This window comes from Cervus elaphus, chromosome 19 (assembly GCF_910594005.1).
Source record: "Cervus elaphus chromosome 19, mCerEla1.1, whole genome shotgun sequence".
Classification (NCBI taxonomy): Eukaryota; Metazoa; Chordata; class Mammalia; order Artiodactyla; family Cervidae; genus Cervus; species Cervus elaphus.
Genome location: NC_057833.1, coordinates 63702922 through 63775010, shown reverse-complemented (window position 1 = coordinate 63775010; position 72089 = coordinate 63702922). Strand labels below are relative to the sequence as shown.

Below are 72089 nucleotides of genomic sequence, written 5' to 3'. Positions count from 1 at the left end.
ACCATAAGGTCTCTTAAGTCTGTGAGTCTTGCTTCTGTTTTGTAAAAGAGTTTATTTGCATCACTTGTTCCTTAGATGTCATATGATATATTTCTATTTGTCTGACTTACTTCACTCAAAAGGACAATCTGTATGTTCATCCCTGTTGCTGCAGATGGCATTATTTCGTTCTTTTTTAACGGCCGAGTAATATTCCCTTGTGTCTGTGTACCACACACTCATCCATTCTTCTGTTAATGGACGTTTGACTTGCTTCCATGTCTTGGCTATTATAAACAGTGCTCCAGTGAAGGGTGCATGTATCCTTTTGGACCATGTGACAATATTTGGATTTAACAAACCTTTGCTTATTCAAAATCCAATCGATTATTTATTAATAACTTGATTTACTGTTTATTAATAACTTGGCTCACCATTGATGCCAGAATATATTGTGTGTTCAAGTTGAAAGTTGAATTAACTTTATATACTATACAGATTGCAAAGTTTTTCAGTTGGATATTAGATGGACATTACCAACTGTCTGGTCCAATCCCTTGTTTTTTTTTTTTTTTTTAAATGATTCTGAGTGCCATAAAGGTGAAGTGGGTTGTCTAAAAGTTTCATATTTTTATATTGGCTGAGCTATACCTGGAACCCAGATGATAAATATTTGGCTTAAATTATTTGGTAAAAATATATTTCCTGAATAAGTATCAGGATATATGTCTTAACCAAGGTAATCCTCTGATGTGTAAATTTCTTAATAAGAAAAGTCTTTCAGAAGTGTCATATTTGTAGCACATTAAACAGAGAGCATTCACTGATGAAAAGGTCTGTCCTGGCCTCCCCAGTTTATCGTTCCCATGGACTAAATGGCACGGAAGGAAGATGTCTGTGGTCTCTGGGCTGGTGTTCATGTCTTTGGCATGATCTCCGGGTTCTGTTCAACTGTCTTTTACCAGCAGCTCTTCTCTGCCGGCAGCCTAGACTGACATAGACCAACTGATGCTGCCAAGTTACCAGTGGGTGTTCGAGGGTTGGCCTTTGCCTACAGGCTGAAGAGTTTGGGAGAAGAAAACAAAAGAGTGGAAACCTGAACATTTAACAGGAAGGGCAAGCAGTCCACCTCAGTTTACGTGCCCGCTTCCCACTGAATGGAGTTCTTACTAGAAAGTGGCCGTTTGGTCATGAACTTACTCCCAACTCCCTAACCCCCAGGCCTTGCTTTGTGTCTGGCTGTGGCCACCTCACTAGTCTTCACCAGGCGAATGTGAGTAGGAGTGATGTATTCTTTTCAGGTCAGTATTTTCCTTTCTGCTAGCTGAGTGCCCTAGACCATTGATCCACAACCTTTTTGGCACCAGGGACCAGTTTCGTGAAAGACAGTTTTTCCACAGATCGGCAGAGTGGGGGAAGGATTTGATAGGATTCAAGTGCATTACATTCATTGTGCATTTTGTTTCTATTATTATTACATTAGCTCTATTTCAGATTAAGGCTATGGTTTTTCCAGTGGTCATGTATGGATGTGAGAGTTGGACTATAAAGAAAGCTGAGCACCAAAGAATTGATGCTTTTGAACTGTGGTGTTGGAGAAGACTCTTGAGAGTCCCTTGGACTGCAAGGAGATCCAACCAGTCCATCCTAAAGGAGATCAGTCCTGGGTATTCATTGGAAGGACTGGTGCTGAAGCTGAAACTCCAATACTTTGGCCACCTCATGCGAAGAGCTGACTCATTGGAAAAGACCCTGATGCTGGGAGGGATTTGGGGCAGGAGGTGAAGGGGACAACAGAGGATGAGATGGCTGGATGGCATCACTGACTCGATGGACATGGGTTTGGGTGGACTCTGGGAGTTGGTGATGGACAGGGAGACCTGGCGGGCTGCGGTTCATGGGGTTGCAAAAAGTCGGACACTACTGAGCAACTTAACTGAACTAAACTACTTCAGATTATCAGGCATAAGATCCTGGAGGTTGGGGACCCCTACCCTAGGTGATGGTGAACCCAGTGACGGAAGGAACCCAGGTCGCTAAAACACCATATGGAGAAGATTGGCCTGTTAATTAGAAAAAACTCTTAGGCTTCCACATGGAAAAAAAAAAAGCAAAAAACACTTCAAATGTATTTGAGTCTTTACACATTTTGGGTTTGTCACAGCAGCCCACAATCCTCTCAATAACACAGAGCCTCCAGTTCTTAAGAATCTTGTTTCCACTTTGAAGTTAGACATTCACCTAAAAATTAGTTACATGTATTTTTACAAAATGTTTAATTTAATTGAGCACTCCAAATGTTCAGAGAGGTCTCAATTTTCCCCGAGAGATTAATAAAGCAAAATGGATTGAGACAGTTGATGAAGCATCTAATAAATGAATTACTTACATGTCTAAATTGTGTTGATATCATGCTGTTCACTTCTAAATAATTTCACTTTTAATTTTGATATTCTTGTGTAGATGTGAAGAATGTTGTTCTTCAAATATAGACTGTAATTTTTACATGTTATGCTCATTTTACGGTTGTATTTATTTATACTTCACCTCTTTCCTAAAGAGTTTGCAATGACATAAAAAGAGACAGAAATAAGGTTAATAAAATAGAAAAACAAGCTATAGGAAAACGGACAGGAAAGTATGCTAACTTCCAGTGTCCAAGTGTTTGCTGTGATTGAGTTTGGACCTTAAGTCTAAAAGTTTCTTGGCAGGCTGGGTAAGAGGGAAGCCTGATGGATTACAAATCAGCCATCAGAAAGGATGAAGTGGGTTCATCTCTCAGAGAAGGCAAAGCTTTCTCTGGGGCCCAAGGTTCAAAGAAACAGTCCTTGGTGTTTCTTGGAGGAGAGTCAGACCTACTAGGGAAAAAAATCACAGTGGAATTTTTAATTCTCCTTAATTTTGTGAAATGAATTCTTAATGATACTACTGAAAAGGGCAGAAACTGTAAGGCTAAGTAATTTGTTGATGTTCAGTTGCTCAGTCATGTCCAACTCTTTGTGACCCTGTGGACCGCAGCACGCCAGGCCTCCCCATCCATCACCAACTCCTGGAGTTTACTCAAACTCATGTCTATCAAGTCAGTGATGCCATCCAACCATCTCATCCTCTGTCATCCCCCTTTCCTTCCACCTTCAATCTTTCCCAGCATCAGGGTCTTTTCTAATGAGTTGGCTCTTTGCATCAGGTGACCAAAGTATTGGAGTTTCAGCTTCAGTACCAGGGCTTCCAATGAATATTCAAGGTTGATTTCCTTTAGGATTGACTGGTTGGATCTCCTTGCAGTCCAAGGGACTCTCAAGAGTCCTCTCCAACACCACAGTTCAAAAGCATCAATTCTTAGGCACTCAGCTTTCTTTATGGTCTAGCTCTCACATCCATACATGACCACTGGAAAAACCATAGCCTTGACTAGATGGACCTTTGTTGGCAAAGTAATGTCTCTGCTTTTTAATATGCTGTCTATGTTGGTCATAGCTTTTCTTCAAAGGAGCAAGTGTCTTTTAAATTTCATGGCTGTAGTTACCATCTGCAGTGACTTTGGAACCCCCCCAAAATAAAGTCTGTCATTGTTTCCATTGTTTCCCCATCTATTTGCCATGAAGTGATAGGACTGGATGCCATGATCTTAGTTTTTCGAATGTTGAGTTTTCAGCCAACTTTTTCACTCTCCTCTTTCACTTTAATCAGGAAGCTCTTTAGTTCCTCTTCACTTTCTGCCATAAGAGTGGTGTCATCTGCGTATCTGAGGTTATTGATACTTGTCCCAGCAATCTTGGTTCTAGCTTGTGCTTCATCCAGCCTGGCATTTCTCATGATGTACTCTGCATAGGAGTTAAATAAGTAGGGTAACAATATACAGCCTTGATAGTCCTTTCCCAATTTGGAACCAGTCTGTTGTTCCATGCCCAGTTCTAACTCTTGTTTCTTGACCTGCATGCAGATTTCTCAGGAGGCAGGTAAGGTGGCCTGGTATTCCCATTCCTTTAAGAATTTTCCAGTTTGTTGTGATCCACACAGTCAAAAGTTGTAGCGTAGTCAGTGAAGCAGAAGTAGATGCTTTTTTTGAATTCTCTTGCTTTTTCTATGATCCAACAGATGTTGGCAATTTGATCTCTGGTTCCTCTGCCTTTTCTAAATCCAGCTTAAACACCTCACAGTTCTTGGTTCATGTACTATTGAAGCTTAGCTTGTAGAATTTTAAACATCACTTTGCTAGCATGTGAAATGAGTGCAACAGTGCAGTAGTTTGAACATTCTTTGGCAATGCCCTTCCTTTAGATTGGAATGAAAACTGACATTTTTCAGTCCTGTGGCCACTGCTGTTTTCCAAATTTGCTGGCATTTGAGGGCAGCACTTTCACAACATCATCTTTTAGAATTTGAAATAGCTCAGCTGGAATTCCATCACCTCCACCACTAGCTTTGTAGTCAAATCACTTAGGCTGATTTAACTTTACACTCTAAGATGTCTGGGTCTAGGCATATGATCACACCATCATGGTTATCCAGGTCATGAAGATCTTTTTTGTATTGTTCTGCATATTCTTGCCACCTCTTCTCAATATCTTCTGCTTCTGTTAGATCATACTGTTTCTGTCTTTTATTGTGCCCATCTTTGCATGAAATGTTCCCTTGGTATCTCTAATTTTCTTGAAGAGATCTCTAGTCTTTCCAATTCTATTGTTTACCTCTATTTTTTTGGCATTGATCACATAGGAAGGCTTTCTTATCTCTTCTTGTTATTCTTTGGAACTCTCAATACAGATGGGGATACTTTTCCTTTCCTCCTTTGCCTTTCACATCTCTTCTTTTCTCAGCTATTTATAAAGCTTTCTCAGACAACCATTTTGCCTTTTTGCATTTCTTTATCTTTGGGATGGTGCTGGTTACTGTCTCCTGTACAATGTCACGAGCTTCTGTCCATAGTTCTTCAGGCACTTTTGTCTATTGGATCTAATCCCTTCCACTTGTCACTTCCACTGTATAATCATAGGGGATTTGATTTAGGTCATACCTGAACTGTCTAGTGATTTTCCCTACTTTCTTCAATTTAAGTCTGAATTTGGCAATAATGAGCTCATGACCTGAGCCACAGTCAGCTCCCTGTCTTGTTTTTGCTGACTGTATAGAGCTTTCCCATCTTTGGCTGCAAAGAATACAATCAATCTGATTTCGGTGTCGACCATCTGGTGATGTCCATGTGTAGAGTCTTCTCTTGTGTTGTTGGAAGAGGGTGTTTGCTATGACCCGTGGTTCTCTTGGCAGAACTCTATTAGCCTTTGCTCTGCTTCATTCTGTAGTTCAAGGCCAAATTTGCCTGTTGTTTCAGTTATCTCTTGCTTTCCTACTTTTGCATTCCAGTCCCCTGTGATAAAAAGGACATCTTTTTTGGGTGTTAGTTCTAGAAGGTCTTGTAGGTCTTCATAGAACTGTTCAACTGAAGCTTCCTTAGCATTACTGGTTGGGGCATAGGCTTGGATTACCGTGATATTGAATGGTTTTCCTTGGAAATGAACAGAGATCATTGTGTCATTTTTGAGATTGCATCCAAGTACTGCATTTCGGACTCTTGTAGACTGCGAGGGCTATTCTGTTTCTTCTAAAGGATTCTTGCCCACAATAGTAGATATAATGGACATCTGAATTAAATTCACCCATTCCCATCCATTTTAGTTCACTGATTCCTAAAATGTCGATGTTCACTCTTGCCATCTCCTGATTGACCACTTCCAATTTGCCTTGATTCATGGATCTAACATTCCAGGTTCCTATGCAATATTGCTGTTTACAGTATCGGACTTTACTTCCGCAACCAGTCACATCCACAAATGGGTGCTATTTCTGCTTTAGCTCAGCCTCTTCATTCCTTCTGGAGTTATTTCTCTGCACTTCTCCAGTGGCATACTGGACATGTACTGACCTGGGGAGTTCATTTTTCAGTGTCCTATCTTTTTGCCTTTTCATTCTGCTCATGGGGTCCTCAAGGCAAGAGTGCTGAAGTGGTTTGCCATTCCCTTCTCCAGTGGACCACATTCTGTCAGACCTCTCTACCATGACCCGTCTGTCTTGGATGGCCCTACACAGCATGATTCATAGTTTGAATTAGACAAGGCTGTGTGGTTCATGTGATCAGTTTGGTTAGATTTCTGTGACTGTGGTTTGCATTCTGTCTGCCCTCTGATGGATGAGGATAAGAGGCTTGTGGAAGCTCTGATGGGAGGAATTGGCTGTGGGGAAAACTGGGTCTTGCTCTGGTGGGCAAGTAAATCTTTAATCCTCTTTTCTGCTGATTGGTTGTGCTATGCTCCCTCCCTGAAGGTAGGGGTAGTGGTGTAATGGCAGCCTCCTTCAAAAGGACTTAGCCCAGCTGCGGCCCCGAGGACTGTTGTGGTCAGTGCCCACGACCCATGGCAGGCCACTGTTGACCCACATCTCCGCTGGAGACTCCTGGATGCTCACAGGCAAGTCTGGCTCAGTCTCGTAATTACTACTAGCCTTTTATTTATTTTTGCTTTTCATGTATCTTAACCCTTGGGAACTTTGGGGTAACTTGCAGATGATGATCTCTGATATGTTCACTTATAAAAAGTCAATTTCAGGGACTTCCCTGGTGGTCTGGTGGTTAAAATTCTGCCTTGCAATGCAGGGGACGTGGGTTTGATCTCTAGTTGGTGAACTAAGATGTCACATGCCCCAGAGTCACTAAGCTGGCACCCTTCCATCTGAGCCTGTGTGCTCTGGAGCCCACTTGCTGCCACAGCAGAGCTCTGCACTCAACGAAACACCCCACGTGATGCACATCACCCCACGTGATGTGCCACACCTGAGACCCAACGCAGCCAAATGAAGAGTTTGTTTAAAATATTTCAAAAATGAATAAAAAGTAAATTTCTTTGGCTTTGGATGGGCCTGCTCCAGACCAAATTGCTGGTTTGATTCTAAAAGTATGTTGAACAGATTATGCCATTAGTCAAAGGGAATTGGTATTTGAAGGTGATTGTTTTATCTTCTGGGAGGAGGTTTGGTTTTCTCAATGCATAAACTTTAGATTTCTCAGAAACGGAGGGTTCTTAGGTTTGGATTTCTAAGGAAGTACCCATGTGCTGTAGCCCAAGCCACTGTAACTAGTCAGTTTAAGGTACAGGTCTTTCTCAACGTGGATTTCGTATACCCACAGAATATGGGCAGCTGCAGACAGTCTTGTTTTTCAGATGGGAAGACTGAGCCCAGACTGGGCACACGGCCAGTAAACACAGAGGTTGTTTCTCTTCTGTAACAGTTGCCTCTTTTAAGTTCTAGCTCAATGCTATTCAGTGTAATACAATAAGCTTTTATTAAGCATCAGTGATGGAAAGCACCAGACAACCCCCTAAATATTTCTGAGTTTCTTTGAATTTTTTTTATTCCTCTATTAAACCCTGGTTCTTTCCATAAAATACAGATAGACAATGCAAAAAAAATCAAAGTAAAAATATTGAAGTAAGATGATTAAAATATTAATCTCTGATAGACTGACGTTATGTTTCAGATGGATGATACAGTATATTATCCTTCCTACCCTCTGATTTCAAAGCACTTAACATGGCCTTAAAGCTCATTAAACTGGGTGCTGAATCAGACCTTGCATGTTAGAACTTTATTCTTATTATTTATTTAATGCTATCTGAGGAGTTGGTTCTCAGTGGGAATTGATAGCTCTAAAAGGATAAAATCTTTTCTTCAGTTTTCTAAAAGGACAAGTACCATTCAGCCAATAGTTCTCTTCCAAAAGTAATCAATGATAAGGTGGGAAAATACTAGGAAGTCACTCATACAAATTTTCCCAAATGAATAAACTAATCTCATAATTTCAGAATGTCTTTGTAAGTTTATATTGTCTTGATCTGGTATGTGCTGCCTTATAGGAACAAAAGAGCTTGTAAGATTTTATTAGTTAAGGAAGAAAAGAAGATGAAGTTCACTTATTCTTTCTTACAAATAAAATTTAGAATTTTTTTTTTGCTGCTCCACTCGGTTTGCAGGATCTCGGTTCTTTGACCAGGAATGGAAGCCAGGTAAAGGCAGGTCCTATCCACTAAGCCAACAGGGAACTCTCCAGAATTTCTTCACCTTTAAAGTTAGCACAGTTTATTGCAAATTCTTCCTTGATTTAAAATGGGAATTTTTTTTTTAATGTGAAAAATACTTTATGTTGGCCACTGCGTTTTGAAGTATGTTTTATTATTAGTATGCAATTTATATAGTCATTTTTGATCTTTTAAAATATTTAAGGGAATATGTGTTTCTCTTTGTTCATCAAAAAGTGGTTACTTGTTTTCTTGGATTTTGTTTTTCATTAAGAAAAAGTTGGCCAGAATTTGGCTAAGTTAACTAAAAACACACTCATTGGAACATAAGAGTAACAAATGGATAGCCTCTTTGGCCCTAGGTACCTTTCAATATGCCTGGTTAACTATCAGAGACTTGTTATGAAGTCTAAGAATTTTTCGTTTTCAAAATCAAACTTTCAACTGTCTCTACAATGGTAGAGGCTAATGACATAGATGCAGGTTTGAGATATGGTAAACCACTGTGATAAAAGCTTTTGAGGTGTGGACGACAGGCTCTTATTCATGTATGCTTTGTATCACTTGCTTTTCATGTGAATCCTTTGGGAAATGCTGCCTGAAGTTCAAGTTTAAAAGCAGAAACACTGGTGATTCAGTAAATTACATAGAGATCCTGGGCGGGGTGGAGGATTTCAGACTCATTTCTATATTATGCCAATTGCAAAGGCTGCGCTAAAGGGGAGGGATTAATGACTGTTAACTGGTGATAACAGGTTTCATCCTCTTCTACCACTGATTCACTTAGTGAGGGAGAAAGGAAAAGGACCAAGGGGTCATTGAAGAAGTGATTATGGATTTATGATTTGGGCTTATTTCACATAGTACATTTTAAAATCCATTTTATTGTATTATTTTATTTTTTTCCCATGCAGTTTAAACAGGAGTCCATGTAGTTTAAACAGGAGTAAACAGATGCAAATAACAATCACCAAAAATTTGTCATTTAACAATAACAGTATTAATATTTTGCTCATTTCATGCTATTAATATATGCTTTGTGCACAATTGAAAATGTTTTCTTTCAAAAATTGTACCATATTATATATGCCATTTAAAATATATTATTCATTTAACCTCATAAATTTTCTCCATGTCAGTAAATATGCTACTAAAACATTAATGCCATTGTCTTCTATCAGTCACCACTGTACCATCATTTATTTAACAAAACCTTTGGTTTTTGGACATTTAAGCTGTATCAGTTTTTTTTCACTATAATAAAAAATGCTGTGATGAGCATCTGTACATATACACAGTTTTGTCCAATTAGCTCTTAAGATGAATTGCTAGACAGAGTTGTTATGTGAAGAGGTAAACAACTCTAAATTTAGTTTCTGGTAGATAGTGAAAACTTCCTTGCAGAATATGTATCCATTTTTATACTTGTGGACATATGAAACAGTCTTTTTCTCCAAACTTGAAAATACCATTGTTCCTCCAATCTTTGCTAACTTGAAAGAACATACAGATTTCATTTTTAATTGCTGTTCTTAGATTACCAAAGATCAAATAAGCTGAAAATTTTCTTCACATGTTTTTGGTATTTTCTGTTTTTTAATTGCCTATTTATGTTAAATGAATCTGGTTTTCTTTTTCTTAGTGATTTTAAACCATCCTTTGATACTAGGGAAAGAAACACTTCATCTGTCATATCTCTTGCAAATATTTTTTTTTCTAAATTTTCCATTTTACTTTTAACTTTGGCTAATGATGATTTTTGAAATGTAGGTTTAAAAACTGTAGTTAAACCTTTCATTTATATAATTTTTCAAATTTTATTTTATGTAAGACTATAGTTGACTTGCAGTGCTGTGTTAGTTTCAGATGTACGGCATATGATTTACCCATTTTTTGTTGATCAGTCGCTACTTTGTGTCTGACTCTTGGTGACCCCATTGGTAAAGAATCCGACTGCCCACGCAGGAAACACAAGAGACCCAGGTTTGATTCTTGGGTTGGGAAGATCCCCTAGAGAAGGAAATGACAACCACTCAATGTTCCTGCTTGGGAAAGCCCAGGGACAGAGGAGCCTGGCAGGCCACAGTCCATGGGATCATAAAGAGCTGGACACGCAAGCTACTGAACACGCAGCACACACGGACTGCAGCACACCGGGCTCCTCTGTTGTCCACGGTCTCCCCGAGTGTGCTTACAGTCATGTCCACTGGGTCAGTGATGCTATCTGACCATCTCATCCTCCCCTCCCTTCTCCTCCTGCCCTCAATCTTCCCCAGCATCAGGGTTTTTCCCAATGAGTCAGCTCCTTGCATGAGGTGGCCAAAGTATGGGAGTTTCAGCTTCAGCATCAGTCCTTCCAGTGAACACCCAGGACTGATCTCCTTTAGGATGCACTGGTTGGATCTCCTTGCAGTCCAAGGGACTCTCAAGAGTCTTCTCCAACACCACAGTTCAAAAGCATCTTCGGCGCTCAGCTTTCTTTATAGTCCAACTCTCACATCCATACATGACTACCGGAAAAACCATAGCTTTGACTAGGCGGACCTTTGTCGGCAAAGTAATGTCTCTGTTTTTTAATATGCTGTCTAGGTTGGTCATAGCTTAGGAGGAACCAGATCCTGCCAACTACCTCCTATGTAAGTGGGAAGAGGATCCTAACCAAGTGGAGCCATTAGAGAAAATGACAGTCAATGACAGTCCCAGCTGAGACCTTGTTTGCAAGGTTGGGAGAGAACTTGAACCAGAGGCATCCAGCTAGACCACTTTGGATTGCTGATTCACGGGAGCTAAAATAATAAAGAGTTTGTCGTTTTAAGCTGCTAAACTTTGGGCTAATTTTTTTATACGGCAATAGACAGCTAGCACAATAATTCTTTTCATTTTTTTCCTTCTTTCCCATTTATCCTTTCACAAGAGCATCACTATGCTTATTCCAAAAATTTTAGAGGAGTTTGATTGGAACGGTATAATATTTCTAAATCATTTAGGGAATCAAGTGATACCTCATGTAAGGAGTTTCTAGACAGAAACATATTCCATTAAAATTATATAAGACTTCCTTTACGTTACTCAAAAATTTAGAATTTTCTTGATACACATTTCTTTTCTGAATTTTAAATTTTTATTTATTTATTTATTTGGCTGTGCCAGGTCTTAGTTTTGGCATGTGGAATCTAGTTCCCCAACCAGGACTGAACACAGGCCCCCTGCACTGGGAATGCAGAGTCTTAGCCACTCGACCACCAGGCAAGTCCCTATATATATTTCTTATTAACTTCACTACTGTTTTTGTTGTTCATGCTAAGTCATGTCCAACTCTTTGTGACCACATAGACTGCAGCATGCCAAGCTTCCCTGTCTTTCATTATCACCTGGAATCTGCTCAAACTCATGTCCATTAAGTTGGTGATGCTATTCAGCCATCTCATCCTCTGTCAGCCCCTTTTCCTACTGACCTCAATCTTTCCCAGCATCAGAGTCTTTTCCAATGAGTCAGCTGTTTGCATCAGGTGGCCAAAGTATTAGAGATTCAGCTTCAGCATCAGCCCTTCCAATGGATATTCAGGGTTGTTCTCCTTTAGGATGGACTGGCTTGTTATGCTTGCTGTCCAGGGATTCTCAAGAGTCTTCTCCAACACCACAGTTCAAAAGCATCAATTCTTTGGCACTCAGCCTTCTTCATGGTCCAACTCTCACATCTGTACATGACTGGAGAAGCCATAGCTTTGACTAGACGGATCTTTGTCACCAAAGTGATATCTCTGCTTTTTATTATGCTGTCTAGGTTGGTCATAGCTTTTCTTGCAAGGAGCAAGCATCTTTTAATTCACCATCCACAGTGAATTTGGAGCCCAAGAAAATAAAATCTGCCACTGTTTCCATTGTTTCCCTATCTATTTGCCATGAAGAGATGCATACTATGATCTTAGTTTTTTTGGATGTTGAGTTTTAAGCCAGCTTTTTCACTCTCCTCTTTCACCCTCATCAGGAGGCTCTTTAATTCTTCTTCACTTCCTGCTATTAGAATAGTATCACCCACACAGCTGAGATTATTGATATTTCTCCCAGCAAGCTTGATTCCAGCTTTGAGTTATCCAGCCCAGCATTTTGCATGATGTCCTCTGCATGTAAGTTAATAATAATAAAAAGTTGATAAAGAGGGGACAGTATACAGCCTTGATGTACTCCTTTCCCAATTTTGAACCAGTCAGTTGTTCCATGTCTTGTTCTAACTATTGCTTCTTTACTTGAATTTCTCATATGAATTTCTCAGGAGACAGGTAAGGTGGTCTGTTAATCCCATCTCTTGAAATTTTCCACAGTTTGTTGCAATTCACATTGTCAAAGGCTTTAGCATAATAAGTGAAGCAGAAGTAGATGTTTTTCTGGAATTTTCTTGATTTTTCTATGATCCAGTGGATGCTGGCAATTTGATTTCTGTTTTCTCTGCCTTTTCTAAATCCAGCTTGAACATCTGGAAGTTCTTGGTTCATGTACTGCTTGAAGGATTTTGAGCATTACCTTGCTAGCATGTGAAAAGAACACAATTGTATGGTAATGTGAACATTGTTTGGCATTGCCTTTCTTTGGGATTGGAATGAATACTGACCTTTTCCAGTCCCGTGGCCATTGTTAAATTTTACAAATTTGCTGACATATTGAGTGCAGCACTTTAATAACATCATCTTTTAGGATTTTAAATAGATCAGGTGGAATTCCATCACTAGCTTTGTCACTGCACTAGCTTTGTCAGTAGTAATGCTTCCTAAGGCCAGCTTGACTTCACACTCCAGGATGTCTGGCTCTAGATGAGTGAACACACCATCGTGGTTATCCTGGTCATTAAGATCCTTTTTTGTATAGTTCTGTGTTTCCTTGCTACCTCTTCTTAATCTCTCCTGCTGTTGTTAGATCCTTGGTGTTTCTGTCCTTTTTTGTGCCTGTCTTTTGAATGAAATGTTCCCTTGGTGGCTTCAATTTTGTTGAAGAGATCTCTGGTCTTCCCTATTCTGTTGTTTTCCTCTATTTCTTTGCACTGTTCACTTAAGAAGGCTTTCTTATCTCTTCTTGCTATTCTCTGGGACCTTCCCCAGTGGCTCAGCAGTAAAGAATCAGCCTGCAATGTAGGAGACATAAAAGACATGGATTGGATCCCTGGGTCAGGAAGATCCCCTGGAGGAGGGCATGGCAGCCCACTCCAGTATTCTTGCCTGGAGAATCCCATGGGGAGAGGAGCCTGGCAGGCTATAGTCCATGGGGTCACAAAGAGTCAGACATGACTGAAGCGACTTAGCATACACCCACACACTTACTATTCTCTGGAACTCTGTATACAGTTCAGGTCAGGTCAGTTCAGTCGCTCTGTCGTGTCTGACTCTTTGTGACCCCATGGACTGCAGCACACCAGGCCTCCCTGTCCATCACCAACTTCCGGAGTTAGTGATGCCATCCAACCATCTCATCCTGTCATCCTCTTTTCCTCCTGCCTTCAATCTTTTCCAGCATCAGGGTCTTTTCAAATGAGTCAGTTCTTTGCATGAGGTGGTCAAAGTATTGAAGTTTCAGCTTCAGCATCAGTCCTTCCAATGAATATTTAGGACTGATTTCCTTTAGGATGGACTGGTTGGATCTCCTTGCAGTCCAAGGGACTCTCAAGAGTCTTCTCCAACACCACAGTTCAGAAGCATCAATTCTTCAGTGCTCAGCTTTCTTTATAGTCTGACTCTCACATCCATACCTGACTACTGGAAAAAAAATAGCCTTGACTAGACAGATCTTTGTTGGCAAAGTAATGTCTCTGCTTTTTAATATGCTGTCTAGGTTGGCCATAACTTTTCTTCCAAGAAGCAAGCGTCTTTTAATTTCATGGCTGCAGTCACCATCTGCAGTGATTTTGGAGCCCCCCAAAATAAAGTCTGTCACTGTTTCCACTGCTTCCCCATCTATTTGCCATGAAGTGATGGGACTGGATGCCATGATCTTAGTTTTCTGAATGTTGAACTTTAAGCCAAATTTTTCACTTTCATTAAGAGGCTCTTTAGTTCTTCTTCACTTTCTGCCATAAAGGTGGTGTTATCTGCATATCTGAGGTTATTGATATTTCTCCTGGCAATTTTGATTCCAGCTTATGTTTCACCCAGCCCAGCGTTTCTCATGATGTACTGTGCATATAAGTTAAATAAGCAGGGTGACAATATACAGCCTTGACATACTTCTTTTCCTATTTGGTGCCAGTCTGTTGTTCCATGACCAGTTCTAACTGTTGCTTCCTGACCTGCATACAGGTTTCTCAAGAGGCAGGTCAGGTGGTCTGGCATTCCCATCTCTTTCAGAATTTTCCACATTTTATTGTGGTCCACACAGTCAAAAGCTTTGGCATAGTCAATAAAGCAGAAATAGATGTTTTCTGGAACTCTTAATTTTTCGATGAACCAGTGGATGTTGGCAATTTGATCTCTGGTTCCTCTGCCTTTTCTAAAACCAGCTTGAGCATCTGGAAGTTCACAGTTCACATACTGTTGAAGCCTGGCTTGGAGAATTTTGAGCATTACTTTACAAGCATGTGAGATGAGTGCAACTGTGCGGTAGTTTGAGCATTCTTTGGCATTGCCTCAGTTGCACATATCTTCCCTTTCTCCTCTGCCTTTCACTTGTCTTCTTTTCTCAACTACTTGGTAAGGCCTCCTCAGACAACCATTTTGCATTTCTGTTTCTTGGGGATTGTTTTGGTTGTTGCCTCCTGTACAATGTCACGAACCTCCATCCATAGTTCTTCAGGCATTCTGTCTACCAGATCTAATCCCTTGAATCTATTTGTCACTTCCACTGTATAATCATAAAAGATTTGATTTTTATCATTCCTGAATGGTTTTGAAAATGAGTTGCTCATGATCTGAGCCACAGTCAGCTCCCAGTCTCCCAGCTCCCAGTCAGCTCCCAGAGCTCCCAGCTCTATACAGTTTTTGCTGACTGTATAGAGCTTCTCCATCTTTGGCTGCAAAAAACATAATTGATCTGATTCGGTATTGACCGTCTGGTGATGTCCATGTGTAGAGTCATCTCTTGTCTTGTTGGAAGACGGTATTTCCTATGGCCAGTATGTTCTTGGCAACACTCTGTTAGCCTATGCCCTGCTTTGCTTTGTACTCCAAGGCCAAAGTTGCCCCTTACTCCAGGTATCTTTTGACTTCCTACTCTTGCATTCCAGTCCCCTATGAAGAAAAGGACATCTTTTTTGGTGTTAGTTCTAGAAGGTCTTCTAGGTCTTCATAGAACTGTTGGAATTCAGTTTCTGCAGCATTTGTGGTTGGGATGTAGACTTGGGTTACTATGATGTTGAATGGTTTGCCTTGGAAATGAACTGAAATCATTCTGTTGTTTTTGAGATTGCATAAAATTACTGTGTTTCAGACTCTTGTTGGCTATGATGACTACTCTATTTCTTCTAAGGGATTCTTGCCCACAGTAGCAGGTATAATGTTCATCTGAATTAAATTCACCCATTTTGGTCCATTTTAATTCACTGACTCCTAAAAGTTCAACATTCCCTCTTCCCATCTCCTGCTTAACTACCATCAGTTTACCTTGATTCATGGATCTATCATTTTAGGTTCCCATAGAATATTGTTTTCTACAACATTGGACATTACTTTCACCACAAGACACATTGGATTAAAGGTTCATCGTTAGCTATTTTATACTTTTTATTGATGTTACAAATGGGAATAGTTTATACTTGATCATTATTTTATATAGGAAGTTAATATTTTTGTACATTTATCCAGCAATCTACCCCTTAATTGAATTCTATTATTAGTTTTCATTTTACCTCTTGGTTTTTTTATGTATACAATCATCCACTAGTATTACTAAAACAATCTTAAAGATATGGAGAAGTCGAAATATTTGTGTGTGTATGTGTGTGTGTCTTGTGAATGTACCGTGTGCTGATGGAGAGTCAAGCATTTGGAAAGAAATGAAAAGTTAGTTGTGTTTTATTCATTCCTTTCTCTGCGTCATCTAGTGTAGCTATCAGGATGTAGAAATTCCTGTGTGTATGCTAACTGAGTGACTGATTGAATGATCTGAACCCCTCCTCGCTTGTTTTGCTCAGTCCTGCCCTCTTGTCTGCCTGGGAGCCTGCTCTTCATGGAGTCCAATCGTGCCCTGACCTGAGCCCACGTTGGTATGACGTCTGCAATGTCCTCAGTACTCCACTAACGTGGTCTGAATGTAATCTAAGTAAGTAAGTGTATCACTTACTTCAAAGACCTAACGAACTGCCTGGTTGGCGGGGCAACAATATGAGCACACAGGAATCATTAGAGAGTAGATCAATGCTAGATTGTGAGGTTGTTCCCTGGACCCTCATGGTGCTGGTAAAACCTAGTCAGAGTACCTCCCATTTGAGGAGCACTTAGGAAGAATCCTACCACTGAATGCGGTGGCTCAGTGGTAAAAAATCCACCTGTCGATGCAGGAGATACAGGTTCAATCCCTTGGCTGGGAAGATCCCCTGGAGGAGGAAATGGCAACCCACTCCAGTCTTCTTGCCTGGAGAATTCTACGGACAGGGGAGCCTGGTGGGCTACAGTCCATGGAGTCACAAAGAGTCAGACACAGCGTGCACACATTTGCAAATATAGGAGATTCACAGGTACGTGAAGAAGATGCTGGGCCTACATTGAACTAGTCTGGATTTGTAAAAAGGTGGTGTTTGAGAGGCTGTCAGGATCCTGTGTGAAGGAGTGTACTGGGTGCCCAAGGCAACAAATCTGAAAATTGGATAGACAGAAAGACTCAAGAATGTGTTGAGACAGATGTCTTAGATGCAAACTGGTGGAAACATAGGAACCCAGCATTTATCTGGTGCTTGTGTATGACCAGGGATGGAAGTGGGGGCAGAGACCCTGAAGGACCCTCACAGGACTGGGCTGCATTGACTGCCAAGGACAGCGTTACTCAGAGGAGAGAAGCGGAAGTCATGGGTTCTGTAGGAGCGAGAGTCTATTCAAGGACACGACTTTCAGTCTAGGAATGACACGATCTGGCTTACTTTGTTTTTAATTCTTTTTTTAATTTTTATTGAAGTATAGTTCATCTGCAGCATTTCAGGTGTCCAGCAAAATGGTTCAGTTATACATGTGTGTGTGTGTATATATATATTTATTCTTTTTCATATTCTTTTCCATTATAGGTTATTATAAGATATTGAGTATAGTTCCCTGTGCTATATAGTATGTCCTTCTTTATCTGTTTTACATATAGTTGTGTGTATATGTTTATCCCAAACCTCTAATATATCCATTCCCACCTTTCCCCTTTGGGAGCCATAAATTTGTTTTCTGTCCGTGAGTCTGTTTCTGTTTTGAAAATAAATTCATTTGTATCAGTTTTTTAGACTCCACATATAAGCAACATCATATGCTATTTGTCTTTCTCTGTCTGGTTTATTTCACTTAACATGACAAAGTCTAGGTTCATCCATGTTGCTATCAATGGCATGATTTCATTCTTTTTTATGGCTGAGTAATATTCCATTGTGTGCATGCGCATGTGCATGTGTGTGTGTGTATACCACAGCTTCTTTATCCATTCATCTATTGATGGACATTTAGGTTGCCTCCATGACTCACGTTTTCACAAGGTCGTTCTGTCCACAGTATGGAAACTGAGTGAGGCCAGGGAAGAAGAGTGGGATTTGAGAGAGGTGGTAGGAGAATCCTGCAGAGAGCTGGAGGGAGGGGGCCCTGGGCTGGAGCAGGTTGGAGGTAAAGATGAGAGTGTTGTCCACTGGCCACCGAGTCCCAACTGGAGGTACACTGTTAAGAAGCATTTTTCAATCAGGACTCTAAGTTCTTTTATCCTCACTCAACTAGACTTCTTTGTCATTCTGGTGAGGTTTGAAGAACTCAGTCTGGAGGGGAGACACTCCAGTAATCTGGTTGAATGTGCCATTTGAGTGGAATTTTTTGGGATGCATTAAAGGTAATTCTAGTATTGGGAAGGGTAGTTTATGGCTCTGTGAATAGATTTCTCAGTGCTAACAAGTATTTTTCTTAACTCTTAAGTTATATTTTATCTATAGTATTATAACATACATTTGTTGTAATAAAAATGACTATTTCTGATATTTCCAAGATAACCCCACGCATAAACTTAAGGTGAACTTTATATAATTTCATTTTACATGTTTAAGCAACTGCTCAGCCATGTCCAACTCTTTGGGACCCCATAGACTGTAGCTTACCAGGCTCCTCTGTTCATGAGATTTTCCAGGCAAGGGTACGGGAGTGGGTTGCCATTTCCTTCTCCAGGGGCTCTTCCCAACCAAGCAAAAGTATAAGAAAATGTCTTTTAAATAAATGCATAACCATGCTTAGAAATTTAGAAGTTTTATGACCTGTTTTTTAAATATTTTTCATTTTTATTTTTTTCCTTTTAATTCTAATATATTCTGTAGAGAACTATTACTGCTTTCCTGCCTGTAGTTTAGCCTATTATAAATCTGGTGAAATTAATGCAAAGTTAATGGCTATATTTTAGAGTAACCTCTTGAAATGTAATAGGTTTATTGGAACAAAACTATTTTTTGCCAAAATTATGTGAAACTAATGAAAAATTAATTGCTTTATAAAATGCTGGCTTTTATCTAAAACTAATAATTCCTGTACATCTCTTAATCCTCCTGCAAACAGTTGGCAGGAAATAAAATCTAAGTTTACCAGTTCAAATTCCCTAAGATCTTCAGAGTCATTTTTTATTTTTGCATGATCCAACCTTTTAACTTTAAGCTTACAAAAACAGATTTCTAATTAAATTCAGCCATATCATTCCCCTAAAGGGGATTTAGGAACACCAAGTCTAACTTAGACTTGGGACCCATGAATGAACACTTTTCTTTTCTTTACAGTTCACACTGGCATTTTCTATATGTCTCCCTCTAATAAAATGTAACGATTTTTGCACTTAAAATTGATGCCTGGGACTATGCCTTTTTTCCATTGTTTATTGTGTTTAAATGCATAAATAAATCATGCAAAAGAATAAATTACTTAATCCTGTGTTTTATTTAGAAACATATTCAGGAATAGATACATGAGGATAATCATGTTATTGGCTTTGAATTGCTCACACTTTTGTGACTTTTGCATTGTATTTGGATACCATCAAGGCATCCTATGTATAACAACTGTACACAAGAGCTGCATTTGAAGATTTTTTATGTTTTTGCTACTTTTTGATTATGGTATGTTCAAATATAACCCCCCCAAACTATTGGTTGTCATCAGCATTTGTCATGATTCCACTGTTTTAATAATAATTCATTCTAGTTATAACTATTTATAAATTAAATTATTAATCCCCAGCAACTTTTAAAAATGAGACCACATGCGATTATTTCATCCCTTGCTTTATGCTTAGCAGTCCTTCCTGTCTTCTTTTAGCAGAAGCAGCTTTCTTAACACTCTGAAAGAGAAAAACAAAACATTACTCAACTTAATTTGTTTATTAAGCTCTTTTAGCATGAAAGGGAAATAGTCCAAATTTCAAAACCGGTTTGGAGAATGTGATACGTGTGTTATCGAGAAGGCTTCTCTTCAACAGACTTCTCCCCTCAAAAATGCTTTTTTTCACACAGAGAATGGACCCTTGTTTCTTAGGTTAATTGCTGGAATATGATGAGGTTTGGTTGCATTTTTAGTAATTTCTAGATTCTATTCCAGGACATTTGGGATAGAGCCCAAGAGCTTAGCATGTTTTCCTTTTTTCATGGTAAAATTGTGCAAATATGCATTAGAGTGTGAAAACAAACAGTCTAATACATTTTTGCAAAGCTCTTTATGTTTACTGTTTATTGCAGATACCAGATCCTAATTAAAATGCGCTAACAAAAGCCAAGATACAAAGAACAAAGATATAACGAAACTTCATCTTTATAAAATATTTGTGATTAGTCCTGGGGGATGGATGTCCTCACAGTCCTGCAGTGGAATTCTAAAAGGTTTCCCCAATGAACCAGGAGGGCAAGAAGATCTAGTATGTCTGCTGGTTTGAGAAATACACACTATTCTTTGGTTATTCAGGGGTGCTATTTACTTCTTAGAGATGTTCTATTAATTCTTTGATTCAAGATCTTGAGTTTTTTTTCCAACTATACATTTGAAATGAATAGCAACTAACTTCAAAGAAGTAACCAAAAGAAGAGACATTAAAAGCATATTTTTTGGGAAAAGATGTATTAAATCTGTGTTTTTCAGTTGGAAGTTTCTGCATGAATGTGGGAGAAATCGTTATTTGTTATTGTGTATTTAGGAGAATTAAAAGGGTGAATGGAAATATGAAGGCCAGTATCAACTAATGGCAAGGCTAGGGATTTGGGGTCCAACCACCCGAATTTGAGTTGGGATTTCGCTTTCTAGCTTTGTCTCTTGGGTCAAAAATATAAATCCTTGGAGTCCCAGTTTCTTTAATATGGGGATAATAGTGATTTTGTAGAGCTGTGAGAATAAAAGAGATAAGCTAGCAAACACACCCATCTTCTCAGAGGCAAGTACTTTCATTTATGCAAAACAAGGTGCATACCACAACCCAGGCTGGGAGGTTGGAGGAAAGAGGTGAGGAGAATGCAGTGGATAAGAAATTCGAAAAGTAACTTACCCTGATCTATTTTGTTTGCATTTAAAATTTTCTCTCGAACAGCTTCCCTCCCTTTCTTTCCTTCCTTCCTCCCTCTGTCCCTCCTTTGCAGATTGCAAAGGAAGGGTATGAAGCACTTTCTCAGGTTGAGAAATCTTGTGAAAATCTCTCACGTCTTAAGTAGTCCTCAAAGTGTGTTCCTTGACCAAATATATCAGCATCACCAGGAAGCTTGTTAGAGATGCAGATTCTTGGGCCTCAACCCTCAGACCTAGGGTGTCTGGCGCTGGAGTATCTGTAGGTTAGGTCTTTCCAGGTGATTACAATGCATATTAAATTCTGAAAACCACTGATGTATCAAATGTTTTAGTCTTCCTTTCTCTGTAATAGCAGACTTATTAATGCACAAGTGCCAACCCTCAACAGAGGTCTTCCTTGTACATGCCAAAGTGATTTTGAGAGACAGTATATCATAGCGTTTAAGAATACAGGATGTAGGCCAGACTATCTTGATTTCTATCCCAGCTCATGACCGATCAGCTCTGTTTCCTTCGGTAAGTTTCTTAAGCTCCCTGTACCTTGGTTTCTTCTACCACAGGATGGAGATAATAGTGGTATATAGCTCACGGGAACTGTGTGAGAATGTAGTACACGTAGGACGGCGACAGACAAATAGAAAGCTCTGAAGAAATATGCTGCTGCTGCGGCTAAGTCACTTCAGTCGTGTCCGACTCTGTGCGACCCCACAGACGGCAGCCCACTAGGCTCCCCCGTCCCTGGGATTCTCCAGGCAAGAACACTGGAGTGGGTAGCCATTTCCTTCTCCAATGCATGGAAGGGAAAAGGGAAAGTGAAGTCGCTCAGTCGTGTCCGACTCTTCGCGACCCCACCGACTGCAGCCTACCAGGCTCCTCTGTCCACGGGAATTCTCCAGGCAAGGAACTGGAGTGGGGTGCCATTGCCTTCTCTGAAGAAATATGAGCTATTATTTATTATCTGCTGAATATCATAGAGGAAACCGCAAAATGTAAAGAGTCAGCACTGCAGCAGTCCAAGAGGTGTTGAGTCTCAAATTACTGCATATTTTTCTCTAATCATTCATTGCTTCTTCAGCAGAGATTTGTTGTCAGCTCAGTACCAGCCAGGCGTCATAAAAGGTAGTGGAGATATGGCAGAGAATAAGAAAGATTTGGTCCTTGGCTGTGTGATCCTCAGAGGAAGAGAAAGAGGCATTAAATACATGTTCACAAATAGTGGATCGGCCACACTTGGGCTGAGTGCTGTGAAGGCAGAGGAGAGCAAGCTGGAAGCATGTCTAGATGGTAGACCTAACCCAGCCGGGGAAGAGGCGGACGCTGAGTGCCTAGGCAGAGGGGGTCGGGGTGGTGGTGGGAGGTCCGTGAAACACCCTCAGAGGATCTGAGCCCTAAAGGGCGAGGGGGAGTTTGCCGGGCAGGGAGGGATGTGAGGCCTGGAAACCCAGAGAAGGAGAATGTGTGCGCGCTCTGGTGTGGACGGGACTCGGCAGGCTGGCGGCCCGAACAAGCGCCCTGTGCTGGGGTGTGCGGGCAAAGCAAGGCTGAAGCATCCTGCCAGCAACGGACACCCACTGTGGGGCTTAAACAGAGGTTGGTTTTCGAAAGGCCTCTCCAGCCAAGCAGGAGACGTGGATCGGAGGCGGCCAGAGCTGTTTCCAGGAGACTGGTGGCTACAGTCGGGAGAGATGAGGTTGGGCTACGACGGTGGTGGGGGCGGACGGACACCGGAGGATCGGACCTGTGACAGAAGGCCGACGGAGGTGTCCAGGCCGGGCGCCCGGGGCCACTTCCTTCAAAGAGGAGGGGGATGAGCATGAGTCCAGTGGAGCACGAGGAACCCCTGAACACCAAAGAAAATGCATAGAGTGGGAGACTGGTTTTATGCATCTGGACATCCCAGAGCTGGAGCTCTCTCCAGAAAAGGGAGTGATTGGTATGTGCGTAGTAACGGAGCGAATGGGAGTGGACATCCAGGGAGACTTCAGCAGAAGGTTCTGGGGCTGACCCAACAATACCAGCATTTACCAGTGAGGCAGAGGAGGGGTAGACCTTGAAGGAGGAGCGGCCAGATGGGTGGAAGACCCAGCTGGGATGCCACGGAAGCCAAGGGAAGAGGGAGGGGAGGCAACTGGGCCAAGTGCGATGGGAACTGAACGCGTGCTTGGATGCAGCTAAAGAAAGGTCCCTGGTGCCATTAGAACAGTCTTTAAGGAAAAACGGCTTGTGGAGTGAATGGGGGATGAGGAAATCACAAAGTTGGACGTACTAAGAGGTGCGGGAACAAACAGAAAGAAGATGATGATTTCAGAGTGACGTGGAGGCCAAGGGGGAGGGTTATTCATAGAAGAAAGAGGCCAGCAAGTTCTGAAAATGACAGGAAGGAGATCCGGGGAGGGGAGGAGGTTGAAGAACTGTGAGGCTGGTGTGTTTCTAGTGGGGGCCTTTGAGGAAGCGAGAGGGGGGAGCCCCTGCATGGACGGAGGCTCTGGGACAGACTTGGAAAATTCAGGCAACTCCTCTGCGGTAGCAGGAGGTCGAGGATGCGCTGGGTGCAGACGCCAGTGGGTTTGTTGGTTTGGCAGTGGGAAGTCGCGAGGTTCCTGTTTGCTGGCTTCTGTTTTCTCTGTGAGGAAGTGGGCAAGGCCGTCTGCTGGGTGTGATCAAGGAGCTGTGGGGGTTAAGGATCTGAAGAAAGGGAAGACTGTTTGAAACAGTCATCAAGAACAGACGAAGAGAGTTACAGCCTGGTTACTGCGGGAGTCCAGAGGAGTGGGCTGAGGGGGGCTTCCCCGTAGTGGGCGGGCAGAGGGGTGAGCCTGTTCTCACAAGGCTGCCAGGGAGACACACACGGGTATCTACAACAGTGATGCAGGAAACGAGGCACGGGGCACTGCGGGAGGTTGTGAGAGGTAGATGTCTACTAGGGACCTACAGACAAGCCAGCACAGTTGGGTGAAGAGATGCTGGGAGCGGGCATCAGCAGAGAGGGCAGAGGTGAAAAGCCAGAGGCTGGGGAAATGCGGCTGCCCTGGGGAGCTGAAGGATATTCGTGGGTGGAGCAGAGTGTGAGCGTGTGGGGGATGCCGTAGACGTGAGTGGTTTGGAAGAGGCTTTGGATGGGAGAGGGCTGGGGGAGCCATCATCTTCTCAGATGCTGGCTCACAGATGCGGTCCCCGGACCAGCCCAGACCAGCAGCACCAGCACCACTCGGGACCTTGTCTGAGATGCAAATTCCTGGCTCTGCCCCAGACCTAACATGTCAGAGGTTCTGAGAATGGGGCCCAGTGAGCTATGTTTTACTGTGTACTCCAAGTCATGGCATGTGCGTGCAAAACTTGAGAACTCGTTTTAAGCAATGGGGAGGTTGATTCCGGTGTCCTTTTAGCTGGAGGACATGAGCAGAGGCAGGTTTGTGACGATCTGGCCACAGTGTGGAAAATGTAAGGTCCTGTTTGTAAATCCCAGCCAGGGACCTCAAGGGGACCAGTTCTTCATCCGGGTTACTGACCGTGGGGCGGGAGTTCCAGCCCAGGTCTCCCTGGTGACCAGAGCCACCTGCCCACTTGGAAGCGCCCCGGTGAGCTTACCGCTCCAGCGGCTCTCTGCTGCCCCCCTCTGTTCACAGGTCACACGCATGGTTCCCAGGCCTCAATCACCCAGTTTCAGCATCTCCCTGTCTCCTGCACCCTCATCTTTGCCAGATGGATGGGCTTGGCTCATGTCAATGTAGTGCATGAATTAGATGCTGTTATTTGAACGGATGGTTCTGGAGAGCCCGGGAAACAGTTACCTGAGATATCTCTGGGATAAGGTTTGCTGACTTTGAAATAAAGCGATACCTCATATTCCCCTGTGTTTCTGGGAAACACATTTGTGTGTTTTCTTAATATATCATGCTGATATCTCTCCAGAAAATCTCTTTCAGAAGACAGGATCAGACTTATTTCTGGGGTGAAAAAAAAAAGCAACCTATGTGAAGGTATTTCCCCAAGATCAATATGAGGACAAGAGCATTAGAGGACCTGGTGTGGGATAGGATGATTCCATCCAATTCCACCATCCATCCCTCCTTGTTTTTTTGTTTTTTTTTTAAAAGCATATTTATTTATTGGCCAAGTGGCATGTGGGGTCTTATTTTCCTGGCCAGGGATTGAATCTGCACCCCCTGCATTGGAAGCATAGAGTCTTAGCCACCAGACCGCCAGGGAAGTCGCTCTATCCCTCCTTACACTTAAGTTTTCTTGGTGAGTTGGCCAGTCTGCTCTTCATTTCATTTGAGCCGTAGAGAAAGATGATTTTCCTACAGGCACACAGTGGTTTGGCACAGCTGCTAAAAGATGATAAAATCATTCCAGAGAGAATGATATAGGCTGCGTCCCATTCAATGATAACCATTCAAAATAAATATGCATGCGTGTGTGTGTGTGTGTGTGTGTGTGTGTGTGTATGTTTGTGCTTAGTCAGTCGTGTCTGACTCTTTTACAACCCCATGGACTGTAACCCGCCAGGTTCCTCTCTCTATGGGATTTCCCCAGGCAAGAATACTGGAGTGGGCATTTCCTTCCTCCCCCAGGGAATCTTCCTGACTTACAGTGTTTCCTAAACATGCATGAGGCCACCCTCCCAGTTGTGATGTCCAGAAGAGTAAGTTGCATGGCATTTGGACTCAGCCAGATGGGTGTTGGAATCTTGGTCTCACCAGTCACCAAAAGCAATTTACCTTTGGTAAGTTACTTAACCTCTCTGGGTCTCCATTTTCTCTATTGTAAAATGGGTTGTTGTGAGCATTAGAAAGAACAACATAATCTAGGGTATTTAGTAGGTGACACCAATTATTAGTTTTTGTTGTCTGTTTGTTTCAACACAATATACATGTAGCTAAAAAACAATGTCTGATGAATGGATAAGAAAGCTGTGGTACATATACACAATGGAATACTACTCAGCTATTAAAAAGAACACATTTGAATCAGCTCTAATGAGGTGATGAAACTGGAGCCCATTATACAGGGTGAAGTAAGTCAGAAAGAAAAACACCAATACAGGAAATTAACACATATGTATTAAATTTAGAAAGATGGTAATGATGACCCTGTATTTGAGACAGCAAAAGAGACACAGATATAAAGAACAGACTTTTAGACTCTGTGGGAGAAGGTGAGGGTGGGATGATTTGAGAGAATAGCACTGAAACATGTACATTACCATATGTGAAATAGATTGCCAGTCCAGGTTTGATGCATGAAACAGGGCACTCAAAGCCGGTGCCCTGGGACAACCCAGAGGGATGGGATGGGGAGGGAAGTGGGTGGGGGTTCAGGATGGGGACACATGTGCTCCCATGGCTGATTCATGCTGATGTACGGCAAAACCACTACAAGATTGTCAAGCAAGTAGCCTCCAAATAAAATAAATTAAAAAAAAGAAACAATGTCTGAGAACTCTAAGAATGTCATGATTATGAATGTCAATGGCAGTACATTCTTTGGGTTAATGATAAATCACTGGAAACAGGATTGTAAGCAATAGAATCCCAGGAAGGCTGATAGAACAGCTCTAGAACATATATGACTGTGGTCAAGGTTGATGGTACAGCCTAGTCTCTTCAAACTTGTTTCACATCTCAACTTGCTTCTTACCTTCAATTAGTATGCAGATATCGATAGCTTATTATTTTTCTACTGAGACTGCCCACTAACAGCAGTCTGTGATAAGTATCAGGCCAGAAGTTCAGTGAGGAAAGGGTAGCTCAAGAACCTGGAGGAGGAAGAGGCCATTTGGATCCAGGATGCTCCAAACTATGCTAACACATAGATTACTTGACCGACTATGTCCAAGACAGTCTATTATAAGTTTTAAAGCTTCAGGAAGGAGATAGGACTGGAGCTGAGATGTGGAATTTGGGGGAGGGGATTCCACTAGCTGGTGAGAAGGGTGAGAATAATGGAGGGAAACAGCATGCAAGGGCTTCCCTGGCGGCCCAGTGGTAAAGAATGCACCTGCCAATGCAAGAGACGTGGGTTCAGTCCCGTAGTCGGGAAGATGCCCTGGAGAAGGAAATGGCAGCCCACTCCAGTATTCTTGCCTGGGAGGTCCCATGGACAGAGGAGCCTGGCACTCTTTGCATGGGGTTGCAAAGTAGTCAGAGACAACTTAGTGACAGAACAGCACCAGCATGCAAAGCCGTGGAAACGGAGATCAGAGGGCCCTGGACATAGGGACAAGGAGTGTACCTCTTTGGTCAGAGGAGAGTTGGAAGGAAAGTGTTGTTGGAGCAGCACACTGGGTTAGACTGAGAAAGTCTTTAGGGACACTAGAGAAATTTGGGAACCAGTGAGAATTTTCCAATAGGAAAATTATAAAATACAATGTGATGTCTTGGAAAGAGTAGTCAGCTGTCTGGGTCCCAGCTGGGAGAGTAGTAAGAAGGTGGATAGGCTTATTAGGAGGCTTTGGCACCATCTGTCTGAGTTGTGGAGGCTGTGTACAAATTCACATGGGGATGGGAGAATGGAGAGACAGCGGGCCCGAGGGAATCTCCAAGTCTTACGAGGGCCTGGGGAAGGGACAGAGTGAGGAAGTGATGGAGAAGACGTGGTGAGCTGCTCCCAAGATGGTCTCCCGTGGGCTCCAGGTCCTGGAGACCCCATCTTTGTGTAATCTCCTCCCCTCGAGTGAGGGCCTCTAACCCATAGAAAGTGGCACATGTGATGGGATGTTACTTCTGAGATTAGGTTATAAAGAGACCTGGGCTTCTGCCTTGCTTGCCCTCTTTGGCCCATTCTGACGGAAGACCACGGCCATCTCATGAGCTAGACCATAGATGGAGGTGGTGAAGACCTGGGGGCGGCCTCCCACCAACAGCCAGCCAGGAGCTGAGCCCTCCGTTCAACAGCCTTTGAGTAATTGAACTCTGCTGACAACCTTGTGAATACATGTGGAAGCGGATCCTTCCCCACTCAAGGAATCGGAGCCCAGAGGAGACCATGGTCCTGCCTGACACCCTGTGATTATAGCCTTGTGCCATGTAGCATGTCACCCCCAAAGAAAATAACGTACATTTATTATTTCACAGTTTTTGTGGCTCAGGCATCTCAGCCCTCTCTGCTTGGGGTCTCTCACAAGGTAGCAGTTGTATCAAGGCTTGACTGGAGAGGATCCACTTTGTTGTTCACTCATGTGGTTGCTGGCTGAACTCAGTTCCTCCTGGGTTATCGGGCTGAGGCCTTGGCTCTTTGCCTTATGGGTTTCTTGGAGGGCATCACCAACTCCATGCACGTGAGTTTGAGTAAGCTCCAGGAATTGGTGATGGTCAGGGAGGCCTGGCATGCTGTGCTTCATGGGGTCACAGAGAGTCGGACCTGACTGAGCGACTGAACTGAACTGAAGTGAGAGCATCTACAATACGGCGGATTGCTCTACCCGAGTGAGCAGGTGAGAGAACATTGGCAAGACAGAATTTAGTCTTGGGCCTTTGCTTTCACTATAGACTGTTCTCTAGAATGGATTAGACTCCTTTAGCCATAGGTCTGGCTCACTTTCAAGGGAGGAATTCACACAAGAGCATTAATACCAGGAGGTGAGGATCGCTAGGGACCCTGTCAGAAGCTGCCTACCACAGCGATAGTTGTTTATTATCACAGTTTTTGTGGTCTTCCCAAAGGGTTTTAAGCTCTCGGAGGGGCCTTGTGCTTTGTATGTAAGAGCTTAATAAATATTTATGGAATAACTGAGATGATGCTTGCAAAGACTCTTAAAGGTCTCTGAACAGTAATTTTCAACTTAGATGTTAAGGCATTGGTGGGCTTTTCAATGGGTCAACAGTGTAATAGGGATATAGTGAACTTCAAGGACAAAATTCTGACCCTGCATACAAAAACCTACTTCACTTCGGTGGGTTTAAGAACTCAGGGCTTTACATGTAAATCCATGGCTGATTCAAAGAATAAAAAAAAAATAAAATAAAAAAAAAAAAAAAAAAAAAAAGAACTCAGGGCTGAACTGGGTAGCCGTGCTGTCTCCAAAAGTGCCTGGATGAGGGGACGGGGTGCCCTCTCACTGAGCTGCGTGCCCTGGCCGGGACCGCATCAGTGGGGATGGAAGCGTGCCATTTGGGAAGATGCCTGCCTGCAGGGGATGCTGTTCTGTAGGTAGCACATAGGCCACACCCGTGGGTCTCTGAGGACATGTCAGCCTTCACAGCTCTTCTCCCGTCTGCTTTCACCTGTTCTCCTCCAACTGTACCCGCTGAAATGGACTTGAGGGAGGAGGGGGACAATGTCCCATCCACACCTGACTTCGGGGAGGATTAAATTCTGTTTGAGAAGGACTTTGAGAGTCAGGGAGAGAAGGAACTACACAAATGCAGACAAATTCCACCATCCTTATTAAACTGCCAAGAAAATTCTACACACACAGCCATACCACCCTCTCCCTGAGTGCTGGGTCTGACCTGACAATAGCAAACAAACAGCAAGCTGTGATCTGTTTTTAATTCCAAATGAAAATCCATCCCAAATAGAAGCAAGAAGGAGAAAAAGCAGCTCGGCAACAATGTGTGCTTTGGCTGAGGACCCCAGGAAGCCTTGCTTCTGTGAACCTCAGCCTCCTTCCCTCCCCAACTCACCGTGACTCTGAAAAGCTCAGCTCACACCCCTGGAATGGTGGTGTACTGAGGATAGGGATATTGACAATAGGGTTTAAGCTGCATAAATAACTGCAAATTGCTGTTTGGCCCAGCAACTGCCAGCCAAAAAAGAATAAAATAAATAAGAGAAGAGATGATCCTTGGAATATAAGTTGTGGGGAGGGGGAACCGGGAAGTAAGTCAGAGCTGGCAACCAGCTCTGGGTGTAACAGACACTTTGACAAGGTGATCACAGGCCACCCACAGTTGTTAGGCAGCTGTAAGAAGTTATTTTGACAGGACGTGTGGCATACTTCAAGCGGAGGAATCAAAGCCCCAGATGATCAGGGACACGTTGCCGGAAAGTTCTGGCTTAAAGAACAAGCTACTCTAATAATTTTCCAGTAGTCAGATATAGATATGAGAGTTGGACTATAAAGAAAGCTGAGCGCAGAAGAATTGATGCTTTTGAACTGTGGTGTTGGAGAAGACCCTTGAGAGCCGCCTGGACTGCAAGGAGATCCAACCAGTTCATCCTAAAGGAGATCAGTCCTGGGTGTTCATTGGAAGGGCTGATGCTGAAGCTGAAACTCCAATACTTAGGCCACCTCATGTGAAGAGCTGACTTATTTGAAAAGACCCTGATACTGGGAAAGATTGAGGGCAGGAGGAGGAGGGGACGAGAGAGGAGGAGATGGCTGGACGGCATCACCGACTCGATGGACATGGGTTTGGGTGGACTCCGGGAGTTGGTGATGGACAGGGAGGCCTGGCATACTGCGGTTCATGGGGCCGCAGAGAGTCGGACATGAGTGAGCGACTGAGCTGAACTGAACTGTAATGATTGAGGACCACACTAGCGGGGGCGTCGGGTCTCCCGTTTGTAACTTCCGTGTGCTTCCGTTGGTGGTGGCATGCAGAGCCGGGGGAAGGAATGACAGGAACGTGCTTATGGGGATGAGGGAGACGCCGCCCCTGCGGCCATTTTGTGCCCCTCAGCTCTTGGGCTTTCTCTTGGCACATTTTCTTTTTTTTTTCATTTATTTTTATTAGTTGGAGGCTAATTACTTTACAGTATTGTAGTGGTTTTTGTCATACATTGACATGAATCAGCCATGGAGTTACATGTATTCCCCATCCCGATACCCCCTCCCACCTCCCTCTCCACCCAATCCCTCTGGGTCTTCCCAGTGCACCAGGCCGGAGCACTTGTCTCATGCATCCAGCTTGGGCTGGTGATCTGTTTCACCCTTGATAATATACATGTTTCGATGCTGTTCTCTTGAAACATCCCACCCTTGCCTTCTCCCACAGAGTCCCAAAGTCTGTTCTGTATTTCTGTGTCTCTTTTTCTGTTTTGCATATAGGGTTATCGTTACCATCTTTTTAAATTCCATATATATGCGTTAGTATACTGTATTGGTCTTTATCTTTCTGACTTACTTCACTCTGTATAATGGGCTCCAGTTTCATCCATCTCATTAAAACTGATTCAAATGAATTCTTTTTAACGGCTGAGTAATATTCCATGGTGTATATGTACCACAGCTTCCTTATCCATTCGTCTGCTGATGGGCATCTAGGTTGCTTCCATGTCCTGGCTATTATAAACAGTGCTGCGATGAACATTGGGGTGCACGTGTCTCTTTCAGATCTGGTTTCCTCAGTGTGTATGCCCAGCAGTGGGATTGCTGGGTCATATGGCAGTTCTATCTCCAGTTTTTTAAGAAATCTCCACACTGTTCTCCATAGTGGCTGTACTAGTTTGCATTCCCACCAACAGTGTAAGAGAGTTCCCTTTTCTCCACACCCTCTCCAGCATTTATTGCTTGTAGACTTTTGGATAGCAGCCATCCTGACTGGCATGTAATGGTACCTCATTGTGGTTTTGATTTGCATTTCTTTGATAATGAGTGATGTTGAGCATCTTTTCATGTGTTTGTTAGCCATCTGTATGTCTTCTTTGGAGAAATGTCTGTTTAGTTCTTTGGCCCATTTTTTGACTGGGTCATTTATTTTTCTGGAATTGAGCTGCAGGAGTTGCTTGTATATTTTTGAGATTAATCCTTTGTCTGTTGCTTCGTTTGCTATTATTTTCTCCCAATCTGAGAGCTGTCTTTTCACCTTGCTTATAGTTTCTTTTGTTGTGCAAAAGCTTTTAAGTTTCATTAGGTCCCATTTGTTTATTTTTGCTTTTATTTCCAATATTCTGGGAGGTGGGTCATAGAGGATCCTGCTGTGATTTATGTTGGAGAGTGTTTTGCCTATGTTCTCCTCTAAGAATTTTATAGTTTCTGGTCTTACATTTAGATCTTTAATCCATTTTGAGTTTATTTTTGTGTACGGTGTTAGAAAGTGTTCTAGTTTCATTCTTTTACAAGTGGTTAGCAGTTTTCCCAGCACCACTTGTTAAAGAGGTTGTCTTTTTTCCATTGTATATCCTTGCCTCCTTTGTCAAAGATAAGGTATCCATAGGTTCGTGAATTTATCTCTGGGCTTTCTATTCTGTTCCATTGATCTATATTTCTGTCTTTGTCTCTTGGCACATTTTCAGTGGTTTCTCCAACACCCTTCCTCAAAGAACTCTGCCCGGGTTGGAAAGTTAGTTCCTCCTCAAAGAACTCTCTCCAGGATGCAGCCAAGGCAAGAAAGACTAGAGCAGCCACACGTGAGCCCCCTTGGGTCCGGAGTTCACGCCCTCCAGCCTCTGGTTTCTCTCCTAACAGACACTCACCTCTTGGTCTCACTTCCCCACTCATGCCGATGAGTCCTTTGCTTGAAACCAGTCTTTCCCTTTCCCAGTCTTCTTTTCAATCTCACCAACTCCAGAAAGGCATTTTTGTTAAGTTGTAGCAGAAGAGTTTTATTGTTTTGTGTATTTATTTGGCTGCAACAGGTCTTAATTTTGGCCTGTGGGATCTTTGATCACCGTTGCAATAGGTGAGATCTTTAGCTGTCTCAGGTGGGGTCTAGTTCCCTAATGGGGGATTGAACTTGGGTCCCCCGCATTGGGAGTGCAGAGTCTTAGGCAATGGACCACCAGGGAAGTCTCTGTAGCAGAAGAGTTTTAAGTGAGAAAAAATAAAGATTTCACTGGATAGAATGTTTGCTGAATAAAGGAGTGAAAACACAGTTGGCAGTTAGGGAATTTCAGACTCTGGTGTCCCTGCTGATCTTTGTGCCCAGAACTCTCCCCAGTCCCTGCCACAACCTTCTTCTGAGAGCCATTTATCCCTTCTCTTTCAAACATGTACAGAAGATGCAGTTTTCTTCCATGGTCACATGTGCTGCTCATAGATTATTGGTGTGGGAGTGGTCGTCTAAGTAAAACTGGGTTTAGCACCTAGCTTTTGCTGCCTAACAAATTGCATCAAAATATGATGTCTTAAAATAATACTTATTTTTGTTCAAGAGTCTGAGTGTTGACTTGACCTCTCTACTTTATGCTTCAGGTCTGCAGATTCCTGGGCTGGCTCTGTTCACTGCATATTCATTCTGCTGTCCAGGCTGAAGAAGCAGGACTACCCGGGGAAAGTATCTCTCACAGAAATGGCAGAAGTGTAAGATGGCAGGTAGAAACATATGATGATTTCCTCTTTGTGTGCTCCTGTCTCTCTGATCTTACTTGGGCCAGCTTATTTACCATTTTTCTACAATTTTCTTCCTTTGTGAGGCTGGATGGAAATTAGGGAGTAGGGCGAGAGGTTCTACCATGCCTCATCAAACAGAGGTATTTAGAAAAAGAGAGAAAAATTTACTTGCAAAGAGTGCAAGGAAGCTAGACATCAGAAGGACTGGCTGAAGTTATCAAAAACATAACTAGTATTTAAGGAAAAACTGCAAAATTATCAGTTACCAAGCTTACATTACTCCTGCTGTTGTTTAATTGCTCAGTCATATCTGACTCTTTGTGACCCCATGGACTGCAACACACCAGGCTTCCCTGTCCTTCACTATCTCCCAGAGCTTGCTCAAATTCATGTCCATCGAGTCGATGATGCCATACAACCATCTCATCCTCTGTCATCCCCTTCTCCTCCTGCTCTCAGTCTTTCCCAGCATCAGGTCTTTTCTAGTGAGTCGGCTATCCACATCAGGTGGCCAAAGTATTTGAGCTTCAGCTTTAGCAACAGTCTTTCTAATGAATATTTAGGACTGATTTCCTTTAGGATTGACTAGTTGGAACTCCTTGCAGTTCAAGGGACTCTCCAAAGTCTTCTCCAGCACCACAGTAAAAGCATCAGTTTTTAGGTGCTCAGCCTTCTTTATGGTCCAGCTCTCACATCCATACATTATAGTGAAAACAGCAACTTGCTCACATGATAATCATATCCATCTAGGACATGATACATCTTAGAATACCTGCTTAGCCAAAGTTGGGGATAAAATTGTTTTTGTTGCAGAGTCACAGGTTTACAGGAAATATGCAAGAACTTTTTCTTTGGGAGACTAGAAGCATGCAAGATGATCATGATGGCTTTAAATTATGTCTACAAATTCTTTGAAACTATCCCTTCAAAAGGTGGAACCTAATTCTTCTTCACGTAATAGTGGGCCAGACAATTAATTGCTTCTAAAGAAAGGGATATGGGAGACGAGATGGTGTGTAGCTTTGGAGATCAGGTCATTAAAGGCATTTCAGTTTCTACCTACTTGTTCTTGGGTCACTTTCCCTGGTGTGACCAGCTGTCATGTCATGGGGACACCCTATGGGAAGGTCCGTGTGGGTGAGTAACTGAGACCTTCTACCAGTACTAACTCCTCGAACCTGAGTGAGTCACCTTAAAGGCAGATCCTCCCACCTCACTTAAGCCTTCCGATGACTGCGGCCCTAGACAACGTTAACTGCAACCTCATGAGACACCTTGATGCAAAACCACTTATCTAATCCCTACTTGGACCTCTGACTCAAGAAACTATGTGAGATAATAAGTGTTTATTGCTTTAAGCTGCTAAATTTTGGGGTAATTTGTTATGCCCCTGAAGGAGGAAATGGCAACCCACTCCAGTATTCTTGCCTGGAGAATTCCGTGGACAGAGGAGCCTGGCAGGCTATAGCCTGTGGTGTCATAGATTCACACACAACTGAGTGACTAACTCATACACAATTTGTTATGCAGCCATAGAAAACTAATGCAGCAAGCCAATCTATTGTTTCTGGTTTATCACAGGGTGTAGAGTGTTGTGCTGGTGGTTCTTTTTGACTGTGTCATATAAATGCTCAGATATTGAAGAAAGACTGAGTGGCCTCATATGAGCAGTCAAAGCCTTCTTATGAGGTTATGCTTTGGAATACAATGCACCAATGTCTTCTGTAAGTTTTTAACTTACATTCCCACCAGCAATACATGAGACTGAAGTCTGGGAAGATTCCACATGCTGTGGAGCAGCTAAGCCCAGGTTCCACAACTACTGAGCCTGCTCCCTGGAGACCTTGAGCTGTAACTACTGAAGCCTGTGTGTCTGGAGTCTGTGGTCCACAAGGGAAGCCTTGGCGATGAGAAGCCTATGCACCACAGCAAAGAGTCGCAATTCACCACAACCAGAGAAAGCCTGCATGCAGCAGTGAAGACCCAGTGCAACCCAAATTAAAAAAAATAAATTAATTAATAAAAAAGATTTCAGTTAAAATATATGAGACTGAATGCATAAATGAAAACAGTGCACATATTTGTGTAGTAGCAATTCATTTACCCACTGTGACCTTTATAGGCAGCAGAAAACACTGGCCTGGCAATATAAGGCTTTGTGGTCAAGTAGGATGAAGATTGATGCTTATTGGCTCCGTTAGGACCAATTTAATCATCAGACATCATAGGCTGAGTGTCCATAGACTGGGAGCATTTCAAAGATCTGTACAAGTGTTTGAGAAGTGAAATAATTTATTTATCCAACCATTTGTTGATGTACATTTGTTTTGTTTCCAATCTCTTGTTAGAAATAAGGCTAGTATGTGTATAACTGATTCATGTTGCTGAAAACTAACACAGCATTTTAAATCCAGCGTACTTTAATAAAATCTTTTTGCAAAGAAAGAAGGCTAAAGTGAGTAACTGTGTACATATGTCATTTTGTCTCTGGGTACCAGTGCATCTGTAGGAGGAATGCCTAGATGAGAAAATGTTGGATCTGTAGTTTCATGAATTTGTGATTTTGATCTAATTGACCAAATCACTTGTTTTTTCTCAGTTTTACCAATAGAGAATGTTATCAAACTTTTAATTTTTTCCTGTTCAGATAAGTGGACCCTTTGTGTTTGAGGAATTCATAGCTTTGTCTGGGAAAATACTATCACTTACTTGGTGTATGCCTTATTAATACAAAATGAGTCTGAGAACAACTTTAGAAGAATAAAAATACTTATTTTTGAATATGTGTATGCGTTTCAAAAAGATTCCGAGGACACCTATGAACATATTTATAATAACACAGGGTAAAAACATACAGAGGTTGAAAAATTAGGTAAAGAGTAAAAGTGGGAATGGAATTCTTATAAAGATTTGGTTATGACACAAGTGTTGATGTCATTAGGTCCTATATATTTGCTGAGAGAGTATTATAAATTTGACTCTGAGTTCCCTGGAAGCCAAAATAGAGATGAAAATGTGGTTAGTCATAAGAGTCACAGTGAATATAATATTAATAATAAATCTGTAATTTTTAAACCCTTCTATTTTTGTGACACTTTATCCCAATTGATTTTAGGTAGATATATTCTTGTCTTCATTTTACAAATAAGAGCCCAAGGCACAGATAGTGAAGTAACTTACCCATGATTGTGTACCTATAAATAAGAGGTACCTGGTTTGGCATTTATACAGCATGTTCCAGAGTCTGCATTTTAAATTATTATGTAATTTTTAGTGACCTCTCAACTGAGCATGAGCCATTTAGGCAGTGGCTGTGATGAAAACATCTTAAATCCTCAGGCATTTATTATACATTTCCATTCTGTGAACTATTCATACCTAGGATATGATTTGATAGACCTGTTAAGTGCCAGAGCTGCATGAACCACATGACATTACCCCTCCCTTCTGGGGAGTGGTTTAGCTTAATCCTTAGATCTTGCTTCTTTCTTGTCTTTTTGCCTAACTTTTATACCTACTTAGGGCTTTGAAAGCCTAAGACGGTTGTCATCCTTGTCCTCTATTTTGTTCTACCCCCATTTATCCAGAAAGAGATTCCCAGAACAAACTGTGCTCGAGTCATATGTATTTTTTAGGTCTTTTTTAGGATTACAGGAGTTCAAAGCACTGGTCTAAGGCCAGTCTTCCAATTTGCCAATTAAAGGAACTTTCTGAACATGTTTGTGGTTGACCACTGCATCGAACTGTCCCAGGAAAGACGACAGAAAAACATTTTATGTATTTTACAGTTGCCAAAAATTGGTATATAAGAATATAGACTTTCGTGTCTTATTAAATCTATTCAAAACTCAGTCAAAAAGACCTAGGCAATATAATGAATAGACATTTTATACAGAAGAAGAATTGCCAAATAGGTAGGCACAGTGAAACCACGATCATTCTCTCTTTGAAAATTCTACCATGACCACAATATGTCTTTTTATTAGCTTTATACACACTGTGTGACTTTTAGAATATTCCATAATCAGTATTTTCTCCTTCAGTTCCCTTAGAAAATAGGAATATTCAAATTGTGGCTCCATAGACATCTACGAAGAAAAATCACAGTGTCTAAGATGCTACCTGGGGGAAAAGCATCTTCACATTTTCTTCAGGAACAGAAACACTATGATGTTTCTGGCATGTTCACATGACAGATATGGTCACTAAGATGTCAACAAATCAGCTTTTGATATTCAAACTGTTAGGGGTCACCTCTTCAGATCTGTTTTCCAGAGGAAATAATGACTATACCACTTTCCTTTCAGTTTTCAAATACTTTCATTGGTGGTGGCGTAGGAAGCTTGGGAGATATCTTACAGGAACTGGGTATTTTTATCCTGAGAGTCACATTGCGGGTTCCTCCTCCACACAGTACAAATCTGCTGCTCTGTGTTAGACATTAAGATATTATCTCTAAGCTCTAAACTTGTCCTTTGCCTTGTGATCCTGAGGCTGGGACTCTGCAAAACACATGTGACTTTATAAACTGATTACGTGTAGGTTCTGCCAGTAGGGAGCACTAGAGGGAGATGGCAAGATCCTTCCTGTTCTGGTTTTGCTTCTTGTTCCTGTGACTGTAACCGTAGCTGTTACAGAGAGGAAGCCAATTCTGACTCCATGTTGGAAACTGTTTCTTTGACTTGCTTTTCTTTGCTTTTGTTATTATAATCATAAATAATAGCCTGCCTCAGAGGACACTGCCGGTCTGAGTAAAGTGAGTGAAGTCGCTCAGTCGTGCCCCACTCTTGGCGACCCCATGGACTGTAGCTTACCAGGCTCCTCCATCCATGGGATTCTCCAGGCAAGAGTACTGGAGTGAGTTGCCATTTCCTTCTCCAGGGGATCTTCCCAACTCAGGGATTGAACCCAGGTCTCCTGCATTGTAGGCAGACGCTTTACCATCTGAGCCACCAGGGAAGTCCCGTCTGCCTAACTGTGAACTAAAGTGCCTTTGTTCAGCTTATAGAGAGACAATCTGACCCTGCCCACCTGAGAATGTCTACAACAAAAATAAGAGGTTAACACACCCCTTCCAAAGATTGGGAGTTCCCAGAGATGCTTTGGAAGACTGAAGACCCTTTACTTCCCCATCACTTCTCCCTCTCTCTTGTCTTTTGACTTTAGATCCTCATTGTGTTTCTCTCTCTGACTCTATAAAAGAACCTGGCATGCAGACCCAGATAAGTTGGTTACTTTGAGACATTAGTCTGCCATCTTTTTGGTCAGCCGGCTTTCCAAATAAAGTCATATTCTTTGCCTCACCACCTCGTCTCTCGGATTCATTGGCCTGTTGTGTGGTGAGCAGAGCTAGCTTGGACTTGGTGACATAGCGATGCTTGTTCGCCCAGGAAGGGGGATTTCCTTCCTAGAGCAGCATAGGAATCTAGCTTGTTGTAAAATCTTTATGGCTCCCTCTTCAGAGATGCCAGCTCTTGTCGGCTGGAGCCACCTCCTCAGAAGTCTGGGTCCCAACCACCAGGACCCTCCTCTGGACTCAGGGTCACCAGGACCATGTGAGCAGTGCCTGCTCCTCAGCAGCCTGAGCTTCAGTTCCATAGAGCCCCCTTTTGAAGCCAGTCTTAATAATTTGAATTTTTAATAATTTCAATATTTTCTCTTTATTCCCTCAGTCCTAGGAGCAGTGGCTATTTCCTGATGTTGTTACCGCCAAAATAACCTTACAGTTCTTTCTATCCTTTTATTTAGTCAATTAACAAATAAATTAAAATTTCTGTTTGGATAACTGGTGTCATTTTTGCCTTTGGAGTGGATTCTGACTGATAATTTCTTGCCTCAGAGAAGTGTCTTATGAACACTTATATGACTTCAAATTCATGATGTAAAGATCAAATGGGGGTGCTGAGAAGTAATGCTTTTGACTTTGTAAGATCCATTCATAAGCAAGGAAAAGTTTACATTGATGATAACAATGACAAAATCCTTTGAGAAGTCTGTAGGACTACAGTGATCAGGATTGGATATATTGGGAAGAGGGTGAACACCTCAAGATAGGATAAGCTGTGTTGTCACTTCTTTAAGGAGTTTACCCTCTAGCAGCTCTACGGTCACTACTATGAGACTGACTAGTTACTTTATAAGCTCATGCTATAGCAAACTCTAAACTGGTGCATGTTATAGAAAGGTAAGAGCCAATCATTTTCAACAGCTGGAAAATTGCTGTTGTTGTAGGGTCTTCCCTGATAGCTCAGTTGGTAAAGAATCTGCCTGCAATGCAGGAGACCCTGGTTCAATTCCTGGGTCAGGAAGATCTGCTGGAGAAGGGATAGGCTACCCACTCCAGTATTCTTGGGTTTTCCTTATGGCTCAGCTGGTAAAGAATCTGCCTGCAATGCGGAAGACCTTGGTTCCATCCCTGGATTGGGAAGATCCCCTGGAGAAGGGAAAGGTTACCCATTCCAGAATTCTGGAGAATTCCATGGACTATACAGTCATGGAAATGGGTCGCAAAGAGTCAGACATGACTGAGTGACTTGCACTTTCACTTGTTTAGTTGCTAAGTCATGTCTGACTCTTGTGATCTCATGGACTGCAGCCCACCAGGTTCCTCTGTCCATGGGATTTCCCATGCAAAAATACTGGATGGAAAGTTTATTTGGAGGAGGGGGAGCTTTCCTGCTCCCCTGAAAATTGCCTAAAGGTGGTTACCTACCATGTCTATGTGCAAAAATTGGTCCTGATTTTATGAATTATTAAAGTTTGGGAGATTTTCATAGATTCTTACTTGTATTCATTTATTTTCATTAATTTTTTAGAAAACAACTATCAGTACAGAGCATTTAGAATAAAAAAGTACCATGATCTTTCTTCATAAGGCCAATTATCCCAATATCTGTTATGTGTCTTCTATTCTTGAACCATCTAAGAACCATGAGAGGCAAACATTGTTAGCCTCATTTTACAGATACATGAATTGACACTGAAAGACTTGTTCAAAGCAACCCAGCTATAGATGGACTGTTCACACCTATTTTCCTGGCACTGTGTCAGTTTGTGACTGTTTTCCAGAGATATTATTTGTAACATCCCTTTTCACTCACAAATATCTTGATTTGGATAACAAATTTTATGGTCACCTGATCCAACTAGTAAGTGAAAGAGCTAGAATTTGAGCTCAGTTAAGTCCTATGTGTTTCCACTGCCCTAGACCACCTCAGAATCTCCTAAACCAGATGGAACTTGTAGAATTTCATGGTACAAGAAGTCTGTATCACTGGGATTGGAGCAGATATTCCAGGCTTCAGTCTAAACTTTTTAGGAGGCTGTAGGCTACATCTTTTCTAGGCTATTATCTCCCCCAAACTATGCAAATAGCCTTAGAAGATACATCAGTTAACAGAAAACAAAACTCAGGCTGGCTTAAGTAGAAAAGGAGACTTATTGGCTCATGTAGTATAATTGGAAGTTCAGGGTTTGGTGAGTTTCACTATTGGTTGATCCAATCCCATGATATTATTGATATCAAAGACCTGACTTCAGTATTTTTTCTTCCCTCTTTCACTCTACTATCCAGTTCTCATTTTAGTCTATGACTGACTTGTGTGTGATTGTAAGGTGGCTGCCAGCAGTCATCAAGGTGACACGTTTCACTTTCACGTGTAGATAGAGGAGAGGTACCTCTTCCCCCTACCAGTGAACAAAAGCCTTGTTCTTTGCATTGTTTGGACTAAAGGGAACCAGTGAAGGTGAGTAGATGATATGCACTGGTTGGTTTCGGCTTTCCTGGTGGCTCAACAGTGAAGAACTAGCCTGCCAATGCAGGACATGCGGGCTTGATCCCTGGGTTACGAAGATTCCCCTGGAGGAGGAAATGGAAACTCACTCTAATGTTTTTGCCTGGGAAATCCCATGTCAGAGGAGCCTGGCATGCTGTAGTCCATAGGGTCTCAAAAGAGGTGGACATGACTTGGAGGCTAAACAACAGCAACAGCAATTGGCTTACAGTTGGTTTACTGATCTTTTCTAAACCAACTGTCATGTCAAGGCTTGATGTGGAGGTGGGATGGGAATGTTTTGATTTGAGTACTAATCAGAACTCACTCACCTCTGTGACTGGAGGTGAGATTTATGGTCCCCAGAGCCCATGAATGAGGATCCCACGCACCTGGAATGAGACAAGTGGATCCTGGTTAAGTTATCAGTGAATGTCCCCTGGCTACCCAGCACTCATGAACACCCTTCTTCCCAACCATCCTCTCAGAAACATCCACATTACCCCAGTAGAGACAACTCAAAGATTTGGTGCATTAGCTCCAAGTTCTGATTTTCTGGGTGATGTGGGGGTGATATCCACGTTGTCATATCCCTATAAAACTTCTTGTAGTCTAAGGACTTCTGGTAATACTATGTTATCCACGTACAACACAACCCATGGAAGAAAGAGTAGGATACTGGATTTTTAAAAATGCCATTTGGAAAACTAAAGAATGAGAAACAGCATGTAATAGTTACTAGTCAAATGATATAATTCCTGCTGGACAGAAATGGTGAGAACTGCATTCTAACAGTGAATTCTATGGAGAGTCATCTTGACTGCCCAAAGTCTTTTTGGAAAGCTATCCATTGTCCACTATTTTCCTTGGCTCCTTCTGATAAGCATGATATTGGGGTTAAGAGTAAAGGCTTTGGAGTTAGAATGCCTGGATTCTAATAACAAGCTTTTTTATTTTCTAGTTGGGCAAATTTCTTAACCTCTTTGTGCTTCAGTTCCCTCAGATATAAAATAGTCCTTGTCTTTTAGGATTAATAAGCATGTAAAGAGGGAATGAACCCATGCAAAATGCTTAGAACATTGCCTCACATACATAAAGTGCTCAAGAAATATAATGAGTCTTGGGAAGGATGATATTTCTAAGGGTTCCTTTGAAAATGGAGCTTCCTTGATTATTTAGTGGGCTTCTGGCCTAATTCCTTCTGGTCAGTTCCATAGTCAGATATCTGGCTAGTCAGAGTTCTAATTACCTTGAGCTTGAGAAGTATGCTTTTTGAGCCCAAGGTATTAGCTTATGTGGAACTGGGCATAATTTTCTGTCCTATTTTTGCAGAAACAAAAGTACCTTAGATCATCTCACTGCTGTGTATGACTACCTAGATCTTATTTATTTGCTTCTCTTGAACCGAACCTTCCACTAAGAGTACCCATTGGGAGCTGTGTCCATGCTGGATATTTGTCAAATAGAATGTCAGCCATCAGGCAGAGGTGGAAGGGAAGTCCCCAGTCACCAGTGCTCAACCGCTCTGCTCTGCTGAAGCTGGTGTTATCTTGACTGAGTATACAGTTGTGGGCCTTATACCATCTTCATCTTTTCTTACCCAGGTTGGCTTAGGCAATTCATGGAAGAATGCCTCACAGCATGTCAGCCCACAACAAAATGGGCATCTGTGCTATTCACAGTAGTATTCCTGGCATCATCCCTTTCTATTGCCATGACTCCACCTCCAGCACAAGTTTGAGCTTCTCTATAAGACTTTTCTTTTATAAAGGTCTATGGGGCGAAAATATGAAGACAGTCCTGTGGCTCAAATGGTAGAGAATTTTGCCTGCAATATGCAGACCCAGGTTCAATCCCTGGGTCAGGAAGATCCCCTGGAGAAGGGCATGGCAACCCACTCCAGTATTCTTGCCTGGAGAATTCCAAGGACAGAGGAACCTGGCAGACTTCAAGGGGTCTCAAAGAGCAACTAACACGTCTGAACAACTAACACTCTCACTTTCACTTTCATGGGGCAAAAATATGAAGACAGGCCTAGACATTTATAGAAAGGCTTTATTTTGTACACATTTTCATGTTTCACTCAGATAAACCATGAATTCTACTTTCTCCCATTTTCACATAAAACTACATACACCGTACTGTACATGTAAGACAAATTTGGAAAAGAGCCTCAAGCTGGCCTCTGAAATTGTGTAAGCAATTATCACATTTTTGTGCGCAAATGCAGTAATTATATGTGTAATTTGGCAGCTGGGTTTGAAAATTTGGCCTTAAATGGAACATAGACAGGAAAAATAAATGTTGGAAAATGCCAATATTTTATAAAGATTTTGAATCAAATAATGGTGAAATTATTGCAAGCCATCTTAATTTTTAATTATAATGATCATTACACAATATACAATAATTTTTTGAGGAAGAAAAGAACTATAGATCAATTGCCCATGGTTTTTGTCAGAAAAAAAATGCCTCAATTCTTAGGGAGGATAATTGTATTTTTCAGAGGTTATGGTACATATTTCAAAGGCTTTTTTTCTTATGAAGAAAAGATAGTGATTGCTTACTAGTTCAAGTTCTATGACATATTTTACTATAGAAGAAAAGGACTCTTTGTACTGATTACTTTAGAGGAAGAGTAGTATTAACTCTGTGCTTTATGTGAGCTAGTAATCTTAAATTAGATAAAGCTTTCTTTATGAGCATTTAAGTTTTGGAATATAAGATTATAGTCTAAATGAAGAGTAATTCAGATTTCTTTGATCTAGGTTTAAGTTGAAGTTTTATAGTAAGATCATAGTTTTTATATTGTCATTGGGACTGAATCTAGTGAACATGGCTTTTTCATGTGGTTATGAGCACTGGTGACTTGGGGAGGATGTAAGGCTGACCCTTCAGCAGTGTTGTCTTCTGTGATTAGTAGGGTAAAGGAGCGGTTAACTCCGCAGGCCATGAAGCCAGCCGACCTGTATTCCAGTCCTGGCTCCGCTGGTCTGTGAGCCCTGTGACCTTGACACAGTTACTTAATCCTTAGCCTCTCTTCACCTTAGCCTCCCCATGTGATAAAATGGGAATAATAGCATGCCCACCAAATAGAGTCATCTCAGGGACAGAAGGAGCTGATCACACCTGTAGAGTATCTGACACTGGTAAGCCCTCAAGCATGATGACCATTATTGTTTTGATCATCATTTGTGACTCTGTTGAACCCCAGGCGTGACTAAGTGAGGAGGATAACCAGCTCAGGCAATGTGAGGGCAAGAGACGGTTTGTGTATACAGAAAACTCCATGGGGAGTCCAGGTTCTCCAAGATGAGGCAACACCCCCACCAGCATGATAAAGATGGCGACAGTGCGGGCAGAGCTCAGCTACGGGAATTTATTTCTGTTCTGCGGCAGACTGTTGAGAGTCTTCCAGGATGGTGCTAAATTAGGGGATAAAGGAAGATGTAGACTTCAGAATCTTTCTCTTTCAAGGAATCTGAAGTCTATAGAGGGAATGAGATTAGTGCCTACATGACTATAATGACTAATGTAACATAGTCAGGGATGGGGGACATAAACAAGTGGCTCTGGGCATTAAAGAAAAAGACGGGGAGGTGGTGGAGGGTGAACTTGCAAGTAGATCTCCCCCCTTATTCTAAAATCATGCAAATCTTCTTAGGATAGGTAACTTTTGAGGCAGGCACTGAAGGAGACTCTGGTTAAGCAGATATAATAGGGCTGGAGATGAATCCAATGAAGAAAACACCACAAATGAGGCAGAGAGGAGGGAAGAAAGGAGCACCCAAGAGCATCTGGGACATCCAACATGGTGGGGATATTGAAAATAGAGTGTCATAGGAGGACTGGCAAGACTTAACGAGTATTTGAATATTATGGTGAGAAGTTTGGGCTTAATTTGGTATGCAAAATGCAGCTTTAGAAGAGAAAGGTTGTGAACAGACTTGATGTGCCTCAGAGAATCATTTCAAGGTCTTGTTAAAACATGTATTTCCAGGACTTCTTTGGCAGTCCAGTGGTTAACCCTCTGTGCTTCCAATGCAAGCGGTGCAGGTTTAATCCCTGGTTGGGGAACTAAGATCCCACACGTTACATGGGACAGCCAAAACAACAATAAGAACAAACAAACAAACAAAGTGCCCACATATTCCTGGCCCACAAATCCCAGAGATTCTGATTCCGTAGATCTGGGGTTAAGCTGCAGAATTTGCATTTCCAGTGATGTCACATGTCACACTGATGTGATGGGTTCACAGAACACTCTGAAGAGCCCTGACACAGGGCACATGGCCTTCCAAAATGTTTTGTTTGCAGGTCCTTATTAGTTTAAAAAAATCCAGTATCACTTTAGTTCAGTTTAGTTGCTCAGTCGTGTCTGACTCTTTGTGACCCCATGGACTGCAGCATGCCAGGCTTCCCTGTCTATTGCCAATTCCTGGAGTTTACTCAAACTCATGTCCATTGAATCGGTGATGCCATCCAACCATCTCATCCTCTGCCATCCCCTTCTCCTCCCACCTTCAATCTTTTTCAGCATCAGGGTCTTTTCCAGTGAGTCAGTTCTTCTCATCAGGTGGCCAAAGGATTGGAACTTCAGCTTCAGCATCAGTCCTTCCAATGAATATTCAGGACTGATTTCCTTTAGGAAGAACTCGTTGGATCTCCTTGCAGTCCAAGGGACTCTCAAGAGTCTTCTCCAACACCACAGTTCAAAAGCATCAGTTCTTCAGCGCTCAACTTTCTTTATGGTCCAACTCTCACATCCATACATGACCACTGGAAAAACCATAGCTTTGACTAGAGAGACCTTTGTTGACAAGTAATGTCTCTGTTTTTTAATATGCTGTCTAGGTTGGTCATAACTTTTCTTCCAAGGAGCAAGTGTCTTTTACTTTCATGGCTGCAGTCACCATCTGCAGTGATTTTGGAGCCCCCAAAAATAAAATCTGTCACTGTTTCCACTGTTTCCCCATCTATTTGCCATGAAGTGATGGGACTGGATGCCATGATCTTAGTTTTCTGAATGTTGACTTTTAAGCCAACTTTTCACTTTCCTCTTTCACTTTCATCAAGAGGCTCTTTAGTTCTTCTTCACTTTCTGCCATGAGGGTGGTGTCATCTGCATATCTGAGGTCATTGACATTTCTCCTGGCAATCTTGATTCCAGCTTGTGCTTTATCCAGCCCAGCATTTTGCATGACGTACTCTGCATGTAATTTAAATAAGCAAACTGACAATATACAGCTTTGACGTACTCCTTTCCCTATTTGGAACCAGGCTGTTGATCTATGTCCAGTTCTAATTGTTGCTTCCTGACCTGCATACAGATTTCTCAAGAGACAGGTCAGGTGGTCTGGTGTTCCCATCTCTTTCAGAATTTTCGAGAGTTTGTTGTGGTCCACACAGTCAAAGGCTCTGGCAAAGTCAATAAAGCAGAAATAGATGTTTTTCTGGAACTCTCTTGCTATTTTGATGATCCAACAGATGTTGGCAATTTGATCTCCTGACTGTAAGTACATTTATTTATTTTCAAGTTGTGGACAAAGTACTGTGTCAGTATTTGCTGTAAAGTCAACACCATTATAACCAGAAGAGACTGAGCTCATGGTGAAACAAACATGGTCTTATTTTTACTTTAATTACTTATGGTGCAAAAGTCTTTTTACTCTCACTGAAATTATTTTTGTATTTGAATGTGTTTCACGATTTTCTGAAACTTAAAAAAATGTATGATACTACCATTAAATATTTCTTAATTCATTTTTTCTAGTACTTTGTTGTAGCGGTTTTTGCAACTGAGGAATATTTCTCACAAAGACACATAAATCCAAATGAAAGAATTTCCTTTACTGGCCATTTTTAACTAAATTTCATTCACCAGTTATGGAAAGGCTTTCATTAAAATTTGGCTATAGATATCCATCTTCTCTGATGTCTGTCAGTTGTTATTGCAAAGCAATAAACAGGTTTTACCATTTTTCATTATTATCAAAATTCCACTGAAATTCTTTGTTCGGAATAGTTTTAAACTGGTTACAAAAGTCCTATTTCCAAGGTTTTAGAATATGCTGATATGAGATTTAAAAAAAAAAGATGATTTATTTATTGATTTTGTTTGTATCCAAACTACATAGCAAGGGACATCATATATATCCTTTTCCAAAGTGCTCTGTCTACTGACAGAGCCTGAGTTTCCAAGGAAAGGTAGTTCCTTCCTATTTTCTAATGAAACATTACTTCCACCTTGAAGGGACAGATTGTGTTATTAATGTTATTTTTATTGTCATTTAAAAAATACTTGATAGGTAGCATGCTATTGATAGCTTACTTGTCATCAGAGAAAAGGTTAACGAGTCTAGAACACTTGTCTTTCTGTAAATGAATGTTTTTAGCTTTCTTGAGCACTTTGCCATAAGCAAATCTGTGTTGTAGAAATATGTTCATGGTTACTCCCCATTTCAGTTTGTTCCCAAAGAATCAACCACATTTTAAAGATTAAAAAAAAAAAAAAAAAACCAACCACACTGATGACATTCTGTGGTACTTTGTGTAGATCTGGCTCCAACCCTTTCGCTGCACATGCTTGTCTGTGTAAAGCAGGGTGAATGAATGTCAGTATGAACTGTCTTAGTAATCTTAGACAAAATCTTTAAAATGGTTTGGTAAAATGCCTGGCCCCATTACTTAGACAGCTTTACCATTAAAGCAATAATTTACTGTTGAGGAGTATATTTTACCTTTGGCAGTTTGAAAGAATGAAGTTCTTCAAGTATTTTATTATTGAAATACAACTTAGCAAAAACTGCATGCTGAGAGTTGGTAAAATAGAAATAGGGATACTTTTGCCCTGTGCTCAGTCATGTCCCACTCTTTGGGACCCCAAAGATTGTAGCCATGTGTGGTTCCTCTGTCCATGGAATTCTCAAGGCAAGAATACTGGAGTGGGTTGCTGTTTCCTTCTCCAGAGAATCTTCCCAACCCAGGGATTGAACCCAAGTCTGCTGCATTGCAGACAGATTCTTTACCATTGAGCCTCCAGGGAAGCCCCGTCAGACTTTATAACACTGGGCAATTCGTCCCAATTCTTGATTTAAAAATAATTTCTGGGCTGCCGGCAGACTGAAGGTAGTGGTGGGGACATGGAGCCCCAAGGACCATGCTGGGTGAGCTAGGGCTGGAGGAAGTGCAGGGTAGGAGTTTGAGGGGTCAGGCCCTCTGAAGACTGTGGGGCGCTGGCTCTCAGGGCCCCTGGGGGTGTGGGGGGAAAATGAGCTCTACTCAACAGCTTTTGGGGTGTCACAGAGGAATCAGGAGATGACGAAGACCAAGGGGGCCAGTCAGATGCAGAGGATGCGGTGAACTCTGACTCTGGATTAACGGGATGATCCATCTGGTGACGGAGGTGCAGAAAAGCCAAGAAGGAAGCAGTGAGCCATCATCAAGGAGGATGAAGAGCTTCTCATGAATCTCAAAAGGCCAGCACCAGGTGACTCTTGAAGAGCCCAGAAGGCCCTGCTCCCCCTTTAGGATGGTGGCTCTGACAGGTGGGAGTCCAAGCCTCTGTCTACAACTGTGCTCACACAACAAAGGTTCTTGTGGGTGCAGGAGAGGCAGGGTATCCCAGCAGTGAGGGGTCCCAGCTGCCCACAGAGAAGCTCCTCAGAGAGGCCAAGGTCACAGAGGAGCCAGACTGACCTTCACTGAAATGTCTGAGTGGCTTGAGGCTGACTGAAAGAAGCAGGTTCCTGAGAAACAGAAGTGTCTGGGCCCACAGGTTACCTCCTGTTGAGTGACAGGGCCACTTGGTGGGGAGCCAGGCCCTAAAGAAGAGGACCTTGTCATAAAAGGACTCCATCCTGCTCCCACAGCTCCTGCATGGACTCCCGGTGCTGGCCCTGGACTCTCATCCCGCCTGCCCACTGCCCATGTTTCCTCGTCACTTTCATTGCGGAGGAGACCTTGGAGGAATGGATTCCCCGAGGGTGGCCCCCAAAGGTCCCTGTTGGAGAGTCTGCCCAGTGGCCCACCCTCCAGCCCTATCCCAGGACCCTGTTACAGACATGCCCCCTGCTCCTGCTCCAGCCTTCAAGATCCTCCAGGTGGCCTACGAGAAGTGCATTACAGGGCTCTGTCCACTCCCTCAGCCCTGGGCCCTGGCCCATCACCTCCCCAGCCCCTCTCAGGCTCTGAGCTCTGAACCATGCACCAGAAAACTGTCATCAAATGAAGCAATGCCTGGTCCTCAGAAGCCTCTTTCCTACTCTGACCTGGGGCTCTTGATGTCCCCTATGTCTTCTCTCTGTGGTTGCTGATCTTTGCTCAGCATTTTTCTGTATTTCTTTCTGCTTCCTTTCCCTTAGTTCCCTTTTGTTGAATAATATTATTCAACTAAGTTGAATAATAATTGTGAAAGTGGACACCCTTGAGGGAGGAGCCAAGATGGCGGAGGAGTAGGACGGGGAGACCACTTTCTCTCCTACAAATTCATCAAAAGAATAACTGAATGCAGAGCAAACCTCACAAAACAACTTCTGATCGCTAGCTGAGGTCATCAGGCGCCCAGAAAAGCAGACCATTGTCTTCGAAAGGAGGTAGGACAAAATATAAAAGATAAAAAGTGAGACAAGAGAGCTAAGGACGGAGACCCGTCCCGGGAAGGGAGTCTTAGGCGGCCTTGCTTGGGCTAGGGTCCGGGCCTGAGGGCCCTGAGGACAATCGGAGGGAACTTCTGTGAGGTGCCAACTTGAACTGTGGGAGACCAAAAGAGAGAAAATTAACCGGCCGGAACACACTGCCGGCCGTTCGCAGAACAAAGGGACGGAGAAAGTCCCAAGAAGAGGTCGCAGGCTGCGGACCCGCCCAGCCCCGCCGGAGGCAGGAGGCAGGGGGGAGGGGAAGGTCGCAGCGAGACACAGGGCGCAGGCACCCGACCGGCGCGGGCGGGGACTGGGGCTGGGGACACAGAGGGCGGAAGGCGCGCGCACCCGACTGGCGTCAGCGGAAACTGAGACTGGGTCCGCGGAAGGGAGTGGGTGCGCCACACCTGGGGATAGCGCGCCCACCAAGCCCCTCGCTGCCTGGACCGCTCTGACGGGGAAGGCACAGAGAGCAGGCGCAGCTTTTCCTTCCGCGCTTTTGTGTAACACCCGAGGGCTGGAACCTCGCGCAGCGCGGGGCGCGCTCCATATAGAACAACCGGGAGCCTGAGCAGCGCAGACGGAGAAAGCAGCGTCAGCCCCTCCCGGCAGCGCCAGCCCGCCCCCGCAGGGCCAGCCCCTCCCCGCAGCGTCAGCCCCGCCCCGCAGCGCCAGCCCATCCCCGCAGCGCCAGCCCCGCTCCGCAGCGCAACGGAACTAGCTAACTGAATAAGAGTCCACCTCCGCCCGCCTGTGTCAGGGCGGAAATGAGGCTCTGAAGAGACCGGCAAACAGAAGCCAAATAAACAAAGGGAACCGCTTCAGAAGGGACTGGTGCAACAGATTAAAATCCCTGTAGAAAACACCGACTTCACGGAAGGGCCCTGTAGTTATCGAGAAGTGTAAGCTGGAACGAGGAGCTATCTGAAACTGAGCCGAACCCACACTGACCGCAGCAGCTCCAGAGAAACTCCTAGATATATTTTTACTTTTTTTTTTTTTCTAAGTAAGGAAAAAAAAAAAAAATTTTTTTTCTTTTTATATATTTTTTAATTTTTTCTCTTTTATTTTCCTTTAAAATTCCCTATTACTCCCCCATTACTCCTTAACTTTTATTTACATAGATTTTTACGATTTTTTTAATTAGGGGAAAAAAAAATTTTTTTTTTTTCTTTCTTTTTTTTTTTTTTTTTGTTTTTTTTCTTTTTCTTTTTTTTTTCTTTTTTCTTCCTTTTTTTCCTTTCCGTTTTCTCTTTTACTTTCTATTTTTCTTCTTCTCTTATTTCTTTTAAAGTCCTCTAGTACTCCTCTACTACTCTTCATTTTCATTTTCACTACACTATAACCTTACCAAAAAAAAAAAAAGAAGCCCTATCTTTAAACCGAAGATTATTCTCTCCCAATCTTGACTCTCTGTTTTCTACCTCAGAACACCTCTATTTCCTCCTTTCCCCTTCTCTTCCCAATCCAATTCTGTGAATCCTTGTAGGTGTCTGAGATACGGAGAACACTCTGGGAACAGACAGCTGCGTAGATCTGTCTCTCTCCTCTTGAGTCCCCCCTTTTCTCCTCCTGCTCATCTCTATCTCCCTCCTCCCTTTTCTCCTGTTCATGTAACTCTGTGAACCTCTCTGGGTGTCCCTAACAGGGGAGAATCTTTTCGCCATTAACCTAGAAGTTTTATTATCAGTGCTGTATAGTTGGAGAAGTCCTGAGACTACAGGAAGAATAAAACTGAAATCCAGAGGCAGGAAACTTAAGCCCAAAACCTGAGAACACCAGAAAACTCCTGACTACATGGAACTTTAAGCAATAAGTGACCGTCCAAAAGCCTCCATACCTACACTGAAACCAACCACCATCCAAGAGCCAGTAAGTTTTAGAGCAAGACATACCACGCAAATTCTCCAGCAACACAGGAACATAGCCCCGAATGTCAACATACAGGCTGCCCAAGGTGACACCTAACACATAGACCCATCTCAAAACTCATTACTGGGCAGTCCATTGCTCTCCAAAAAGAAGAAATCAAGTTCCACGCACCAGTACACTGACGCAAGCTCCCCTAACCGGGAAACCTTGACAAGCCAATCGTCTAACCCCACCCACTGGGTAAATCCTCCACAATAAAAAGGAACCACAGACCTCCAGAATACAGAAAGTCCACTCCAGACACAGCAATCTAAACAAGATGAAAAGGCAAAGAAATACCCAACAGGTAAAGGAACATGAAAAATGCCCACCAAGTCAAACAAAAGAGGAGGAGATAGGGAATCTACCTGAAAAAGAATTTAGAATAATGATAATAAAAATGATCCAAAATCTTGAAAACAAAATGGAGTTACAGATAAATAGCCTGGAGACAAAGATTGAAAAGATACAAGAATTGTTTAATAAAGACCTAGAAGAAATAAAAAAGAGTCAATTAAAAATGAACAATGCAATGAATGAGATCAAAAACACTTTGGAGGGAACCAAGAGTAGAATAACGGAGGCAGAAGATAGGATAAGTGAGGTAGAAGATAAAATGGTGGAAATAAATGAAGCAGAGAGGAAAAAAGAAAAAAGGATCAAAAGAAATGAGGACAACCTCAGGGACCTCTGGGACACTGTGAAACGCCCCAACATTCGAATCATAGGAGTCCCAGAAGAAGAAGACAAAAAGAAAGGCCATGAGAAAATACTCGAGGAGATAATAGCTGAAAACTTCCCTAAAATGGGGAAGGAAATAGCCACTCAAGTCCAAGAAACCCAGAGAGTCCCAAACAGGATAAACCCAAGGCGAAACACCCCAAGACACATATTAATCAAACTAACAAAGATCAAACACAAAGAACAAATATTAAAAGCAGCAAGGGAAAAACAACAAATAACACACAAAGGGATTCCCATAAGGATAACAGCTGACCTATCAATAGAAACCCTCCAGGCCAGAAGGGAATGGCAGGACGTCCTGAAAGTAATGAAAGAGAATAACCTACAACCTAGATTACTGTATCCAGCAAGGATCTCATTCAGATATGAAGGAGAACTCAAAAGCTTTACAGATAAGCAAAAGCTGAGAGAATTCAGCACCACCAAACCAGCTCTTCAACAAATGCTAAAGGATCTTCTCTAGACAGGAAATGCAGAAAGGTTGTATAAACGTGAACCCAAAACAACAAAGTAAATGGCAACGGGACCACACCTATCAATAATTACCTTAAATGTAAATGGGTTGAATGCCCCAACCAAAAGACAAAGATTGGCTGAATGGATACAAAAACAAGACCCCCATATATGCTGTCTACAAGAGACCCACCTCAAAACAAGAGACACATACAGACTAAAAGTGAAGGGCTGGAAAAAAATATTTCATGCAAATGGAGACCAAAAGAAAGCAGGAGTCGCAATACTCATATCAGATAAAATAGACTTTCAAATAAAAGCTGTGAAAAGAGACAAAGAAGGACACTACATAATGATCAAAGGATCAATCCAAGAAGAAGATATAACAATTATTAATATATATGCACCCAACATAGGAGCACCGCAATATGTACGGCAAACACTAACGAGTATGAAAGAGGAAATTAATAGTAACACAATAATAGTGGGAGACTTTAATACCCCACTCACAACTATGGATAGATCAACTAAACAGAAAATTAACAAGGAAACACAAACTTTAAATGACACAATGGACCAGCTAGACCTAATTGATATCTATAGGACATTTCACCCCAAAACAAGCAACTTCACCTTTTTCTCAAGTGCACACGGAACCTTCTCCAGAATAGATCACATCCTGGGCCATAAATCTAGTCTTGGAAAATTCAAAAAAATTGAAATCATTCCAGTCATCTTTTCTGACCACAGTGCAGTAAGATTAGATCTCAATTACAGGAAAAAAATTGTTAAAAATTCAAACACATGGAGGCTAAATAACACGCTTCTGAATAACCAACAAATCATAGAAGAAATCAAAAAAGAAATCAAAATATGTATAGAAATGAATGAAAATGAAAACACAACAACCCAAAACCTATGGGACACTGTAAAAGCAGTGCTAAGGGGAAGGTTCATAGCATTACAGGCTTACATCAAGAAACAAGAAAAAAGCCAAATAAATAACCTAACTCTACACCTAAAGCAATTAGAGAAGGAAGAAATGAAGAACCCCAGGGTTAGCAGAAGGAAAGAAATCTTAAAAATTAAGGCAGAAATAAATGCAATAGAAACTAAAGAGACCATAGCAAAAATCAACAAAGCTAAAAGCTGGTTTTTTGAAAAAATAAACAAAATTGACAAACCATTAGCAAGACTCATTAAGAAACAAAGAGAGAAGAACCAAATTAACAAAATTAGAAATGAAAATGGAGAGATCACAACAGACAACACTGAAATACAAAGGATCATAAGAGACTACTACCAGCAGCTCTATGCCAATAAAATGGACAACTTGGATGAAATGGACAAATTCTTAGAAAAGTATAACTTTCCAAAACTGAACCAGGAAGAAATAGAAGATCTTAACAGACCCATCACAGGCAAGGAAATCGAAACTGTAATCAAAAATCTTCCAGCAAACAAAAGCCCAGGACCAGATGGCTTCACAGCTGAATTCTACCAAAAATTTAGAGAAGAGCTAACACCTACCTTACTCAAACTCTTCCAGAAAATTGCAGAAGAAGGTAAACTTCCAAACTCATTCTATGAGGCCACCATCACCCTAATTCCAAAACCTGACAAAGATGCCACAAAAAAAGAAAACTACAGGCCAATATCACTGATGAACATAGATGCAAAAATCCTTAACAAAATTCTAGCAAACAGAATCCAACAACATATTAAAAAAATCATACACCACGACCAAGTGGGCTTTATCCCAGGAATGCAAGGATTCTTCAATATCCGCAAATCAATCAATGTAATACACCACATTAACAAATTGAAAGATAAAAACCATATGATTATCTCAATAGATGCAGAGAAAGCCTTTGATAAAATTCAACACTCATTTATGATTAAAACTCTCCAAAAAGCAGGAATAGAAGGAACATACCTCAACATAATAAAAGCTATATATGACAAACCCACAGCAAGCATCACCCTCAATGGTGAAAAATTGAAAGCATTTCCCCTGAAATCAGGAACAAGACAAGGGTGCCCACTCTCACCACTACTGTTCAACATAGTGTTGGAAGTTTTGGCCACAGCAATCAGAGCAGAAAAAGAAGTAAAAGGAATCCAGATAGGAAAAGAAGAAGTGAAACTCTCACTGTTTGCAGATGACATGATCCTCTATATAGAAAACCCTAAAGACTCTACCAGAAAATTACTAGAACTAATCAATGAATATAGTAAAGTTGCAGGATATAAAATTAACACACAGAAATCCCTTGCATTCCTATATACTAACAATGAAAAAACAGAAAGAGAAATTAAGGAAACAATACCATTCACCATTGCAACAAAAAGAATAAAATACTTAGGAGTATATCTACCTAAAGAAACAAAAGACCTATACATAGAAAACTATAAAACACTGATGAAAGAAATCAAAGAGGACACAAACAGATGGAGAAACATACCGTGTTCATGGATTGGAAGAATCAATATTGTCAAAATGGCTATTCTACCCAAAGCAATCTATAGATTCAATGCAATCCCTATCAAGCTACCAACGGTATTTTTCACAGAACTAGACCAAAGAATTTCACAATTTGTATGGAAATACAAAAAACCTCGAATAGCCAAAGTAATCTTGAAAAAGAAGAATGGAACTGGAGGAATCAACCTGCCTGACTTCAGACTCTACTACAAAGCCACAGTCATCAAGACAGTGTGGTACTGGCACAAAGACAGAAATATAGACCAATGGAACAGAATAGAAAGCCCAGAGATAAATCCACGAACCTATGGACACCTTGTCTTTGACAAAGGAGGCAAGGATATACAATGGAAAAAAGACAACCTCTTTAACAAGTGGTGCTGGGAAAACTGGTCAACCACTTGCAAAAGAATGAAACTAGAACACTTTCTAACACCATACACAAAAATAAACTCAAAATGGATTAAAGATCTAAATGTAAGACCAGAAACTATAAAACTCCTAGAGGAGAACATAGGCAAAACACTCTCCGACATAAATCACAGCAAGATCCTCTATGACCCACCTCCCAGAATATTGGAAATAAAAGCAAAACTAAACAAATGGGATCTAATGAAACTTAAAAGCTTTTGCACTACAAAAGAAACTATAAGTAAGGTGAAAAGACAGCCGTCAGATTGGGAGAAAATAATAGCAAATGAAGCAACAGACAAAGGATTAATCTCAAAAATATACAAGCAACTCCTGCAGCTCAATTCCAGAAAAATAAATGACCCAATCAAAAAATGGGCCAGAGAACTAAACAGACATTTCTCCAAAGAAGACATACAGATGGCTAACAAACACATGAAAAGGTGCTCAACATCACTCATTATTAGAGAAATGCAAATCAAAACCACAATGAGGTACCATTACACACCAGTCAGGATGGCTGCTATCCAAAAGTCTACAAGCAATAAATGCTGGAGAGGCTGTGGAGAAAAGGGAACCCTCTTACACTGTTGGTGGGAATGCAAACTAGTACAGCCACTATGGAAAACAGTGTGGAGATTCCTTAAAAAACTGGAAATAGAACTGCCATATGACCCAGCAATACCACTTCTGGGCATACACACTGAGGAAACCAGATCTGAAAGAGACACATGCACCCCAATGTTCATCGCAGCACTGTTTATAATAGCCAGGACATGGAAGCAACCTAGATGCCCATCAGCAGATGAATGGATAAGGAAGCTGTGGTACATATACACCATGGAATTTTACTCAGCCGTCAAAAAGAATTCATTTGAACCAGTCCTAATGAGATGGATGAAACTGGAACCCCTTATACAGAGTGAAGTAAGCCAGAAAGATAAAGAACATTACAGCATACTAACACATATATATGGAATTTAGAAAGATGGTAACGATAACCCTATATGCAAAACAGAAAAAGAGACACAGAAATACAGAACAGACTTTTGAACTCTGTGGGAGAAGGTGAGGGTGGGATGTTTCAAAAGAACAGCATGTATACTATCTATGGTGAAACAGATCACCAGCCCAGGTGGGATGCATGAGACAAGTGCTCCGGCCTGGTGCACTGGGAAGACCCAGAGGAATCGGGTGGAGAGGGAGATGGGAGGGGGGATCGGGATGGGGAATAAGTGTAAATCTATGGCTGATTCATATCAATGTGTGACAAAACCCACTGAAATGTTGTGAAGCAATTAGCCTCCAACTAATAAAAAAATTAAAAAAAAAAAAAAAAAAAAAAAAGAAGAAAAAAAAAAAAAGAAAGTGGACACCCTTGTCTTGTTCCTGATCTTAGGGGGAATATTTTCAGTTTTTCACCATTGAGAATAATGTTTGCTGTAGGCTTATCATATATGGCCTTTACTGTGTTGAGGTAGGTTCCTTCTATGCCTATTTTTTTGAAGAGTTTTAATCATAAATGGGTGCTGAATTTTGTCAAAGGCTTTTTCTGTGATTATTGAGATTATCATATGGTTTTTGATCTTTCAATTTGTTGATATGGTGTATCACATTGATTGATTTGTGTATATTGAAGAATCCTTGCATCCCTGGAATAAGCCCAACTTGATCATGGTGTATGAGCTTTTTAATGTGTTGCTGAATTCTGTTTGCTAAAATTTTGTTGACGAATTTTGCATCTGTGTTCCTCAGTGATATTGAATGGTAGTTATCTTATTTTGTGTTGTCTTTGTCTGGTTTTGGTATTAGGGTGATGATGGCCTCACAGAAGAAGTTTCGAAGTGTTCTTTCCTCTCCAGCTTTTTGACAGCGTTTTAGAAGGACAGGCATTAGCTCTTCTCTAAATGTTTGATAAAATTCTCCTGTGAAGCCATCTGGTCCTGGGCTTTTGTTTTTTGGGAGATTTTTGATCACAGCTTCAATTTCAATGTTTGTAATTCATAATTTCAATTTCTTCCTGGTTCAGTCTTAGAAAACTGAACTTTTCTGAGAATCTGTCCATTTCTTCAAGATTATCTAATTTATTGCCATATGGTTGTTCATAATAGTCTCTTATAATCCTTTGTATTTCTGTATTATCTGTTGTAACATCTCCTTTTTCTTTTCTAATTTTGTTGATTTGATTCTTCTTTTTTTTTCTTGATGAGTCTGGCTAAAGGTTTGTCAATTTTTGTTTATCTTCTCAAAGAACCAGCTTTTAGTTTTATTAATCTTTACTATTGTTTCTTCCATTTCTTTTTCATCATTTCTGCTCTGATCTTTATGATTTCTTTCCTTCTGCTAATTTTGAAGTTTTTTTGTTCTTTTTCCAGTTGCTTTAGGTGTAAAGTTGGGTTGTCTCTTCGATGTTTTTCTTGTTTCTTGAGGTAGGATTGTATTGCTATAAACTTCCCTCTTAGAACTGCTTTTGCTGCATCCCATAGGTTTTGAGTTGTCATGTTTTCTTTGTCAGTTTTTTCTAGAATTTTTTTGATTTTCCTTGTGATTTCTTCAGTAACCTGTGGGTTTTTTAGAAATGTGTTGCTTAATCTCCATGTGTCTGTTTTTTACAGTTTTTTCCTTGTAATTAATATATCTAGTCTCATAGTACTGTGGTCGGAGAAGATTCTTGATATTATTTCAGTTTTCTTAAATTTACTGAGGCTTGATTTGTGACCCAAGATGTGGTCTATCCTGGAGAACGTTCCATTTGCACTTGGGAAGAAGGTGTATTCTCCTGTGTTTGGATGGAATGTCCTGAAGATATCAATGAGATCCTTATCATCTAGTGTATCATTTAAGACTTGTGTTTCTTTATTAATTTTCTGTTTTGATGATCTGTCCATTGGTGTCAATGGGGTGTTAAAGCCTCCCACTGTTATTGTGTTACTGTCAGTTTCTCCTTTTATCTCTGTTAGTGTTTGTCTTATGTATGAGGTGCTGTATGTCGGGTGCATAAATATTTACAATTGCTATGTCTTCCTTTTGGATTGATCCCTTAGTCATTACATAGTGTTTTTCCTTGTCTCGTAATAGTCTTTATTTTAAGGTCTATTTCATCTGATGTGAGGATTGTTACTCCAGCTTTCTTTTGCTTCCCATTTGCATGGAATATATTTTTCCATCTTCTCACTTTCTTTTTTTTTCCTTTGTCTCAATTGTCCATTTAATAGTAAAAGACTGGTTAATGATAACAATGCATCATAAAACCTTCAGAAGGAGAGGAGAATGTCTCAACCATTTGCTTTATATGTGGCAGTTTTAAGTTAGGTTTTATTTATTTATTTTTCTTTTAATTAGTTGGAGGCTAATTACTTCACAACATTTCAGTGGGTTTTGTCATACATTGATATGAATCAGCCATAGATTTACACATATTCCCCATCCCGATCCCCCCTCCCACCTCCCTCTCCACCCGATTCCTCTGGGTCTTCCCAGTGCACCAGGCCCAAGCACTTGTCTCATGCATCCCACCTGGGCTGGTGATCTGTTTCACCATAGATAGTATACATGCTGTTCTTTTGAAATATCCCACCCTCACCTTCTCCCACAGAGTTCAAAAGTCTGTTCTGTATTTCTGTGTCTCTTTTTCTGTTTTGCATATAGGGTTATCGTTACCATCTTTCTAAATTCCATATATATGTGTTAGTATGCTGTAATGTTCTTTATCTTTCTGGCTTACTTCACTCTGTATAAGGGGCTCCAGTTTCATCCATCTCATTAGGACTGATTCAAATGAATTCTTTTTAACGGCTGAGTAATATTCCATGGTGTATATGTACCACAGCTTCCTTATCCATTCGTCTGCTGATCGGCATCTAGGTTGCTTCCATGTCCTGGCTATTATAAACAGTGCTGCGATGAACATTGGGGTACACGTGTCTCTTTCAGATCTGGTTTCCTCAGTGTGTATGCCCAGAAGTGGGATTGCTGGGTCATATGGCAGTTCTATTTCCAGTTTTTTTAAGAAATCTCCACACTGTTTTCCATAGCGGCTGTACTAGTTTGCATTCCCACCAACAGTGTAAGAGGGTTCCCTTTTCTCCACAGCCTCTCCAGCATTTATTGCTTGTAGACTTTTGGATAGCAGCCATCCTGACTGGCATGTAATGGTACCTCATTGTGGTTCTGATTTGCATTTCTTTGATAATGAGTGATGTTGAGCATCTTTTCATGTGTTTGTTAGCCATCTGTATGTCTTCTTTGGAGAAATGTCTGTTTAGTTCTTTGGCCCATTTTTTGATTGGGTCATTTATTTTTCTGGAATTGAGCTGCAGGAGTTGCTTGTATATTTTTGAGATTAATCCTTTGTCTGTTTCTTCATTTGCTATTATTTTCTCCCAATCTGAGGGCTGTCTTTTCACCTTACTTATAGTTTCCTTTGTAGTGCAAAAGCTTTTAAGTTTCATTAGGTCCCATTTGTTTAGTTTCGCTTTTATTTCCAATATTCTGGGAGGTGGGTCATAGAGGATCTTGCTGTGATTTATGTCAGAGAGTGTTTTGCCTATGTTCTCCTCTAGGAGTTTTATAGTTTCTGGTCTTACATTTAGATCTTTAATCCATTTTGAGTTTATTTTTGTGTATGGTGTTAGAAAGTGTTCTAGTTTCATTCTTTTACAAGTGGTTAGCAGTTTTCCCAGCACCACTTGTTAAAGAGGTTGTCTTTTTTCCATTGTATATCCTTGCCTCCTTTGTCAAAGATAAGGTGTCTATAGGTTCGTGGATTTATCTCTGGCCTTTCTATTCTGTTCCATTGATCTATATTTCTGTCTTTGTGCCAGTACCATACTGTCTTGATGACTGTGGCTTTGTAGTAGAGTCTGAAGTCAGGCAGGTTGATTCCTCCAGTTCCATTCTTCTTTCTCAAGATTACTTTGGCTATTCGAGGTTTTTTGTATTTCCATACAAACTGTGAAATTCTTTGGTCTAGTTCTGTGAAAAATACCGTTGGTAGCTTGATAGGGATTGCATTGAATCTATAGATTGCTTTGGGTAGAATAGCCATTTTGACAATATTGATTCTTCCAATCCATGAACACGGTATGTTTCTCCATCTGTTGTGTCCTCTTTGATTTCTTTCATCAGTGTTTTATAGTTTTCTGTGTATAGGTCTTTTGTTTCTTTAGGTAGATATATTCCTAAGTATTTTATTCTTTTTGTTGCAATGGTGAATGGTATTGTTTCCTTAATTTCTCTTTCTGTTTTTTCATTGTTAGTATATAGGAATGCAAGGGATTTCTGTGTGTTAATTTTATATACTGCAACTTTACTATATTCATTGATTAGCTCTAGTAATTTTCTGGAAGAGTCTTTAGGGTTTTCTATAGAAAATCTTCTCACTTTCAATCTATATGTGTCTTTAGGTCTGAAGTGGATTTCTTGTAGACAGCATATATATGGGTCTTGTTTTTGTATCCATTCTTCCAATATGTGTCTTTGGGTTGGAGCATTTAATACATTTACATTTAAAGTAATTATTGATATTTATGTTCCTATTGCCATTTTGTTAATTATTTGGGGGTTGATTTTGTAGATTTTTTTCTTCTCTTGTATTTTTTGACTATATAAGTCCCTTTAACATTCATTGTAAAGCTGGTTTGGTGGTACTGAATTCTCTTAACTTTTGTTTGTCTGAAAAGCTTTTGATTTCTCCATCAATTTTGAATGAGATCCTTGCCAGGTAGAGGAATCTTGGTTGTAGATTTTTCCCTGTCAGTATTTTAAGTATATCCTGCCATTCCCTTCTGGCCTGCAGAGTTTCTGCTGAAAGATCAGCTGTTAAAGGTATGGGGTTTCCCTTGTATGTTACTTGTTGCTTTTCCCTTGATGATTTTAATATTCTTTCTTTGTGTTTAATCTTTGTTAGTTTGATTAGTATGTGTCTCAGCATGTTTCTCCTGGGTTTATCCTGCATGGGACTCTTTGGGCCTCTTGGACTTGATCGACTATTTCCTTTTCCATGTTGGGGAAATTTTCAACTATAATCTCTTCAAAAATTTTCTCATACCCTTTATTTTTCTCTTCTTCTTCTGGGACCCCTATAATTTGAATGTTGGTGGTTTTGGTATTATCTCAGAGGTCTCTGAGACTATCCTCAATTCTTTTCATTCTTTTTATTTTATTCTGCTCTTCAGAAGTTATTTCCACCATTTTATCTTCCAGTTCACCGATTTGTTCTTTTGCTTCAGATATTCTGCTACAGACTCCTTTTAGAGTATTTTTAATCTCACTAATTGTGTTATTTGTCTCTGTATATTTATTCTTTGATTCTTCTAGGTCTTTGTTAATTGATTCTTGCATTTTCTCCATTCTGTTTTTGAGGTATTTGATCATCTTTACTCTCATTATTTTGAATTCTTTTTCAGGTACTTTGCCTATTTCCTCTTCATTGATTTGGACTTCTGTGATTCTAGTTTATTCCTTTATTTGTGCACTATTTCTCAGCCTTTTTATTATTTTTTAAAAAACTTACTGTGTTTGAGGTCTCCTTTTCTCAGGCTTCAAGGTTGAATTCTTTCTTCCTTTTGGTTTCTGCCCTCCTAAGTTTGGTGCAGTGGTTTGTATAAGCTTCGTATAGGGTAAGATTTATGCTGATTTTTTTGTGTTTTTGTTTTTCCTCTGATGGGCAGGGCTGAGTGAGGTGGTAATCCTGTCTGCTGATGATTGGGTTTGTATTTTTGTTTTGTTTGTTGTTTGAATGAGGTGTCCTGCACAGGGTGCTACTGGTGGTTGGGTGATGCTGGGTCTTATATTCAGGTGGTTTTCTTTGTGGGAGTTCTCACTATTTGATACTGTCTAGGGTTAGTTCTCTGGTAGTCTAGAGTCTTGGAGTCAGTGCTCCCATTCCAAAGGCTCAGGGCTTGATTTCCTGAAAACTCCCTGATGTCTGTGGAGGCGGTGTGGAAAGAGCTGCAGCTTGTGAGTGAACTTGAGGTGGCAGAAGGAGTGTTCTCTGCAGAGGGAGGGAGGCTGTGACTCCAGATGTGGGTGGTCACGGCCCACACACGGTGACAGAGGCGGCTGGTCATGTCTGAGCTGTCCGTGCTCCTGGGTAGCTGGCTCAGTTCAGTGGAGGCTGTTTCCTGCAGTCACCTGGTGGTTCTCTTGGCGGTACTCTCTCACTTCTTGCCATAGGCTGGATCAGTCAAAAACCAAGTTTCTTGTTTAAATCCAAGCAAATCTCCAATGAGTGTAGCTGATGGAACAAATGTCGATAGTCTTCAGGGTACTGATTGGCTTTAAGGGTTTGAAAAGATTATACAATATACTGGGAACACCAGAGGACAGTACAAACAATTCTTGCCCAGTCTTTCTGTGTTTTTTTTTTAATATAATAAGATAGATAAAAAACCAAATAATCCCAGCAGTGTTTTTCATGCATCTTATCAAAGTGGTTCAAATGACACTGAAATTCTTTGTTAGGAAGAGTTTTACACTGGTTAAAAACATCTTGTATTTTCTTCTTCTTCTTTTTTTTTTTTAATTGGAGTATAATTGCTTTACAATGTCGTGTTAGTTTCTTCTCTACCACAAGGGTATTTTCTGACAAAGGTATCCATGTTAGTTTGTACCATATCATTTTGTATGTATTGATATTATTCCAGCACTCACCAAAGCAAAAAGGATTAGAATATCTGTAATAGCATGTAACTTTTTGATTCTCATTGCTAAAAGGAAATTATGTATATCCTGGAATTTTGTAAAACAATGGATTGAGTTTAAACATTTTCCAAAAAATTTCAGAGGCTTATTTCTTTTAGATGCCTGTGTTAAAAAATGTCTTGTGAATTGTGATTGGTTCAGATTATCATTAGCTTTTACCTCAAAGCACAGTTATACAAAATGATCAGTCACTTCAGTTGTGTCCAACTCTTTGTGACCCTATGGACTGTAGCCTACCAGGCTCCTCTGTCCATGGGATCCAGGCAAGAATACTGGAGTGGGTAGCCATGCCCTCCTCTAGACTTTTCTAAATATGCATAGCAAAATCATTAACCAATATGTTAAGATACCATGTATATTTATATATATATGGGATGAAGTTCATTGTTAATGAAAATAAATGTAAATCTGTATGTTTAAAATGGTCTTCTGGATAATACTGAATTTTTAAGAGCCACTTTCTTGTCACTGATATTATAATGTGCTAGATGAAAAATCTGTACTATAGGGTGTTAACTTTGCCATTTTTTTGTTCACTTAAGCTTGTGAAATTGGTATTCTTATCCACTGATGGTTTTTAATTTTAATTTTTAAGCCAAGTGTCCATTTCCCAGAGTTAATTTAGTTAAAACTCAGTTGCACAGTTTGTAAGTTCACTGATACCTGAATATACCTAAACTGTAAATCACTGAACGTGTGAGAGAGGCAAAGGAGTCCTGGCCATCTGCTCTGTGTTTGGATGTCTCACGTATGTTATGTACCCTTAACATTCCTTCATATAGACCAGGGGAAGACAGAAGCATGAGTCACATCCAAAACTGGGCATTGTTCACTTTGGCTTTGTCCCTTCATTCTTTCTGGAGTCATTTCTCCACTCCTCTCCAATAGCATATTGGGCACCTACTGACCTGGGGAGTCCATCTTTCAGTGTCACGTCTTTTTGGCTTTTCAAACTGTTCATGGGGTTTTCAAGGCAAGAATGCTGAAGTGGTTTGCCATTCCCTTCTCCAGTGGACCACTTTTAGTCAGAATTCTCCACTCTTGGGTGGCCCGACACAGCATGGCTCATAGTTTCGCTGAGTTTTAGACAAGGCTGTGGTCCATGTGATCAGTTTGGTTAGTTTTCTGTGACTGTGGTTTTCATTCTGTCTGCCCTCTGATGAATAGGATAAGATGCTTATGGAAGCTTCCTGGTGGAAGAGACTGACTGAGAGGGAACCAGGGTCTTGTTCTGATGGGCGGGGCCATGCTCAGGAAATCTTTCATCCAATTTAATTCAGATGACCATTATAACTACTACTGTGGGCAAGAATCCCTTAGAATAAATGAAGTAGCCCTCATAGTCAACAAGAGTCCAAAATGCAGTACTTGGGTGCAATCTCAAAAATGACACAATGATCTCTGTTCATTTCCAAGGTAAACCATTCAGTATCACAGTAATCCAAGTCTATGACCCAAACAGTAATGCTGAAGAAGCTGAAGTTGAATGGTTCTTTGAAGACCTACAAGACCTTCTAGAGCTAACACCAAAAAAAGATGTCCTCTTCATCCTAGGGGACTGGAATACAAAAGTAGGAAGTCAAGAGATATGTGGAGTAACAGGCAAGTTTGTCCTTGAACTACAAAATGAAGCAGGACAAAGGCTAATGGAGTTTTTCCAAGAGAACACACTGATCATAGCAAACACCCTCTTCCAACCACACAAGAGATGAGTCTATACATGCACATCACCAGATGGTCAAGACCAAAATCAGATCAATTATAACTTTTGCAGCCAATGCTGCAGAACCTCTATACAGTCAGCAAAAACAAGACCAGGAGCTGACTGTGGCTCAGATCATGAGCAACTTATTGCAAAATTCAGGCTTAAACTGAAGAAAGTAGGGAAAAACTCTAGATCATTCAGGTATGACCTAAATGAAATCCTTTATGATTACACAGTGGAGGTGACAAATATAATGTATTCAAGCGATTAGATGTGGTAGACAGAGTGACTTAAGAACTATGGATGGAGGTCCGTAACATTGTATAGGAGGTGATGACCAAAACAATCCCCAAGAAACAGAAATGCAACAAGGCAAATGGTTGTCTGAGGAGGCCTTACGAATAGCTGAGAAAAGAAGAGATGCTAAAGACAAAGGAAGAGGAAAGATATACCATTCAGAGTGTGAGAGTTGGACTATAAAGAAAGCTGAGCAATGACGAATGAATGCTTTTGAACTGTGGTGTTGGAGAAGACTTTTGAGAGTCCCTTGGACTGCAAAGAGATCAAAGGAGTCTATCCTAAAGGAAATCAGTCCTGAATATTCTTTGGGAGGAGTAATGTTGAAGTTGAAGCTCCCATACTTTGGCCACCTGATGGGAAGAACTGACTCATTGGAAGACTCTGATGCTTGGAAAGGTTGAAGGCCGGAGGAGAAGGGGACAGCAGAGGATGAGATGGTTGGATGGCATCACTGACTCAATGGACCTGAGTTTGATTAAGCTCCAGGAGTTGGTGATGGACAGGGAGGCCTGGCATGCTGTGGTCCATGGGGTCACAAAGAGTCGGACAGGACTGAGCAACTGAACTGAACTGTGAACTCCTCAAATCATTGTGTTCATTCCCTGGATCTGTGCATCTTCACTTTGGAGACCAGGAGAGTGAATCAGCTGGTGGAAGTCTAGGCATACTGGAGTGGAGGGAGCTGGAAGGTTGGTATCAAGTTTTCCAGGAACATCCAAAAATTAAAAGCCATGTCTGATCTCAAGGAGCTTTAAATAACATAAAGTGACGGAACATATTCTCATGACTCATTTCCTAGACAGTTACAAAGTAGATAGTCATTACTTTGGGGAGGACTGTAAACCCAGGAGTATGAGGAAGGATAGAAACTTCCTTTCCCTAATACCTACTAGAGTTCTTGGTCTTCTCCAGTCAATCAGTCAGTCAGTTCAGTCACTCAGTCGTGTCTGACTCTTGGCGACCCCATGAACCACAGCACGCCAGGCCTTCCTGCCCATCACCAACTCCTGGAGTTCACCCCACTCATGTTCATTGAGTCGGTGATGCCACCCAACTATCTCATCCTCTGTCATCCTCTTCTCCTCCTGTCCTTAATCTTTCCCAGCATCAGGGTCTTTTCAGATGAGTCAGCTCTGAATAAGAAACTCAGGCAAGGCTTTGCTGGGGCTCTTGCTCTGGCTGCAGGGGAAGCGAGAACAAGCAACAGGTTCCTCCTCTTGCTTGCTCCCCAAGGGAGGGTCAAGTTGGTTCCTTATGTGAGGTCTGGGTAGGGGTGTGTCCAGGGATCAGGCTGAAGGGGTGGCTTAGGTGGTCTGTCCACCCTTTGGTGGCGTAAAGTGCAGGGGGCATGTATAGCACCCTGCTTTGCTCCTGACACCCAGTTTTTGCTCCTGGCTCTTCAGAAGTGGCAGCTGGGGGTTTTGTTTTGTTTTGTTTCTTTTTGTATCTTTTGGTCAAGAATTTGCTCCAGCTGCTCAAGCACACAGTTATTTTTAGTCCCATATAGTTTCTTTGTATTTTGTAGGTAGAGGAGAGGTCTGTCCCCCGGCAAGATTGGCAGCGATGCAGCCAAGGGTCCCAGTTCTCAGCCTGTCTCATCCCCAGGGAGTCCTTCCTCTCTGATGCCGGCACTTGCAACAGAGGGACTCACTGCTATTGACTACCTCAGCTTCCTCCAGGCTAATATCTGAGGGGAAAATACAGTATTAAGTCCCAGACTTTAGTGTAAATTAGTTTTAAGGTATTGTCACACTTTTCAGAGTGGTTGTGAGAACTAAAGTCTTCCCAAGAGGCTTGGTGGTAAAGAATCTGCCTGCCAAGCAGGAGACACGGGTTCGATTTCTGGGTTGGGAAAATATCCTGGAGAAGGAAATGGCAACCCATTGCAGTATTCTTGCCTGGGAAAGCCCATGGACAGAGGAACCTGGCAGGTTATAGTCCTTGGGATCTCAAAGAGTTGTACACAGCTTAGCAACTAGGAAGCAGCAGCAAAGACTAAGGGTTCAGCATCACGCCTGGCACATCACATGCGCTCAGCAATGAAGAGTTACTGCTAATGACAGGATCCGAAAGAGATGGGAATACCAGACCACCTGACCTGCCTCCTGAGAAACCTATATGCAGGTCAGGAAGCAACAGTTAGAACCGGACATGGAACAACAGACTGGTTCCAAATAGGAAAAGGAGTACATCAAGGCTGTATATTGTCACCCTGTTTATTTAACTTATAATCAGAATACATCATGAGACGCACTGGGCTGGAGGAGGCACAAGCTGGAATCAAGATTGCTGGGAGATATATCAGTAACCTCAGATATGCAGATGACACCACCCTTAAGGCAGAAAGTGAAGAACTGAAGAGCCTCTTGATGAAAGTGAAAGAGGAGAGTGAAAAAGTTGGCTTAAAGCTCAACATTCAGAAAACTAAGATCATGGCATCCAGTCCCATCACTTCATGGTAAATAGATGGGGAAACAGTGGAAACAGTGTCAGACTTTATTTTTTGGGGCTCCAAAATCACTGCAGATGGTGATTGCAGCCATGAAATGAAAAGATGCTTACTCCTTGGAAGGAAAGTTATGACCAACCTAGACAGCATATTAAAAAGCAGAGACATTACTTTGTCAACAAAGGTCTGTCTAGTCAAGGCTGTGGTTTTTCCAGTAGTCATGTATGGATGTGAGAACCAGACTATAAAGAAAGCTGAGTGCCGAAGAATTGATGCTTTTGAACTGTGGTGTTGGAGAAGACTCTTGAGAGTCCCTTGGACTGCAAGGAGATCCAACCAGTCCATCCTAAAGGAGCTCAGTCCTGGGTGTTCATTGGAAGGACTGATGCTGAAGCTGAAGCGCCAATACTTTGGCCACCTGATGGGAAGAGCTGACTCATTGGAAAAGACCCTGATGCTGGGAGGGATTGAGGGCAGGAGGAGAAGGGGATGACAGAGGATGAGATGGCTGGATGGCATCACTGACTCAATGGTCATGGGTTTGGGTGAGCTCCGGGAGTTGGTGATGGACAGGGAGGCCTGGCATGCTGCAGTCCACGGGGTCGCAAAGAGTCGGACATGGCTGAGGGACTGAACTGAACTAGACTGAATGACAGGATCAGCATGAGGGCTTGGATGTGGGGAGGGAACGTCCTTTAAGATAAGCAATTGTGTGAGAATGGTAACATGCATAAAGCATACCCTAGGTATGTATGAGCCTTATATAGGGGGACTGAAAAAAAATTGTCAGTGTAATTATGGAATTGGTTAAGTCAGTATTGAGCCTAAACAGGGTCAGGGAGTTTTGGGTGTTTAATTTTGAGTTGAGAGGTGGCCAATGAGGTTTGGTGAAATTAAGGAGAGTGGGTAGAACAAGAATAAGTCTAGGTGGGAGCTTTGACATCAAGGAGCAAGTCATGCATAAAAGCCTGAACTTCAGTTTCTGTGTTTTTGGAGCTTCATTCTATGCTTGGAAACAAACTTCTCATTGATTTATTTTCTGTACTTGTAATAAATGCATATAGGTGCTAGGCACTGTTCTAACAACTGGGAATTCAGCAAGCATCAAACAAAAGAAAGCAAGTTAGTGATCTCAAGGGGTTTCCATTTCACAGCAGGAGATAGACATAAAGATAGCTGATGACAGGCAATGAAGAGAAATAAAGCAGAGTCAGGGTTTGGAGTATAGTTCTGTGTGTGTGTGTGTGTGTGTGTGTGTGTGTGTGTGCGCACACACATGTATGCATATCTTAGATTCCCTAGAACACAGAGCCTGAGACAAAGTTTACATCCTAATATTTTGGGGAAGTGCAATCTCAGAGCAGTAAAAGTGAGGGAGAATAGAATGCAAAGCAGAGAAATCGGGAAAACATAACGTGATGCATTTTTAAACTGGTCACAGCCTTAGAAGAAACAGGTCACTTGGGATATTTCCAGAGATTCCGTGTGGAGCTTTGCGGTTGGGGGAGGAAAAGAGAGCAATTTACACGGATTTCTTTGTTTCTGGACTCTCACTGATCAGATTCACCTCACAGGATCTTCCACTTCTGGTTTGTGTCATCTAACCTGTCTGCGCAGCTGCTTGGGAGACTGGAACCTGCACGGGTCTGGATGGTTGACCCTGGATTCAGGTGCTGCTGAGGGCTGACCTTCTTCCAGTAGGAAGAGCTGAATGAACAGCGAAAGTAAGGGGTGAAGGGATGATGGTGACATCAGGGCTATGATCACATCCACTGCTTTTCCTGGGGCTCCTCCATCTGGGAAGCAGAGAAAAAGGGTGATGCCTGGGGACAGATAGAACAGGACGAGTTTGCAGAGGCACGTAGATTGGATCAGTCCTTGAGCTTTTTATGTATGATAGCCAGATAAGGTGTTGTTTGAGCAGAATTTTGAAGCAAATGAGAGAGCTAACCACGTGGATATCTTGCAGAAATGGATCCTAGGTGCAGGGCATATCAAGTGCAAAGACCTTGAGGTAAGAGCAGAAGGTAAGGAGCAGGAGGAAGCCAGTGTGGCTAGACCAGAGTGACTGGGAGCAGGCACGGTGGGGATGAGCTCAGAAAGGCAGCAAGCAGAGTGCTTTCTGGACCACGTTTAGTCTTTGGCTTTGGCTCTCAGTGAGATGGAAGCCAAGGGGTGACTTACATTTTTAAAGGATTTTCTGGCTTCTGGTAGAGAATAGATCATAGAGGGGTGAAAGAGGAGGTTGGAAAACCCCAGCTTGGGGATGCGTAGATCAGGTGGTGGCTGTGAGATGCTGAATTCCAGTTATATTAAATTAGGGCTTTCAGAGTTTGCTAAGGGTTGGATGTGGAGTGTCAAAGAAAGAGAAATCAAGAATGATTCTAAGAGTTCTGGCCTGAGCAGCTGGAAAGGAGAAATGAGTCTCACAAAGGTCCAGTTTATTTCTTTCAGTGGGACTTACTTCTTTTGCTGGTGAGAAGATATCTCTAAGCAGGATCTTCCATTGTGAAATATTACAAGTTGAGTTCACTGATAATGCAAAATAGGTTCAAGTAATTTATATATTTTAGATTCATTCTGTACTAGTAGATTGAAATTTAAAATTTCCATTATGTATTATCTGTTTATAGTACATCTATTAAGGAGAAAGGCTTAATTAGCCCCAGAAATAATAAGTTGTCTAAGTGGTGTGTGTGCATGTGTGTGTGTGTGTGTGTTGGGGGAGGGGTGGTGAAATGTACTTATTTTTAGTATTCTTCCAATGAAAGGCTGGAACTCCTCATATAATGTGTCAGATTGCTGTAAGATATTGTCATGTAGGTTTCATTGTTATTGATGCTAAACACTCTAAGAATATCTCTGGCTCATGCAAAAGGTCCAGAAATATTTCAGTGATTTATGAAACAAAGAGGTTTCCTTGATATTTGAGAACCAACACTGATGGTTTTAGCGAATGCAGTAGTAAGCATTTATTACAGCACCTGCAACGCAGTTACCTGGCTGCTTTCTGTTCCATTAACATGTTGTGAAAAAGTCTTGATGGAGCTTTTAGCCATAAAACATCTTAGAGTGTAATCTGTTTTTAGAAGATTAATTCCATCTGAAATAGTGAAGCAAATGATAAACAGCTTAAAGGAGATCAGAGAAATAGATCATGTTACAGTTGAGGGCAATAATATCATTCCACACTTAAGAAAACTTTTCAGGAGAGGAAAATCTGATAAGAAAAATGGCTGAACCGTGTTTATTGGATGAAATCCGATAGGCTATTCCTGCCAAGATGTGTTAAAGGAGAGGGAATAAATAGTTACAGTTCAAAAAGAAAGAAAAGATGTAGAATGTTTTATTTTAAAAATATTTTTGATTCATGCAATTACTTGAACCCCCCAATAGTCTAAATATTTATTTTTTTATTTTCAACCTGTGGTTTCTGAACAGAATGGGCTGAAACCCAAATGAGTCCTGGAACTGAACCCAGAGGATTCAGATGATATCTAGTTGGCAGAACTAACTTGGGGCCAAGATCCTGGTAGCTCGGCTGGTAAAGAATCCACCTTCATGTTAAGGTTTGACAGAAAACAACAAAATTCTGTAAAGCAGTTATCTTTCAATTAAAAAATAAATAAAAAGAGAATCTGCCTTCAATGCAGGGGCCCCAGTTTGATTCCTGGGTCAGGAAAATATCCTGGAGAAGGGCTGGGATACTGACTCCAGTATTCTTGGGCTTCCCGGGTGTCTCACATCACCACCAATAACCCAGATAATCATGATGGTGTGATTATTCACCTAGAGCCAGACATTTTGAAGTGTGAAATCAAGTGGGCCTTAGGAAACATCACTATGAACAAAGCTAGTGGAGGTGATGGAATTCAGCTGAACTTTTTAAAATTTGAAAATATGATGCTGTGAAAATGCTGCCCTCAATATGCCAGCAAATTTGGAAAACTCTGCAGTGCCCACAGGACTGGAAAGGGTCAGATTTCGTTCCAATCCCAAAGAAAGGCAATGTCAACGAATGTTCAAACTACTGCACTGTTGCACTTATCTCACACTCCAGCAAAGTAATGCTCAAAATTCTCCAAGCCAGGCTTCAACAGTACATGAACTATGAACTTCCAGATGTTCAAGCTGGATTTAGAAAAGGCAGAGGAACCAGAGATCAAATTGCCAACATCTGCTGGATCATAGAAAAAGCAATAGAATTCCAGAAAAACATCTACTTCTGCTTTATTGACTCTGCTGCAGCCTTTGACTGTGTGGATCACAACAAACTGTGGAAAATTCTTAAAGGGATGGGAATACCAGACTACCTTACCTGCCTCCTGAGAAATCTGTATGCAGGTCAAGAAGCAACAGTTAGAACTGGACATGGAATAATGAATGAACTGGGAAATGAGTACATCAAGGCTACATATTGTCACCCTGCTTATTCAACTTATATGCAGAGTACATCATGAGAAATGCTGGGCTGGATGAAGCACAAGCTGGAATCAAGATTGCCAGGAGAAATATCAATAACCTCAGATATGCAGATGACACCACCCTTATGGAAGAAAGTGAAGAAGAACTAA

General features: G+C 41.6%; 1 pseudogene; it reads left to right on the top strand.

The window, feature by feature from the left end:
* Positions 1–23265: 23265 nt before the first annotated feature.
* LOC122675232 lies at positions 23266–48914 on the top strand (annotated as a pseudogene).
* Positions 48915–72089: the final 23175 nt, after the last annotated feature.